Source organism: Lathyrus oleraceus, chromosome 7, assembly GCF_024323335.1.
Source record: "Lathyrus oleraceus cultivar Zhongwan6 chromosome 7, CAAS_Psat_ZW6_1.0, whole genome shotgun sequence".
Classification (NCBI taxonomy): Eukaryota; Viridiplantae; Streptophyta; class Magnoliopsida; order Fabales; family Fabaceae; genus Lathyrus; species Lathyrus oleraceus.
In genome coordinates, this window is record NC_066585.1 from 400,414,625 (window position 1) to 400,486,713 (window position 72,089).

Consider the following 72,089-nt stretch of genomic DNA (forward strand, 5'->3'; position numbering starts at 1 on the left):
AACATCAACAATAACTGCAACAAAAATAACAATGCTATCAGCAACCACAACAACAACAACAATGTTATCAACCTCAACAAAAAAAACAACGACCACAATATCAGCAGTGTAACACCCCTCTAAATACCCCAAATATTTAATTAAAATAATAAAAATATCAATCAGAGTAATTATGCTCCGAAGGGTGTCACACAACATTTTCACACCATGTTCCAAATTATCCTGTCATGCTCATTTATTTAATCAAATAAAACATTTGCATAATTCGCAGCGGAATAAAATCCAATATCAATACAAAACATGTAACACAATACATGTAAGCTTATTCAACAATCATCAATGAAAACAAGTAAAACATCCCGTCCCGATGTTACATCTATCAGAGCATGACCCACTAAGGAACTACTCTAGACTCCAAGTACTAGCTCCTACTCAATCACTGCTCGTTACCTGAAAAACAGTTGTAAGGGTGAGTTCCTCAATCAATATAATAAGCATTATAAAACATTATGTAATGCTAAGTAATTTTAACACACTTCATCACCCTAATCCAAACATACATTCAGTACAGCACATCAACTCAACATAATGCTCAACATCAACACAAACACAGTATAATATTGGAATACATCCATTCATATTATACGCCATACATATATTATGCAATGAGACTCCATGCATGCGGTACCGACTATTTGTGAACATATAGTTCAACCTCACCGTCCAAATCCAGGCACGGCTACCAAGCTCACTAGTCCCACTCATTTGAGACATAGTGACTCACTCACTAATTCCTCACCATGGGAATTAGCTACCACCCCAAATGGGCCATGCTATGCACGCTAATCACCTAACATGCGAACATCAACAACAATCAAAATGATTTACTCACTAAATCCTCACCATGGGAATTAGCTACCACCCCAAATGGGCCACAATATGCATGCTAATCACCTAGCAATGCAACAACAACAACAACTCAAGAATAGACATATGCTCACACTCTAAGCCATAACACAGTCTATTTACTAATGCATACATAACTGATACATTTACAGCATCATGTATACCATCATACATCATCAACACATTTTATCACCAAAAGCATATCATATCATGCCGCATAATCAAAACACAGTATTAGCACACTCTACTAATACCTATACTACTCAAAACAACGGGAAATAATCCCCACTACGTCATACATCAGCTAAGTTACAGCACTCAGCCTAAACAACCAAAACTGCACAACAACAGTTCAGAGAAACCACAAGTCTGCCCATACGCGTATCGCCTATGTCCATACGCGTATGGCGCATTTCTTCGCCCAACCCATACGCGTATCGCCCACTCCCATACGCGTATGCTACGCGTACCACATCCTCATACGCGTACCAACAGAGACGAATCTACGTTCAAAATATCATCTTTTTCACTCATACGCGTAAGGCCTCTGCCCATACGCGTACCAGCCATGTCATACGCGTATTGCCTAGTGCCATACGCGTATGACCAGAAACCAGAATTTCCAGATCTGCAATGGCTTTTGCTCTGCTACGAGATCTCTACAATCCCAACCTTCTTCAGTCCAATTTCATACATGTTCGTTCGTTTTATCAATTACAGATCATACACTTTCATCCTCTCAAATCGCTAACCTTATTATCTCTAATTCCTACGAGTTTTCGTCAATTATCATCCAAATTCGTTCATCAAATATTTCACAATTTCAGCATGCATCATTCAAATCAGAGTCAAAATCCATGGTCTATCACTACCCATTACATTTTATCCCATAATACCCATTAATCGATGATAAACCCCCCTTACCTGAGTTAATACGGCAAATTCCGGTAGCTTCAAGCTTTTCCTCTTCTCTTGCTCTGCCACTTTGCCCTTTCCTACTTTCAGCCGCTTGCTCTGTTTTCCTTTTCACGTGAAAACCTTTTTCCAAAAATTGGGACTTTTTATTATTCCCACTTATATACTCCAATAATAAAATCCAATAATATTATGCCAAAATAATAATAATAATAATCCAATTATCTAATTAAATTAATAATTATATTATTATTAACTTAATTTAAATAATTACCATATTATTATCGGGGTGTTACAAGCAGCAATAGCAACAAAGACAAAGAAGACCTGAGAGAAGGTTCGATCCGGTTCCAATGCCATATAGTCACATCCTACCATATTTGTTGAGAGGATCACTTGTACAGTTAAGGGAGTTTGGACCCCCTCCAGCATTTCTTCCTCCTGGCTACGATGTGAATTCCCATTACAAGTTCCACTATGGTGCTCTCGGACATTCCATAGAAAACTATAAGTCCGTGAAGTACAAGGTTCAAGACTTAATTGACTCTAAGGAAATTACATTTGTGTCTAAAGGCCAGAATGTAAACAACGATCCCATGCCGCCTCACAACAAGACGGACGTGAACATGGTAAAGATAGACAATGGAAGAAGACTGATAACCGATGTGGATGAACTGAAAACTCCATTTATAAAGATAAAAAATGTGTTGATGAAAAGTGATGCATTTCCGGTTTGTACAACCACTTGTGAACGATGTTTAAGTCGTGACCTGCTCACGCAATTTATCTCCTTTCCTATCCCCATAAGAGTCCCAGAGTCTCTGTCCCATGGAGTGAATTACTCATATGGATTGTCAGTTTCTCCGGATTTCTTTCCTTCTTTGTGGACACATATCCCCACAGAGTATTACTTTTTGCATACATACATCTGCATCATGAGGTCTCTTAGGGACCAAAATTCGTCTCTTTGTTATTATTTAAGCCCATTCTACCTCATTGAGACGAAGATTTTAACCTTCACTTCTCCGGCTAGAATGACCTTAAATAGGGGCATCTTTAAGACCCCAATTTTGACCCTAAGATCCCTCATGGCATCATAACATTGCATTTGCATAGCCTCAAGGATCATAAGCATCTTGGTTCCCTTTGCCTTTGGGTTGGGATCCCTTGTGAGTGGTTTGAGATCACTAAGCATGCTTAAATTGTATATCATTGCTTTTCTCATTCTTATTTACTAACCAAAAGCAAAAAAATATGTCACTAACATTTCTTGTTTATAGCTTGAGTTGTCACAAGGTCTAAAGGCTTCTAGGAGATCCTTTGTGCAATGATATGGTCAAGAGAAGATGAAAGCAAGCATGGTAATGGTTCCCAAAGCTCTCATCCATCAAATATGCCTCCCAAGTATCTCAATTCATCATTTTGATCAAGCAAGTCAAGAGGTTTGAGTTTTGTTTCCCAAGGAAACCCTAATTCATCTGTTCATCAACTATGCCTTGCTCATGAAGCAACCTCAGCCCATGGTCAAATACAATCAAGGGAAGTTCTTTAATTCATCATTTCATGCATATTTGAACTTATTTGAGTGTCCTCAATCATCAATTCATCAAGATATGAGGTTTGGACTTGAGAAGTTGATCAGTCAATTCATTTGAGTATTTTGAAATACACTAAGACCTAACATTTTGTGTGTTGGTCAAATGGAGATGACCCCAAGAGAAAACATGTTATTAAGAACCATATGAACAACTTTCATGTTCATCAAAATTTAATTTGAAGCTTGGAAGGTCATCATCCATTCCAAGACATTATAGGTCATTTTGACTGAAACCCTAATTTTCGGTCAAGTTCCCAAGAACATAACTCATTCATTTTTCATGATTTTGAGTTGAGACATAATGTATTGGAAATCTTAGTGTGTCTACTTCAAATGTTATGTTTAGAAAATTTGCAAAATCCCAAACGAAGTACATGTGATAATGCAAAACATTATAGGTCACTTTAGACCAAATGCATTGAAATGTGAAAAAGTCCAACTTCAAGTGCCCATAAATTCTTCATAAAAAATCCAAATGATGAAAAATTTAAGTCCAAATTGATTTCCTTGAAAAGAGCTAAAACTTTCATGTTAAATATTTTGTCATTTGGAGCTTGAGCCATTGAAACAGAAGGGCATGAACATTGGCCAATTTTGGAAATTTCACATATGCATGTTTTGCACCCTACACTTCAAGCTCAAATTTCATTAATTTCCAAGGCCCAAATGAAGTTTTGATCAACATGACAATTGTTCCTTATGCAACAAGATTTCCAACCATTACTCATAAGGTTGCATTTTGATTTTGGAAGCATCATTTTCGAAGAGATGAAAGATTAGGTGCATTTTTGGAAATCAATTGAAAACACATTGCATGAGCCCATGATATCATTTCTGCACGTCCATTCCATCTATTTGTGATATAAGCATTCAATTCCATTCAGAATTGGGCCCTCCATGCGCCTGTACAGGCCCATGCATGAAGGCCCTCTTCTCCCATGCACACTTTGTTCATGCATATCAGCTGGCTTTGGCTATAAATACATGGCATTTGAGCTCTCATTTCTCAACCTGAAGGCGCCTGAACCTCTGCTGAATTGAATCCACACCCTCACCAAAGGAACTTTCTCTTTCTTTCAAAAAAATTCAGATCTGAATTTCAATTGCATCGATTGATTTTCAAGATCCATAGTTCCTAAACCTCTTCATTTTGATCCATAAGACTTTCTGTTTGCAAAAGGACTCAAGGATCTTGACTCAATTCTCCACAATTCAAAGGTTTTACTCAACTGCATTTTGCTTCGAAACAGCTCATATATTGTTCCATTTGCCTTGATTTTGTGTGATCTGAAGTCCTCTGCATATAGGCAAAATTATTGTGTTTTTAATTTTTGAAATCAAGCAAGTTCAGTTGAACACCACCAAAGTTCCATCTCTGATTTCTCTCTCAATAGGGATCTAGAGTGGAATTGAGTGGCATATGAGTGATGTACATCACTCCACCTTTCGATGGTACCTAGATCGCTCATTTTAGTTGATGTTTTAATCTCTGCAAATTGTGACCTTCGCCGGAGCTAGCCGGAGAAGACGGTGACGCTAGCCACCGTCTGGTCTCCAGATCAGATCAGGACCGTTCATTGCTTTGTCCAGATCTAATCTCAGCTCTCCATTTTTATGACTTTTTTTAATTCGTTATGTTTCTCATTGACTTTGGACCATGGTACGCGCGCAGCTCATTGCCATTGGATCCTCCACGTCATTTAATGAATGTTGAATCCAACGCGTGTGGATATTTGTTATTTCTGAATTAATCCATTTTATTTTCTAAATTCCATTTTATTTCTAAAATTCATATCTCTCTTATTATTGGTCCAAAAATTATGGGACCAATTGCAGTATTTCTCTTTTAATTTCTATTTTCGAAAAATGATTTTTAATATTTTTTATTTTATCATTTGCTATTTTTTAGTAATTTTTTATTTTCTGGTTATTTTTAATTCATTTTAAATAGTTTTTGATATTCAAAAAATACAAAAATATTTTCTCAACCTCTGTTAATGATGATAGGTCTATGAAAAATATTCTCATCAACTTATTAATTGATTTGAGATTTATTTGAGATTTTAGTTCAATTAGGTTATTTTTATGCATTTTTAATTGATTTAAAGTAGTTTCTGACTTTTAAAAATGATGAAATTTTTTGTCCAACTTTGTTTGACCTTGTTGAACTTGAGATAATTCACTTGGACTTTTCAAAGTTGGTTTGAAGTGAGTTTGAAGTTTGACCTTTCTTTATTATTTTAATTCAAGTTTTATTTTAAATATTAAAAATGCCAAAAATATTTTGTTTATTTCTTGACTTCTAATTCTCATTTTGCTTCTGTTTTCTATCATTTGACCTTGATCTTCTCTACCTTTGGTCATAGCTTGTTGATTATCCCTTTCCATTTCATTTAAGGGACTTTAATATTCTTCTTCTTCTTCTCCTTCTTCTTTTTCTTTTTTGATCAATGAGTTAAAGATTGGTGGTTAGCATTGATTAGGGAGGTTTAATCTTCCTTGATTCAAATCTAATTCATCTTGATCATGGATCAAGTGAATGGCTTTGCATTAAGGATAGATTGCTTCCTAAATCATGCAAAGGACCTAAATCAATACAAGATCATTTCTCATCTTCTTTTTGGCATGACAAGTTGTTGGAGTTTGATTCACTAATAAAGACCTCTAACTTGTGTTGTTGCCTACATTATTATTGACCGACCTCAGATAGTTGTGACTTCTACATAAGTCCAATTACGATTGCTTAACATAGCGCTAAATTTGCCTTATGGCACACTAACTACTAACACTAACCATTAACCATTAACATTTAATTCTTGCTCTTTACATTTATGCAATTTACTATTCTTGTACATATTATTCATTTTCTTTTCCCCTTTGCTCATTTGAGCACATGTTTATGTTAATGCAATTTGCCTTTTGCTCACTTGAGCACATAATTGTGTATATATCATTGTGCTTGTGTTTTGTTTTGATTGTTGTGGACCAAATGCAAAGAAATGTACAAATGGACTTAGTTTCTAGGATATTCCCTATGCAAATTGGAGTAAAAGGACCTTAATGTTGAAGATGGATTAGAAGGACCAAACCTCTAAACTCACTCTTGTCCATTCTTGATTTGCTTCATAAAACTCTTTGATGTGTGTGCTCTTGTGCTTGTTGTCTCCTTTCCCCTGTTAAGGGGAACTACGTCGCCCTGATTCTCATACCAGATGAGATACGTAGGCAGGAGATCAAGCGAGATCTCTCCGGGCAACCTTTTTTGTTTCTTTTGACGTCTCAGCGTCCTTTTTTGTTTGTGTGACAACTATTAGGCTCGAGTTCCAGACTCCCTATTAGTTAGTTGTTTCCCCTGTTAAGGGGAACTACGTCGCCCTGATTCTCATACCAGATGAGATACGTTGACAGGAGATCGAGCGAGATCTCTCCGGGCAACCTTTTTGTTTCTTTTGACGTCTCAGCGTCTCTTTTTGTTTGTGTGACAACTATTAGGCTCGAGTCTGTTTCTCCCTATTAGTTTGTTGCCTCCTTTCCCCTGTTAAGGGGAACTACGTCGCCCTGATTCTCATACCAGATGAGATACGTAGGCAGGAGATTGAGCGAAATCTCTCCGGGCACCCTTTTTTTCTTTTTCACCCTTTTGTTTTTTTTTTGTGGTCACCCTTTTTCTTTTTTGCTGTGTTGTCTTGTGTGTGGTCACCCTCTTCTTTGTTTTGGTGTGAGTACTCGTTTGTTCAGCGTGGGCGTGTGTGGTATGCTTATACCTTATGGGGTTCATCTTTGAGATTCATTTGGGGTTCATTTGTGACGGTTGTCACTCACTTGGGGTTCATTTGTGATGATGGTTATCATCTTTGGGGGTTCATTTGTGACGGTTGTCACTCACTTGGGGTTCATTTGTAATGATTGATATTCAATTGGGGTTCATACTGGGGTTCATTTGTGATGATGGTTATCATCTTTGGGGTTCATTTGTGATGATGGTTATCATCTTGGGGTTCATTTGTGACGATTGTCACTCACTTGGGGTTCATTTGTGACGGTTGACACTCACTTGGGGTTTATTTGTGATGATGGTTATTATCTTTGGGGTTCATTTGTGACGGTTGTCACTCACTTGGGGTTCATTTGTGACGGTTGTCACTCACTTGGGGTTCATCTGTGACGTTTGTGGTGATTATTCACTTGGGGTTCATCTTTGGGGTTCATCTTTGGATATCTGTTTACTTTGTTGAGGTTCGTTCTGAGAACCTTTTTCTTTGGTGTACGCTGGTTAGCGTTTGTTGTTGTTAGGAGTCGGATATAAGTCCATGTATTGGCATTCTGTTTCCTGTTTGTTTGTTGTGGTAGGAGTCAGATATAAGTCCATGTATTGGCATTCTGTTTCCTGTTTGTTTGTTGTCGTTTGGAGTTGGATGTAAGTCCATGTATTGGCATTCTATTTCCTTTTGTTTCTTTTGACGTCTCAGCGTCCTCTTTTGGTGTCTTGTTTCGGCGTGCGTTAGCCGAGGTACGAGTGCTATGATTCTTCTCTGGATAGAGAAGATACGTAGGCATAGGACGCGATGTCTTAGCGAGCATGTCTCCCTTTTCCCCGCACTACGTTGACTCTGATGTTTGTTTCTGACAAACTACGTAGGCCCAGGATGCGACATCTTGCCGAGTCCATTTCCTCCGTTCTCTTTCTCTTCTTTCACCTGTTTTATCATTCCAGTTTGTGCAATTTCTTTGAGCAGTTTTATTAGCAACCTTTTCCTATTCTTTGAGCCATCTTTTGAGCGTGGATCCCGTCGAGTACGGCGGACGTGAGGGGTGCTAATACCTTCCCCTTGCGTAACCGACTCCGGTACCTTGTAATCTCTGGTCGTAAGACCATTCCTTTCCATTTCTTAGGTTAGTCCAGCGCTCCTTTTCCGTCATAGGATGAATAGCGTCGGTGGCGGCTCTGTAAACTGTATTTTTTCCGCCGGTTGTTTTTCGCGTTGCGACAGTAGGGATTAGTTAAGTCAATCTCTAATTCTTATTTCGTATCAAATCCTATCGATCAAACCATGGACCGTCTCCCGTTTATATCCACGCACCAAGTCCCATAGAATGTTGGGCATGAAAGAGTGTATTGGGAAGATCCAAGTCCCACATTAGTTAGAAATAGAGTTTGAAAAGACTTTATATGGAGTGACATCCATCACCTTACAAGTCGATTTTGTAAGGTTGAGTTAGGCCAAATTTTAACTCTTATAGGTATTAGAGCCTATTAATCGAATCATGGATCACCCACCATTTATATTCACACATCAAGACTAATAGTGATGTGCATGAGAGGGTGTATTGAGAAAATCTCAAGTCCCATATTGGTTATACATATAAAATATATAGTCATCATCTTATAAGCCAGATTTGTAAGGTAAGTTAGCCCAACTGCAATTCTTAATATGGTATCTGAGTCCGTTCAAGATCTGGTGGGCCATATGTTATCATTTTTATACTATCGAGCCACATACCATTTATGTCATCACTCCAGATATCTAGTCTTGAGTGTAAGAGTATGTGTTAAAAGTTTCACATCGGATAATATATGATCATATCATATGTTTATAAGTGAGAGTATTTCTCACCTTAAAAACTGATTTTATAAGGTTGAATTATGATCGATCATAATTCTAAGAATCAATAGTATTGATATTGTTAAATAAAAGTTAATTTAATTTATGAGAAATTAGAATCACCTCCAATGAAGTCCACTAAAATGGTACCAACATTCTGCATCACTTTGCCCAAAATTTACATATACCAAAAGTAATTTTTAATGACTAAAAAACCGAAAATAAATATTATCAATATCTATGTTTTTTTTGTTGTTACTAAAAAAACTAGAATGTGTCGTTTTAATAATCATCCAGGAAGATTATGGCATATTTTAAAATTAGAAGAAAATATGATTACCATTTTAACCATTTTAACGGTGACGGAAATTTAGTTAGTTTTAAATATTTGGCCCTTGATTGAGTAATTAAAATTTTTAAATCAACAAATAATTTAAGATGGAAGAATAGTAGAAAACAAAAGTCTTATATATAAAATATAACGACTAATTAACTACTGCATTTATTTTTAATCATTAAGTGAGGAAGTGGGAGAAAAGAAAACATTGGATTGGCCAAAGGAAGATAAATAAAAGGGCAACACAACATAGAAACTGCTAAAAAAAACACATACCGCGGTAGGGGCAGTGTGAGAGTCTGAGAGATTCTTCTGCTACTCCTTCTTCTTCTACCACTGTTACTCATTAAAAAAAGAGTTTAGAAATATCGACATGGATAATGTTAATTTGTGTTCAAGGACACAAATTAACGGATAAATATAAAAATAAATTTTTAAAAATTATATATTAAATTTATTAAAAATTTATAATTAATAATTTTATTTATTTTTTCAATACCGATTTTTTATTGATAGATTTCTTAAGATATGCCATTGGATTCATTTGTACAGCTTATTGTACTCGTGGCTTCTTTTTAGAGAGAGATTCAACCACCATATTATTATTATTATTATTATTATTATTATTATTATTATTATTATTATTATTATTATTATTATTTCTCTGTTTCTCTTTTCTCTCTTTTTCTTTTAGTATCTTATTAATCAACCACACGAGAATACTACTTTTAACACTTCACTTTCTTACTTTCCCTTCTCCTTTTTCTTCTTTATGGTTTGCAGGAATATGTGAAAGAAAGAAACATACTCATCTCACCTTGGTAGGTAGGGCTTTCACAGACAAACTTTACTTGTAATAGGAGTTTGAAAGTAATATAAGGATAACCTAGTTTGTTCTTGAAACCAAACCAAACCAAACTAGTGAGTCATGGATGGTTATGAAGCTACTAGGACAGTGTTTTCAAGGATCCAAAAAATGGACCCTGAAAATGCATCTAAAATCATGGGTGTACTTCTCATTCAAGACCATGGCGAGAAGGAAATGATAAGGTTAGCATTTGGTCCTGAATCACTTATTCACTCTCTCATTTTCAAAGCTAGAAAAGAGTTAGGACTACCTTGTAGTAATAACTCTCCACCAACACCTTCCACCCCTCTATCACCATCACCTTTCCTCTCAAGGCAAAACTCATCTTCTTCAAGGCTTACTAATGGTTTCAACCTTCCTCCTTCTCTAACCATCCCAAACCCTTCTTCTTCTTCCTCTTCAGCTTCTTGGGCTACCATGTCTGACTTCCATAACCATGATGATTCAATGATGAGCCCCAACAATATGCCTTTAGCCTCTTCTGCTACTTCACCTTTCTATCCAATTGATGATTTCCAACTCCAAGACCAACTTTCTTTCTTGAATGATGCTTCTGATTCTAGTACTCTCTTTCCTTCCTATGGTTGGGGAGGTAATTCTCTTCACAGGAGGAGTTGTTCTGTCAATGATGCTTGTTTAGGTTCTGAGGATCCAAATTCTGGTTTAGGGTGGAAGCCTTGTCTTTATTATGCTAGAGGGTACTGTAAAAATGGTACTAGTTGTAGGTTCCTTCATGGTGGACTTGGAGATGCTGATGCAATTATTGGGTCACCTAACAAAGTTGAGATGATGGATCACTGTCATGAACTCTTGAGATCTAAATCTAGTCATCCACAAAGATTGGCTACTGCTGCTGCTGCTGCTTCTCACCTCATGGCCTCTAACTCTTTTCCATACTCACCAAAGTGCATGAATTTCCTTTTACAGCAGCAACAAAATGATACTCAAAGGTATGAAAAAGACTATATATAGCATTATTATTGTTATTATTCCATTTCAATCATGTGTTTTTAAAGCTGCTGAGTTTTGATGATGATTGATGATATAATGATTGCAGAGCAGCAGCTGCAGCTCTAATGATGAGTGAGGAGTTGCAAAAATTTGGAAGATCAAGGCTTGAAAGAAATGATTTTTCTTTGAATAGTCCTACTGGAATGATTAACCCAGCTTCAAGACAAATCTACTTGACTTTCCCAGCTGATAGTACTTTCAGAGAGGAAGATGTTTCCAATTACTTCAGGTTTTATAAAAAAAAATATATTGAATTCAACTTCATTGTTTTGGCGAATGCAAGAAATATTAACCTTGGTTTTTGTTGTTGATGAAGTATTTATGGTCCTGTTCAAGACGTGAGGATCCCATATCAGCAGAAGCGTATGTTTGGGTTTGTTACCTTTGTTTATCCAGAGACAGTGAAGCTCATTTTATCTAAAGGAAACCCTCATTTCGTTTGCGATGCTCGTGTACTCGTTAAGCCTTACAAGGAGAAGGGAAAAATTCCAGACAAGTATTTCTCTTTTTATAGCTTGTTTGTTAGTTACAGACTCTAACATGGTTTGAACTGTGCTTATGATGTTTGATATGGTTTATACAGGAAGCAGATTCAGCAGCAGGTAGATAGAGATTTTGATTTTTCACCATGTGGAACTCCTACTGGACTTGATGCTAGAGACGAATATGATCTTCAACTTGGTGGGCTAATTAATGCTTTAATTACAATTTGATATTGTCTTTCAAAGATTGTGTTTTAGTCAAGCTCAAACATGTGATGTGTCTTTTCAATATTTTTAAGGTGGAAGATTGTTTTATAATACTCATGACATGTTGTGGAGGAGGAAGCTAGAGGAACAAGCTGATCTACAGCAAGCAGCTCTTGAGCTACAAAGTAGAAGGTTAATGGGTTTGCAACTTCTTGATATTAAGAAGCAACACCAACGTGCACTTTCTACTGGAAGTCCAATTCCTTCTCCTACTCAATCTCCTAACATGTTCAATCGAACTCTTGTTCTTCCTCCTTCTTTTCGCAGAAGCTCAGATTCCTCAGAGGGTATTTTGTCTACTTCTCTTCTCTTCCATTTCAGGTGTTGTTTCAGTTGCTGAAATATATTGATTTTGATTTCAGAGAATGGTTCAAGTTTTGCTCCAGCTACTAGTACTGCTTCAGAAATTTCTGGTCAACATTCAGTCAATGGCTATGTGGTCAATAGTGAAGGCAATGGAAATGGAAAGCAAAGTTCAAGTCAGGATGAGGAGATTGATTTGCAAGAAAGGTATAGAACTTGTACTCATTTAGATTAAGTAAACATCTAAAAGGATATACTAGAATAGTAAACACCCTTTTTTGCCTCTTTTTAGTCCATGCCAAAAACAAAAGTTCTGTCATTTATTCATGTTTCTTTTACCAATTTCTTCTAACTATGATTGTCATTTAATTTAAAGACACTTTGTATTTAAATGCAGTTTGGAGCACAACCTTCCTGATAGCCCTTTTGCTTCACCTACAAAAGCTGCTGGAGTAGACTTAGTGCCTCCTTTCTCTAATGGACCTTATGAGGCTATTGATTCAGATCCATCTGCTAACTCTAAATTTGGCACTAGTAGTAAATTACTTTCTACATCAGCATCGCCTCTTGATAGTATGACCTCTTTTAAATCCTATAATAACTGCCAATTACCAAGGTACTGTCATCACATAAATCTCAGCATCCATAAATTTTTGTTGAACTCTTAATAATCTTGGTTTGGAATTTTGACTTAGGTTCTCTTCCGGCCATGGAACTATTGGAATGTTTGCCGGCACCGGCGGTCCGATTGGCATTTAGTTTTCCTTATGTTTAGGTAAAGTTAATTACTCTAATATTGCATAGTTTGTTGAAGGTGTTTGTTGTTTAGTGTAATTAAATAAGGAATTCGGTTTTGTATTGTTGTGTGTGCAATTGTTTACAGGAAAATGAAGCAAAGATGAATAAAGAAAAGCTTGACATCCAACAACAAATCTATAGAGAATCAGCAGCAGCAAAGATGCCAACACCATCACCATCAATCATCAATACTATACTTGTTACTACCATACAAAATCCATACGTAAAAAAGTAGTTTCAGTAAAGGAAGTGGGGCATGGCATTTCCTTTTCTTAGCATTATTGTAGTACCATTTTATATCTCACTAGTAGCTGAACCACACGTTAAAATATTAAATTAAATAACACAAAATATCAGAGTCAATGTGTGTGTATTAGGAACTCACTCCTTTGTTGGTGGATCATAGATTGTTAGTACTACGTTATTATTACTACACAGGTCCTTTGTACAGCTGAAGAAGCATTATTACCTAGAGAAAAAAAGCATGCATAGATGAAGAGATGTTAACTACAAGGCTAGGTGATTTGAGTTTGAGATTCAAGAGGGGGAAAAGAAGGGAAAGTATAATTGTTAGTCATATCTTAGTTTGGTTAAAGTTAAAAAAAGTGGAGAATTTTAGCTTTGATGTAATGCTGCAAGACAGAAAAGAGAAAAATATTTAGAAACAAGAATGAAAAGTGAGTTTTTCAAGGCTAAAAAAATGGTCTATTTGGGTCTTACTATTGTGATTTTTAAAGGAGAATTTGTCTGTTTGTTACTGCAATAATTTTGCCTTTGAATATAGTGGGGTATGTGTATATTTTTGCCATTATTAGAGAGGAAAAAGAGGAGGGGTCCATAAAACAGAAACATCACATGGGGTTGCTGACATTGGAAATGGGCCATATACATTTATAAAGTGACAGGTTGTGTTTGTGGAAGGGTCCTACCCACCAGTAGGTAGCCATGTGATGTGAGTATATAAATATAAGTTTGCCTCTATCTTTCATGATGACAGGAAAGGACATGAATAGATCTAAAAGTAAGGGTAGATGGTCACACGTATGACAAAAGTGAGCAGTAGTAAGTTACTGGAATATTTTGGGGACTGTGTGTGACACAGTCCGTGTGAGTTACTGTGCGTTATTTCTCCTTCACTTTACTCTCTTTCAAGTTTCAAGAATCCTAGGTGTTTGTAATAGTAATAACTACATATGCTAAGGTGAATACTGAAACTTAAAAGTGCGGTGAAAATGTATAAAATGAAACAAAGTGGTGGATAAGCACAAGCCGTCATGCCTTTGGTATTTGGTTGGTTTTAACACGTTAGTTGCGTGCATAAGACATCTATCTCTTTCTTAGTCTCTAAACTAGCACATATGATCGTTCTCATAGATCACCCATCTTCTTCTCTCATATCATCGATTTTATCTAACAAATCACCGATCAGAGAAACACCGACCTCTTTCTTGAATACCTCTTTCTTGAATAAATCAGATAAAGAACTCTTGAAGTTATGATGACGTCGAAGATTATCAAAATTGCCACTCAACGAATGAGGCTAACAAATCTCCACCTCATCTTTCAGCAGAGAATAATCCAATCCTCGTGACCTCTCTGTCAGTTCCTGTACAAGGAGATCTCGCTCCTCTAAGAACTGGTTAAGGCACATTGCATGCCTTTCCGTTCTTCCAGTCTATGCATCAACTTTGCTAAGGCTAACCTTCACAACAACCTCCATAACAACCGTTTATCTTTGGACAAGATATGCTCATGAATATTCAACAATTACATGCTAACCTAGGTATGCAAGGAGATCCTGACCCGGGAGACATAATACTTTGAATTGGCGAGAGTTTGCAATGCACTCCTCTTAGAGCAGCAGCTACGCGCAAAATGACATCTCGTGACTGATGCTGGTCGTGACTATATATAAAATATAGTCTATCGGGTACTTGACTGCAAGTGCACAATCCAGTCGTTTTAGTTTTAAAAGATATCGATCCCACAGGGACCTATGGTCAAACTAGTGTTACTAACGTCACTATGTTTAGCTAAGGGAATGATTAGTAGAAGTCCTGGTGCAGAATATTAAATCTAAGAGAAATTTAGTTTTAAGAAAGAATTTATGAAAGGAATCAGTATGCAACGCATTAATTGTCAGGGATTCGATAAGTCACCGGTGAATAGTTTAAATGCCAAATATCTCTCAGTAGAAAATAGTTATTTAAAAAGCTTTATCTCACACTCTCGTGATTGTTGATTCGACATATAGCTTTAAGTTAGAATGTACGCTCTCGCTGTCCCATTTGAAGTTAAAATCACTTTTTGAAAATAAATAAGTTCTAATTGCTTTTAAAGTGCTCTCGCTGTTTTTAAACTCAATGCCTAATTTTTACTATCCAGCTCGACCCTCACGCTCTCGCGATTCTTGGTTCTCACCTTAGTTAATTTCCCACTCTCATGGCAAAATCGCATTAAATAGCTTCTCACTTTTGTGACAAAGTTAATTAAATTTAAATTAAAAACCTCAGCCTAAAAGATTGTTTGAGAAAAAAAGTTTTCACCAATTATTATTAAATCTCATCTAATTAAATTGTTACATACCGATACCGATAGTTTAGCCGGACATGTTAAATAGTACAAACACAGAGCATAAACAGATTAACAGTGCAATAGACATAACTATAACAATAACAAGACAATGATAATAATAATTGAATAAAAATCTGACAATTGGATTAACAGAGTACGGCAAATCTTCGAGTACTTGAGCAGTCCTCCATAAGTCGGTAGGATTTTGCTTCTTCAATACAACTGCTTACTAAATTAAATAAAGTGTAGTAGTTCCCCAGTGTAGGAAACTACCACTATGGCTAACTGGAAAACGGAAAGGAAAAGGGGAAACGGGAATTCTAAAAAGAATGGTAAATGAACTAAGGCAATGAAAACAAAGTTGCTGAAAAGAAAATAACTAAAAAGTTAGAATGCTGTAAAAAATTCAATTGCAGAGCGTAAGTGTAGGCGTCCCCAATTTTTCCAACTTATGTCCTTTATATATTGCTTTGGTAGGTCTTGGCAGTTGAGACAATTAAGGAAGACTGGTTGAATGAAGAATCCACGGGGGAGTCATTCTGTTGGAAAAAATTTAGGCACGTTTGGTTTCTTCTGATTACTGCTTCAAAGCGTAAAATCTGGTCGTGTGACGCTCGTCACATCAGCATATTCTGTATTCTGGTTTTTCTGGTTTTTCTGTGCTTTCTCATCTGTTTCTTCTTCTTTTTCTTCCTTTTCTATATTTTGCTCATTAATGCTTGGAGATTTAAATACCTGCAAAAATAACTCGAATACTTGCGGAATAATCGGAATATTAATTAAAGTGGTATGATCTTTGAGTGTAAATCAAGGAAAATATCTGATGTATTTTCGCGTTATCAAACTCCCCTAAACTTGAATCTTTTCTTGTCCTCAAGCAAATAAAATTTTGAAAACAAAGTTAAACGCGAATACATTACCCATTCGTACGTGGTTGTCAGGTGGATTGTTAAGATGGCCGATATTCAAGTAAAACACTAAAGATACAGTGACGACACAAGCATTAAGCATTAACATAGATCTCTCCTTTGCACAAGCCAGTTTGAATCATGCTATTATAGCTCAACCTAGTGTCTCTTGTTCCTGTTTCACCCGGTTTCATTCTAGCGCAATCACATTAAGCCCTTTACCTTCGGACGCACTTAGTGAAGTAGTCGGTTAGTGACTTTGATCATTTTCTTAGCACGGGGGTCTGGTACACTAGTGTGGTGCCCCTTTATATATCCCCTTTTTGAAGGTTGTGGGGGATCAAACCGTAGTTCACCTTACCGAGTCCAGTACCAGGTACCTCTGGACCAACCAGTTGGGGTTTCTGTTCCTTCTTCTTTTTATATCTTTGCAACCTTTTGTATGGTTCGTTTATCAATTTCTTGATAGCAAAAGTATGAAGGAATTTCTTAATTTGTAGGCATCAAACACTTATATTCATCGGCTCTTCACATGGTTTGCGCTTGAGACGGTGCTGACTGCTAGTATAAACTACTAGGGGTTAATCTAGAATGGAGACTTAAGGTATCAGTATAATGGTTATTCAAATTGATCTCGGAGAAGTGAGGGATCTAAGGTGTCGGGACGGTATCAATCTTGTTAGATCTTTCTCAGTTTTCCTAACAAAACCTCTATAAGACAACCCATATACTCGTAGGGTATGCATTTAATCTTAAGGAAAAAAAATTGTTATGCCAAATTATGTATAAATGATTGATAAGGACAAACAAATTTTTTTGTATTGGCTGAAAATACTAACAATAGAAACAAGTAGAGGAGTGAAAAGGATTTCCTCTCACATTTAAACAATGCATTGTCCTCAATGCGACAGTATACAGAATAAAAAAAAAGAAACAAAGGTCGCTACTCGTCGTTACGTTGTTGGCTTATGCGTGCTCTGGCTCTTGCTCTTGCGTGTTCACCTCTTCCTCGCTGGGTAGGATCCAATCCTACATGCTGAGTGTACTCCTGGATGGCATCTACGCGATATGTCAGGGCACTCATCTTGTCTGAAAGCTCCGTTATCCCCTGGTCATGCTAGTTCGTATAATTGTGTTGATCCCGCTGTATTTGCTGGATTGCTTGCATCATTTCCGTCTGGCGTTCTTCCATCCTCTGGTTGTGTCGCAGCATCTCGGCGTAGATGCTTTCCATGGTGGCTGGTGTTCGCTCGCTTCTTCGCTGTCCTCAGGAAGATGTCTCTGCAGCGTACTCCTGAGGTGGTTGCGGCATGCCTCTGTCAAGCTCCTCCTCGACTTCATCTGCTCCATTACTAGGATCTCCTTCATTTGCCTCAGGGGCATCCAGATCAAAAATCCAATTCGCCATATTTTTCGGATTTGTACGGTTCCTGTTGGGCATGACGATGCTTCGAACTATCTTGTTTCTGACAATAGGGTGATACTTCCCGTCATCTTTGGCTTTGATCAGGTGTGAAGCACGACAATAGTCGATGTCGAGGAACTCGACTGGCAAGGCTGGCAAGTTGGCTAGCCTATCTCCCAAATTCAAGCCTAGTGCTATGGAGGTGACGATTCCCCCAAAACAAAACGCCCGGCTGCCTCTCATGCACGCAACCTGGATGTTGGCTAGTAGGAAAGGAGTGACATTGAACGCAATTGGGGTAAACACACAGTGAAGAAGGAAAAGTTCCTTGGAGTTTACCTTATGATTGTCGACTCTTCCAAAAACTGTGTGCCCCAGGACTCGGTGGAAATATCTAATGGTTGGGTTGTGAATATATGTTGTGTTAAGTGTATCCCAGCTCGTGGCGTTCATGTTGGTAAGGCTATTCCATACTTGAAATGCTACCTCTAACCATCCGTCAGGGATACCGCAGTGAACTCCTTCTCCATGTCGGAAACCAAGCATTCGCGCTATCTGAGTTTGGTTTAGGGAATACTCGGTGCCGAACATTCTAAATGTGGTGAATCCGGTGAGAAAATGAGTTGCGCCAGGGGGTGTGATATAGGAGTAGGAACTCAGGAATTCCAAGGTCAACGCTTCGTAGGTTGGTTGCGGTGTGGTACACAGTTGCGTCAAGCTGGAGTTTGTCAACATCCACTCCACGCCATCCAAAAGCCCTAGTTCCGTCAGGTATTCATTATCAACATACCTCGTAGCTTGGACTGAGCATTGGTAGAACTTGAGGTAGTTGTCTCTTTGGCGTTCGTCGGCTTCTCCATTTCGGAATACGACGGTTGAGAGGTCGGGAGTAGCTCTTTCTTGACGGGCCATTGGTGAGATTTATGGAACTTTTGGTGTTGGTGGGTGAGATGGATAAGGTGAGTTACACGCTTCTCGCTTAAAAGATGTGAAGAATTGAATAATGCAGAGAAGAATGGTATGAGTAGGATGATTGATGAGGAAAAAGAGAGGGAGGGCGCCTGCATTTATAGGCGTGCTCTCTGGATTTCATGACGGTCGTCACAGGGGTGTGACGGTCGTCAAGCGCAACGGGTGCATAGCGGATTTAGAACTTGCAAGTCTCTGAGGATACGGAATGGGTGGTTTATAAGGAGGCGGAGGCACATAAGGTTTCTCTTTCTCTTCGGCCTCCCGGGTATTATCTTCTATTTCCTTTGGTTCATTCACCTGCTCAGTTGAGGTTTTGTCTAGTTTTTGGTACATGGCGGGGTTTTGGAGTCTTGGATCTACGGGGCCGTCTACTTCTTTTCCACTCCTCAGTATAACGACATTTGCATGTCCTTTTGGATTAGGTTGCAGCTGTCCAGGAAATGTTCCAGCTGGAGCGGTTGTAGATGCTTGTTGTTGAGCCACTTGTGAAATATGTGTTTCAAGCATTTTATTGTGGGTGGCTAAGGCGTCTACTTTGTTCGCTAGTTGTTTAAGTTGCTCGTTAGTATGTATGTTTTGGTTCAAGAAGTCTTTGTTTGTCCGAGCTTGGGTAGCTATGAAGCTTTCCATCATTAATTCAAGATTTGACTTCCTAGGCATGTTAGGAGCATTATTAGCTGGCTTTTGATATCGAGGCGGAACAGCTGGTGCTTGGCCAGGTGCATACATGGCGTTATTATTCTTATACGAAAAATTAGGATGGTTTTTCCAACCTGGGTTATAAGTATTCGAATAGGGATTTCCTTGTGCGTAATTCACTTGATCGGTTGGGACTCCTGCTAATATATGACATTCTTGTGCAGTGTGTCCAGGGTTTCCATATAACTCACAGTTTGGAGTTACAGCAGCCACAGTGGCTGCGGGTGGTATGGTCAAGTTGTCTAATTTTTGAACAAGGGCATCTACCTTGGCATGAACATGGTCAAGGCTACTGATTTCGTACATTCCACCATTTGTTTGGGACTTTTCTACTGGAGTTCTTTCACCTCCCCATTGGCAATGGTTTTGGGCCATGTTTTCAATGAGTTGATAGGCTTCATTGTATGGCTTGTCCATAAGTTCACCGCCCGCGGCAGCGTCTACTGCCAGTCTTGTGTTATACAGAAGCCCATTGTAAAATATGTGAATGATCACCCAGTCTTCGAGACCATGATGTGGACATATCCTCATCATGTCCTTGTATCTCTCCCACGCTTCGTAGAGAGATTCTACATCTTTTTGTCGAAATCCGTTGATTTGAGCTCTCAGCATAGCAGATTTGCTCGGTGGAAAATATCGGGATAAGAAAACGTTCTTCAATTCTTCCCATGTTGTAACGGAGTTGGAGGGCAAGGATTGCAACCAAGCCCAAGCTCTGTCTCTTAGTGAGAAAGGAAAGAGGCATAGTCTTATTGCATCTTGAGATACACCGTTCGCCTTTACAGTGTCTGCGTACTGCACAAACTTGGTCAGGTGTTCATTAGGATCGTCCGTAGGATTTCCAGCAAATTGATGTTGTTGGACGGCTGATAATAGTGAGGGTTTCAGCTCGAAATCGTTTCGATTGATAGTGGGGGCAGCAATGCTGCTGTGAGGTTCTTGTTGGGACAGGGTATCGTAGAATTTAAGAGGACGATTTTGTGGTCCTTCTTCAGTCATGGTTGGTTTTTCTTCTGGTTTAGTAGGAGAGAAGATATCAGGAATATCGTACTTTTGTTGATATTCTTGTATTCGGCGTCTTACATATAAGAAACACTCTAATTCTTGGATTGGTGGTGCTAAGTTATCGCCTTGTGAGCGAGTACTTGGCATACAATCGGGGAAATAAGGGAGAGTAAATTAGTTTTTATTTTTACCTTAGTCTATACCACGCAATGAAAGAATCGCACTATTCGACTAAAACAGGTCCCCGACAACGGCACCAAAAACTTGATGCTGGTCGTGACTATATATAAAATATAGTCTATCGGGTACTTGACTGCAAGTGCACAGTCCAGTTGTTTTAGTTTTAAAAGATACCGATCCCACAGGGACCTATGGTCAAACTAGTGTTACTAACGTCACTATGTTTAGCTAAGGGAATGATTAGTAGAAGTTCGGGTGCAGAATATTAAATCTAAGAGAAATTTAGTTTTAAGAAAGAATTTATGGAAGGAATCAGTATGCAACGCATTAATTGTCAGGGATTCGATAAGTCACCGGTGAATAGTTTAAATGCCAAATATCTCTCAGTAGAAAATAGTTATTTAAAAAGCTTTATCTCACACTCTCGTGATTGTTGATTCGTCCTATAGCTTTAAGTCAGAATGTACGCTCTCGCTGTCCCATTTGAAGTTAAAATTACTTTTTGAAAATAAATAAGTTCTAATTGCTTTTAAAGTGCTCTCGCTGTTTTTAAACTCAATGCCTAATTTTTACTATCCAGCTCGAGCCTCACGCTCTCGCGATTGTTGGTTCTCACCTTAGTTAATTTCCCACTCTCATGGCAAAATCGCATTAAATAGCTTCTCACTTTTGTGACAAAGTTAATTAAATTTAAATTAAAAACCTCAGCCTAAAAGATTGTTTGAGAAAAAGAGTTTTCACCGATTATTATTAAATCTCATCTAATTAAATTGTTACATACCGATACCGGTAGTTTAGCCGGACATGTTAAATAGCGCAAACACAGAGCATAAACAGATTAACAGTGCAGCAGACATAATTATAACAATAACAAGACAATGATAAAAATAATTGAATAAAAACCTGGCAATTGGATTAACAGAGTACGACAAATCTTCGAGTACTTGAGCAGTCCTCCACAAGTCGGTAGGATTCTGCTTCTTCAATACAATTGCTTACTAAATTAAATAAAGTATAGTAGTTCCCAAGTGTAGGAAACTACCACTATGGCTAACTGGAAAACGGAAAGGAAAAGGGGAAACGGGAATTCTAAAAAGAATGGTAAATGAACTAAGGTAATGGAAACAAAGTTGTTGAAAAGAAAATAACTAAAAAGCTAGAATGTTGTAAAAAATCAATTGCAGAGCGTAAGTGTAGGCGTCCCCAATTTTTACAACTTATGTCCTTTATATATTGCTTTGGTAGGTCTTGGCAGTTGAGACAATTAAGGAAGACTGGTTGAATGAGGAATCCATGGGGGAGTCATTTTGTTGGAGAAAATTTAGGCACGTTTGGTTTCTTCTGATGACTGCTTCAAAGCGTAAAATCTGGCCATGTGACGCTCGTCATGGGCCTGTGACGGTCGTCACAGGTTGGGCCGTGTCGGTCGCCATGCAGCTTGTGACGGTCATCACATCAGTAAATTTTGTATTCTGGTTTTTCTGCTTTTTATGTGCTTTCTCATCTGTTTCTTCTTATTTTTCTTCGTTTTCTACATTTTGCTTATTAATGCTTGGAGATTTAAATACCTGCAAAAGTAACTCGAATACTTGCGGAATAATCGGAATATTAATTAAAGTGGTATGATCTTTGAGTGTAAATCAAGGCAAATATCTGATGTATTTTCGCGTTATCAGTGACAACCACAGAGTAATACCATAGTCGCCTCCAGTAGATTCAACCTCATCACACATAGTAGCTTTTAGGTCACCAAGTTGTAATCGAAGCAGAAGACATCGTACTCCTTCACCAGACTCTAGAGAGAGAAGTGACACTCACACTTACATTATGTCGCCATCAGGGTTAAACGCGATAATGAAAATCCCGAGACTTTTTGAACTAAAGTCAGAAGAGTCTCCACCGAATTTTATTTGTGTACCTCTATTGGAGAGACGGGGGGAAATAGTCGATAAAACTCTCAAAAGATAAGCGCACGGGTGGCGCTAGAAAATGATAAGGAATCAGTCTCGCAACCGAGATTAGGGTTCGGGAGTCAGTTACACAAGGGAAATGTATTAACACCCCTCATGTCCATGGTATTCCATGGGAACCATTTAGGTTGTTTACATACATGGGGATTTATCTGTTATTGTTTTATTTTCAAAAGAAAGGATGTGTGAAAGAGAGGGGTTTTGGTTTTTTATTATGGTGCTCGCCAAGGATTGTGGCCCTTGTGCTTACATATCACTCATTCGGAGATGAGGAATTAGAGCTCCGTAGTTCAAAGTAGAAAACGTTTGTGTGTTGGTTGATTTTATCTTTGAGAAAAGGGTTTTCGGGATGGGTGTCCTAAGACACAAAAATAAGATTTGATGGGTTGCGTTGATTTTACCTTAAACAAAGGTTTATGAAAAGTGTTTGTGATTAGATTGCACTAAAGTCTATGGGCGGAGGTGAATATCCTAGACAACAAGCCAAACGTCTTGTGTCCAAAATAATCAGAGTGAGGGTAGGAATGATCGATTCTCACTCATTCTCCACCACTTAATGCTCGTGGCGCACAATACTAATCGTAGTTATTAAGTGTTTTACGTTTGATTAGGAAAAAACCATTTGACATTGAATCAAGGGTTTGTTTATTTAATTGAGAAATTTAGCTTATACAACATGAAAGCAAAGTAACCAACAAGAAAATGAACGAGCTCATTGTAAGGTAGCCCAAGAGAAAGTCGTGTGTGCGCAAGAGTGACCTATGCTAAACAAAGGATAATGGTCTTACAAATATGTCCCCCTAAGGTGGTGTCATGATGCCATTATTACAACTAGAATGTAAGTACAAATGAAACCCAAGTGTTGGAAACAAAGTGTCACAAAAGAGTAAAGAGAAAAAGCCTCCAAGCAAAGGTCCTAAATGTGACCCTCTAAGTCTAAGTTGGTTAAGTGCCATGACTTATTTTTGGTCTTATAATTTTCATGTTTTTGTTGATTTTATGAGTATGATAACAATAAAGTAAAGACAATATAATAAACATGCATGATGGAGTTTATACAATGATAATAATGATGATGAATACTTGAATGTAATGACATAAAAGTAAATAACAATGGATTATGACAATAACAAAAGGTTAGTAGGGTTAAGTTAAGTAAAGTTAGGTTAAGTTAACAAGTCAATATGATAAACAAATGATTATAAAGGGGTTAGTAGGTTAGTATAAACCAAAAGGAAACATAATGTAACAGATGAAATCACAAGTTAACAAGATAAGACTTTATCCACAAGTCAAATGACCAAGTTATTTGAAGTAGGGGCAACCTATTCATGCTTCAAAGTACCATGGATGAACACATGGTCATCCAATGGTAGGTTTGAAGTATGGAATGTTTTAATCAACCCTAAACCAAACATGCCATGACTTAAGTAGATTTCACGAGTTCATGAGTTCAAGACTTCAAAAGTCCACAAAAAATAATTCAAATAAAGTAAAACAAGTCACCAATAAATTCTAGAGACAAAAATAAAAGGGGTTTATGTTCAACATATTTGCAAAATAATAAAAATGGAAGGATTAAAATAAAATCAAAATGATAATAAATGTGAAAAATAAATAAATAAAATGAAACAAGTTAAAAATAAAACGGGCAGAATGTACACACTAGGGGTTGAACTCCTGACCTTGGGGTCATGGGGGGATCAACCCCCTCATCCACTGGACCATAAGCCCGGTTGTGTTAACAAACACGCGTTAACAGAATAAATAATAAAAATGAAAAACAAAAGAGATTTGCGCGCCAGACAACCAATCAGAGTGTGACAACCCTTTTGTTTGAATTCAAAACACGCGCCAACGATCATCTTCAACCTTCGACTACTCAAAATCCAAACTCAAAAACATAAGTTTTTCAATCAGATTCAAGCATCAGGGTAGCTTGTATGATCAACAATAAAACATTCTCCCCACTCGTGAGCCATTGATTGGCTCTGAGTGGGGAGTATTTCACCATGATACTGATAACACAAATGACCTAAAATAAAAATTAAATTCTAAAAGCTAAGTAATCAAAGATGCAAGTTTAGGGGAAATATTCAGTGTGTGATTTTGAGGGAAGTGGAAACTTGTTTGGATGATGGGGGTGGAGAAACCTACCTGATCAGAAGTAGCTCAGGGGAGTTTTTCGACGGTATAGCTCAGCTCAGGTGAGGCTTGAGGAAGGGTAGTTAGGTGTTTGGAAAGCTTAAGTGATGTGTGGTGAAGGTTTCTAGATGGCTGTTTGGGGTTGCAACACTTGGAATCTCAAAATTAGAAGTTCTATTTTTGGAGCTCTAAGTGAAAAATCCAGCTGAGGTTTGAGGGGCTTGAGAGCTTCACTCTGGAGTGGAACCCCTCCCCCTATTTATAGGGAAGGTGCGTGGATGATTTTGGAGGGAGAAAATGGAGGTTTGATCAGAAGTGGCATGTGACTTGGAAGCATGCTTGGGATTGACTTGAGGAACAATGGAACGACTACATTCTGAGCTTGTTTGCACCACAAACAAGTTGGTCTTGGTCCCTAACATGGATGATTTGGAACAACCAAAGGCATTGAATTGGTCTGCTGCAGAATTTGCTTTATTCCATTTTGGACAAAAGTTGATTTTTGCACATGGCATTGAATTTTCTATTTTGGGAGGTTTCCGTGTCCAAGTTGACTTCCAAACCTACCACAATACCATTTGTAAACTATTGGTGGGACCATTGGTATCAGAAGGAAATAGTTTGATAACTTGGTGCATTGAATTGAAAAATCTGACTGATGTGCATCTATCTGGCTTGTGCATCATAGCAAGTCAGCAACTTTGAACCAAGGCCAAATAAAATTGGCTTGTACATTTTGTCTCAATTTTGGGCCATTTGTTCCTTGCGATGGTCTTGATTGAATGAATAAAGAACCAGTTCAAAAGGGTTTGTGGTTTGGAAATGGAAATGTGTCAAAGTAGTGGTCATGACATCATTTTAGGGCATGGTGGGCATGTTGGACCAGCTTGGCCAATAGCAAAATTGAACCCCTTCCTCAATGAATTAAGTTTTGGATCTTGAAACAAAGTTGGAGAGGAAGTTATTTAGTACATTTTCCTCGAAGTGGAATTTAAAAATCTTGAAAAGTGAGAAAGTTATGGTCTTTGGAACTTCCCATATGCCATTCTTGCCAAAATGTGACCAACCAACATGACCTAATTTGGTGACTTCTTGATTCCCAAGGCAAAATGATGGATGTTTTGAGTTCAAATGATCATACCATGATGGGAAATGAAGTTCGGATCTTTTTGAAATGATTTTAGGTCAAATTGGTGGGTGGATCAAGTCATGGAAAGTTGAAAAATCATGTATGAACCTAACACTTGTAACAATGATTGAATGGATGTTTAAATGTTTAATTTTGATTGCAATGGCCATGAAATGATGTTTAATGAATGGTAGGGTGATTGGATGGCCAAAAATGATCAAGGTCAATGATCAAGGGATCCTTAAACTAGGGTTTCTTGAGCCATAAGTTTCATCAAGAACCAAGGTCAAATGAATTTGGGTTTGAGTTGTAAGAATTAAATTGAGATGTTTAAAGGGTGTGGAGCATGAACAAACTTTGGATTTGAGGGGTCCTTAATGGAATGGTCAAGATCCATGGTGAATCATGACTTGTACAATCCAAAAGGAGGGTCAAGAGCTAGGGTTTGGTCCTTGGGTGACCAGATGAACCTTGAAGCTTCTTCAAAGGGGACTCACCATCCAAATTAGACTTGGGGAGTGAGTGAGATGTCTTGAGTGATCCCCTAAGCTTTATGGGGTGCTTGAGGATGAGATTAGGGTTGAGGTGGTTTGGTTACACCTCAACATTATTAGAGGGTCTTAGGGGCTTTGTAGATGAATCTCATGCCTCAGGCTTATGGATCATTGTGATCATTAAGTACACATGCATATGAGATGATATATATGTGATATATGCTTAATGTTTAAGGCTCAAGAGAGTGATATGGGGTATGGTAATTTTGAGGGTATGACAGTTGCCCCTATTTATTCTTCTCATACCTGAAAGTATAGATAACAATGACTTCCAATACATTCATGGTAGGACGGGGTTAAATACTATTAGGAGTAACCGGAAATATGCTTTGCTGGGGATAATGGTGATATGAGTGGATTTGTTTTGGGGATTATGCAAGGTTATGATGATTATGCATGTGAAGTGATGTATACAACACAAGTATCCTTTGATGTTGAAAACCTCAAGAAGACGGAGGGAAGAAATTTCGTTGGGGAATGAGCATCTCGAAAAGAGAGAAAGGATTACTGCCCATAGCAACGGATGGGAAGAAAAAGAAGATAATTCCTAGCAATGGCTGGAATACCTAACTTTGATGGGGAAATAGAGATTCAATGACGATTCCTAGCAACGGCTGGAATACCTGACATCTACTAGGAATCGACCAAGTGAATTCAACGATGATTCTTAGCGACGACTAGAATACCTGACTCAGTGGGAAATAAAAACTAGGTTCAGTGATGATTCCTATAAACGGCTGGAATACCTGACTTAGATGGAGATAAACAAGGTACGGTGACGATTCTTAGTGACGATTAGAATACCCGACTTTGTGGAGATAAACAAGGTTCAGTGACGATTCTCAGTGACGGCTGGAATACCTGACTTGAATGGGGATAAAATTCTCAAGAAGGTACAATGACGATTCTTAGCAACGACTAGAATACCTGACTCTGTTGAGGAAAATACAGAAATTCAGTGACAATTCCTAGCAACGGATAGAATATCTGACATCTGTTGGGGAAAGAGAATATCAACGATGATTCCTTATGAAGATTGGAATACCTGACTCATACTGGGGGAGAAAATTCAGAGATGATTTCTAGCCATGGCTTATGAATATCTGACTCGGCTTGGGGAATGAGCCCAAAATACCTTACGTTAAAATAAAATGGGAGAGTTCAACGACGAATCTTAACAACGACTAAGAACACCTGACTCTACGGGGATGAGAATGTTGTGATGACTCTCTAGGGGTAGAAGAAGTACAATTACGATTCTTTAGCAACGACTAAGAATACCTGACTCTTCTGGGGAAAATAAGTTGAGAGAGAAAAAGACAGTTCAATGATGATTCCTAGCAACAACTAGAAATACATGACTCTGCTTGGGGAGATATTGAAAATTGACTTTATTGGGGAAAATTCTTAACAATGATTGGGAAATTTTGAATTTCGGTGAATCAATTGAGTATAAGTTTTCAAAAGACACTTATGATGCGATGTTATGTATGCAAGATGTCGATGCATGTTCGGGCTAATGTAGGGGAATTATACAAATGCGAGGTTTGAAAGTTATTCCAAGTATGATTGGGCTTAAAAGTTTGGGGGAAAGTGCTGACTTCCCAGTACCGGAAAATTAGAATCTCCGAAATCTAAGCGAGCACTAGGTGCAATAGCTAAGGATTTCTGTCGGGGAGGAAATTGATTGGCCAAGTCCACAGGACAGTGCAACGCTTTTAGGAGGGGGATACTAAACATGTTTTGGTTACCTTTAGATACTTATGAAAGAGAAGCAATTCGATGTTGTTTCCCTTAAAGTTTTTTGTTTGAAAAAGGTTATTTTTTTTATCAAGAAATTTCTAATGTAATATCATTTTGAGAAAAAGTCATATTTCGCAGACAAAGGATGAAAAGTAAAAATATTGAGTACAAGTGAAAGAACTGATTTTTATTGATAAATGGCCCCAAAAATGGGTGATTTTTTACAAAGAAGTAATTTACTAAAAGAGGTGATAGCGAAAAGAAGTTGAAAAACTATAATTGCAATGAAACATCTCAGATTTCCATCAAATTCCAACTTTGTTATAACCTTTATGCCTTTGGTCGTCCTTTGGTCTTACTTTCAGAAGGAGAGTGACTGGATTGACTTGATGGGGAAACCACTAGATTGACTCGTTGAGGAGTGAAGAAAGATTCTTTGTGGGATGCAGCCTCTCGCTTTTGTTAAATCCCTATTTTTTTCCTAGACCGCCCTTTAGTCTATCGGGATACCCATTTTTGCATAAGTCGCCCTTTTGGATTTTCAACTTATCGGGCTTTCTCTTTTTTTTCAAGCGTAGTATTTTTTGACTGTATCCAATTCACAGGGGATGAAAGATCTTCACCATCCATAGTTGCAAGGATCGAGGATCCTCCAGAGAAGACCTTTCTTACAACGTATGAGCCTTCGTAATTTGGCGTCCATTTTCCCCTTGGATCAGTGTGAGTGGGCATAATCTTCTTCAATACAAGGTCTCCAACCTCGAGTTTTCGGGGGAAAACCTTCTTGTCAGGTGCTCTTTTGATGCGCTTTTGGTAAAGTTGGTCGTGACAGATGGCTGCCAAGTGCTTCTCATCAATGAGGTTCAGCTGGTCAAATCGGGCTTGTACCCACTCGGCTTCATCAAACTTAACATCGGTCAAAATCCTTAAGGAAGGAATCTCTACTTCAACAGGAAGGATTGTGTTCATGCCATACACGAGAGAGAAAGGAGTTGTTATAGTGGAAGTACGTACTGAGGTACGATGTCCATGTAATGAGAGCGGGAGAATTTTGTGCCAATCTTTATAGGCTTCCACCATCTTTTGCACGATCTTCTTAATGTTTTTGTTGGCTTCCTCAACAACGCCATTCATCTTAGGCCTATAAGGCGATGAGTTGTGATGGTCAATTTTGAAGCTTCGGCACATCTCTTTCATCATCTTGTTATTGAGGTTAGATCTATTATAAGTAATGATCTTGTTGGGGACCCCATAGCGACAAATGATTTCATTCCTTATGAACCGAGCCACCACTTGTCTTGTAACGTTGGCGTATAAGACCGCTTTCACCCATTTTATGAAATAGTCAATGGATACAAGAATAAAGCAATGTCCATTCAAGGCAGTCGGCTCTATGCACCTGATTACGTTAAAGCCCCACATGGCAAAAGGCCAAGGCGATGTCAAGATATTGAGCGGCATTAGCGACACATGAATCTTATCGGCGTATATCTGGCATTTGTGGCATGTTTGGACGTGGCGGTGACAGTCAACCTCCATAGTCATCCAATAATAATCGGACCTCAAGATATTTTTCACCATGGTGTGTCCACTGACCTGCGTTCCAAAAGATCCCTCATGGATTTCCATTATGATTTGGTTTGCTTCTTGCTTGTTCACACATCTTAGCAAAACCGAATCATAATTTCTCTTGTATAACACCCATCCACTTAAGAAGAACTTGGGATACAATTTCCGAAGGCACTTCTTGTCGGTGATGGATGCGTCCTTAAGTTATTCTTGGCACTCTAAGAATCTCATGATGTCATAGAACCAAGGATAATCGTCGACTTCGTCTTCGGCGGCCAAACAGTAAACAGGCTCGTCCAAGTAGTTGTGGTGAAAAGATGGTGCTTCATTTTTCCACTTGACCTTAAACATGGATCCCAAGGTTGCCAAGGCGTCAACTAGCTGATTCTCTTCTCGAGGAATGTGGTGGAATGTGATCTCGTCAATGTAAGGGATCAATTTCAAGGCATGCTCCTTGTAAGGGATGAGCTTGTGATCTCTAGTGTCCTAATCTCCTTTAACTTGGTTGAAAACCAAGGCTGAATCTCCGTAGACTTAAAGGATTTTGATCCTAAGTTCAATCGTGACTTCAATACCGAAGATACAGGCGTCATACTTCGCCATATTATTTGTACATTCGAGACACAACCTTGCGGTGAAGGGGAGGTGATAATGGCCCCAATGCCATTACCATGAGCGTTAGAAGCTCCGTCGAATACCAAGGTCCATCGTGATCCAGGCTCTGGTCCTTCATCGGGGCCGGGGATGTTGCAATCCCTAATCATCGTAATATCCTCATCGGGGAATTTGAAGCGCATATATTGGTAGTCTTCCAATGGCTGATGCGCAAGATAGTCGGACATTACACTCCCTTTGATGGCCTTTTGAGTGACGTGTTGGATGTCGTACTTGGTTAAATCCATTTGCCATCGGGCTACTCTACCGGTTAGATCAGGTTTCTCAAAGATGTATTTGACATGGTCCATCTTGGAGATTAACAACGTTGTGTATGTGAGCATGTACTGCCTTAAGCGTTTGACAGCCTAAGCTAGTGCACAACAAGTCTTTTCAAGCATCGAATATCTACTCTCACAATCGGTGAACTTCTTGCTTAAGCAGTATATTGCGTGTTCTTTCATACCAGTCTCGTCATGTTGGCCGAGGACACATCCCATGGATCCTTCGAGGACGGTGAGGTACATAATCAATGGTCTACCAGGAAAATGAGGCATCAAAATAGGAGGTTCTTGCAAATACTCCTTGATCTTCTCAAAATCTCTTTGGCAACCATCGTTCCAAATGACGGCTTGATCCTTTCGAAGAAGTTTGAAGATCGGCTCACAAGTGGCTGTGAGATGAGATATGAATCTAGCAATGTAGTTCAATTTACCTAGGAATCCTCATACTTCCTTCTCAGTTTTGGGTGGAGGCATAGCTTGTATGTGAAGCGCCGCGAAAAATATAGAGTCGCCATCGGATTTTATTTATTCCAAAGGAAAGGGAAAATAGCAATAAAACCCCAAATGAGAGAAACGGTCTCACAACCAAGAGCGGATTCAGAAGTCGGTTATGCAAGGGGAAGGTATTAGCACCCCTCACATCCATGGTACTCCATGGGAACCACTTGCTCGTATCAAATACGTATGGATGTTTACTTATCTATAAGTTGCTTTCTATCAGGAATGAGATGAGAGATGAGATGGGAGAGAAAATAAGTTTTAAGTTAGTGTGCTCGCCAAGGATTTGGACCCTCGTGCCTACGTATCCCCATACGTGCAATAGGGAAGTCAGAGCTTCGTAGTTCGGCTCAAAAAATGGCGTATTTGTTTGGTTGTTTTTACTGAACAGTATTGACGTTCACGCGCTACTGTTCACTTGCTTGTATACTCTGTCATGGGAGTAGAAAGTATTTGCTTGTTTGCGGTAAAGTGGATACGCTTGGTTCGCACTCTAGCAGTTAAACATTACTTGCTCACACATGGAGGCTTAAGCTTCGTTCACGGTAAAACGGAAGTAACACGTCCTTATTGAAAGGTTTTTATGCATGGAGACAAGCATTAGACCCTTGGCTAGATACAGTCAACGGTCCAATAACTCGGGAGTTAAGAGGATAAGTTATCCTAACCACTCTTTTTCATCCAAAAAAGAGATTTGATTGTGAAAGGAGTTTGGAAAGTTTAATCGTTGGAACTTAGAGGGAGACAAGTCTCTAACCCTTGACTATGTACAGTCAACGATTGAAGTACTTGGGAATCGAGAGGACAATGGAGTCCTAACTATTCTTTTTCTTCCTCATAGCGTCTAGATTTAACTTGTTTGAATGATTAGATGTTTTAAGGGGGAAAGTCAAGTGTCGGGTCCTCAGGCTAGGTACGGCTGACAACCCAATTATTTGAATGTTGTGTACAAACACGTACACCCCATTTGCATTCCAATTTGTTATGAAAATGTTTTGAAAAAGGAACTTGACGTTGAATCAAGTGTTTGCATTTATTATGAAAATAGTGAGTGAAGAATGGAGGTGAGAGATAGAATGAGATCGAGAACAGAGTGGAGAAGATGTGAGAGAATAGACCTTGGAGTGGATGGAGAATGCTTGACGTGGGATCAAGCATTTACGTTGCAATGGTGTGAGTTTTATTCGGGAAAAAAACAACTTGACGTTGAATCAAGTATTTTCTATTTCTTTTGAAATGCTTTTTTTATAGTTTTGTATTTTATCTTGGTTATTAACATGCATAATGAGCTAACTAGAAAGCAATAAAACTAAGTTATTACATGACTAAGGGATGGGGGACATTTAACCCACAATGGGGGGGGGGGGGGGGGGGACCCACACAATACAACACAAAGGCATGAAAGGAAAACTACACTTTACAAATTATTGAATAAAATAAAAGGAATACTTGGAGGATGTTCGGACATCTCATTCACATGTCGCCACAAAAAAAAAACAAGTGGTTAGTATGCATTAATAAAATGGAATTAAAAATGCTAATGAGATGGTATAACGAAATAATATGGTATAGTGATCATGGTGAACGAACATATGCTAACACACCACATTAAATTGAAATATCATTTTCAATTTGGGTCTAATAACCACAATCAAAGAAATTGAACAATTAAAATGAAACTAAAGGTCACACAATACATGAACATGGCATATGGAATTAAAAGGAAATTAAAATGATTAATCCTAATTAATCCTAAGCATGAATTAAAAGTCAAAAATTATGGGGAACCTCTAATCAAGAATTAACATGGTAATCACATATTTTCCAAGGTATTTTCCTCATTATTAAAAACCAAGCAAATCCTAAGTCATATTTAATTACATTCCTAAATGACTAAGTGAAGAATTAAATGAATTTTATTATTTTCTAAACATGTCAAACTATGATTAATACGACAAACGGATATTAAAACAAGAATTAGAATATGAAAAAGGCATCAATAACATGACAAGAAAAAAATCAATAAAAATGACTAGGTTGGGCCAGAGGTATATTCATGGAATCAGGTGTAGGAATAAGTTATAGACATATGGGCCTAAGGGCCAAAGGCCCATGGGAAATAAGTCCCAGTAGGGGGGTGTAAAACGGAAACTGGGGTAATGGCCACAAAATCCTGGTTAGAGCCCAATCTGTTGGGCCCATCAGCACTTGGCCATGAGAAGCCAAAAACTCACACAGGAAAAATGAATCAGCACGCCTGACACGTGGCATCTCCCGATTGGAAGCCGGCATAGTATTGAAAATAAGGCATACGCGCCAGATTTCTTATAACTCCGGGTTATGCTTCCGTCGCCCTCGCCGTGGACCGTCGCGCCGGAAATCTCTTCCGGCGGCGGTGGTCACCAGAAATCGGAATCAAATACACCACTAGCCTCGCCTCCACCTCCTGATTCCAAATCCCTCATTAATTCCTCACGATTTTAAGCCTAGGTCTCTAACCGGATTGAAGACTATCAAGAAACCTAGAGGTTCATAATCAAATTAAATGACGACTATGTCGTGATTCAGTCTCAAACCTCAGGGTTAATGGCGCTCGATCTCCTATCAACCTACTGGTGACAAAAAATGAATAAACGATTAAGTTCAGAATTCTTACCGGAGTGTTTTTTGACGGTGACGACGGCGACGAAGTTTCAGGTGCGCCTGGTGCTTCCTTCGCTTCTGCTCGAATCTTATACTTCCTCCCCTTTCTTCTTCTTCTTCCCTGTTTATGCAAATGAATCGAGGATGAACTTCGAATTGAGTTGAAGTTGAGGTTGAGAACCGATCCACTGATTGAATGAAAACCGATGATTGGGATGGATGCAGATGAGAGATTCGGTGAGGGTTGAGCAGTGGTTGAGATTTTCTGAGTAGAGAGAGTGAAGGTGAATCCTCTTGGAGAATGGTTGAATGGACTTGAATCTGAAACTGATTGGGATATTCTTGAACAATCAATGATTAACCCCTTGTTGAATGATTGGAGATGTATTTATAGGTGATTTGGACATTGGGATTGTGAAATTCAGTTACGAATTTCTGTTATGACAGCTAGTGAACTGAGTTAGTTATGACAGCTAGTAAGTTGGTTATGATTTTGATCTTTGTGATCCCACTGCAGTTAGTTAGTAGGGTAAGGAGTGCGGCTGTTATGTTGATTGAGTGAATGATTGAGATTCTATTTCAGTTAATGGTGAGTTAGAGTGAGTGTGTGGTTTGTTTTTTTTGTTATGGTTTTGGTTGTGTTGCAGCTGGTTTTACTGCGTTTTAGGTTTAGTGCCTTCACTATGACTTTGATCTCATCCATGCGCGAGCTTGCCGCGTGTTTGCATACTCATCTCCACAACAAAAAGGTAACCATCGTCTTTGCCTTTGGGAACCAAAATTGGTTCGCCGATAAATCTTCGGCTTCCCGCCGTCCAAGTTTGTACAAAATTATTCGTGCAATCAAATTTCGCTACGGTGTCAAGAGGAAAACTCGGCAATGATTTTCGAGATCCTAACGTAGTTGCGGAATAGAGATATCTGTTTTTGTTTTCCAAAAGATGCGGGATTGATTGCCGGACAATCTGCGGATTTATTCCCCCTATGTATTGATTTCACATCACATTCTTGGCAATAGTAATCTGAGTCTAGTTTCATAAAAACCTGAACAGGGTGTTGGCAATGCATTCTTACCTTTCACATTCAACGTTGATGGATCTTGATGTTTTGTTCGCCACTTATATCCAACTAATTTGCGGGAGTTAGACCATAGATAAGAGCAAGCACTGGTTAGCATTTGAATGTCCAAATTTCCATGAATTTGCTGAACTTCAATGCATTGCCAACATGAAGGAGCCACAATTGTGAAGGTATTTCAAGTGGTATTTTCCAATCTCTTTTTTTTTACTTTCAGATTTGGTTGGAAACCTAGGAAGCAAGTATATTGGCGATGTGTTTTTACTTGGATTTACGGTTAATGCTGATATCATTGGAGATACTCCACACACTGCTCATATCGAACATGATGGTCTGTTGCACGTTCAGGTGCTATGCATGATTATATGGATGGCCGCAAGTCCATGTAGACTGCAGCGAGTATTGTTCTGCAGTAGGCCATGAAGTGCTGCTTTCTAGCTCCCGACTCGCAGCAAGTCTGTGTTGTTTAGAAGTCGAGTGCACGTTTGGCATTGCATGGTTCAGTTTTGATTTAGATGATACAGACCTTGCATGATTTATGTTTGGATTCAAGTTCTTGTTCAAATCATACCGGTTCTCCGACTTTGACGGGAAAGGGGCTCCCCAAGAAAGATTGGTGATCCCAAGAGATAATGACAGCTGCTCTGGTTCGTACTCCAATTTAATTGTGGCAATGCAAAATTTTCTTTAGTTATCTTCGAACTGCTATACCGCTTTGAGGACACTTGCGGGAGAATATGCGAGGCCTGCCTTACAACCAACAAGTTCCCCAAGAGTTACACTAAACCGTTTATTGACCGAAGGAATGGTACTTGTGTGCTACCCATCACGGGAGACATCTCCAGAACGGTTTAGAAGGTTGTGTCGAGGAATTCCTACTGAGCTGAATTTTAGAGCTCCACTAGCAACACATTTAAGACCAGCTTTATGATCGCAATCATGTATCTCAATCCCATGAAGTGTTTGGTGAGTCTTACCGGTGTACTGACCACTGTTGAATGATTGGTTATGATGATGCTTTATCATGTTCTGCAGATTTTTATCAGTTGGAAGCCAGTGAGAAAATCATGCCCTCTATTTTCTGTTTTCCGTGCCGCTTCAATAGTTCCCTTCCTGCACCTTGTTTTTACCATAAACTCACGGGCAAGATGCTGGATTAGTGCTGGTTCAAGTGGGCGCAAAACAATGCTTTTGTCCAGCGGATCTCCTGGAATAATAGCCCAGTGATCAAAAACTGATTGGCAAAATGCTTGACCTTGCGTATGGTATCTCAAGTCTGTCTCAAAACCAAAAGATTCTATCACGGGCAAAAATGCCTTAACAAGATAAGTCGGGGTGCCTGGTTGAGGAACATCCGCAGTAACATGTCCACGCCTACGAGACAACACGGTGTAGATTGCAGACACATAATCTATTGGTGTTTGAATCTCTATGTAATATACTGGTTCTATGGGTGGCCATAAGGAATCGGCTACTGGCATCTTGTCGCGAGCTTGATAAACCCACAACTTCGTTACTTCTTTTACAGTCATGTCCTCCTCCTCATCTGGTGAGTATCCCTCTCCGAGAACATGGACAGCCTGTCCTGTCTGTATCTTGCCGCTATAAACTCTACCAAAAGCATCAAAGACTACAATCAGATTTTGGATACAACTTGGTTATATTAACCATTAGTGGGCCAGAAGAATCACATTGTGTCATGGCTTTGTAAATGGATGAGTCTTTAGGTCCAGTATATATATGATCAACTTTCCTAACAGCACCATCTCTTGGTGAAGGTATGTGTTGAACGAGCATATCAGTGAAACCTGAAGCTGAACCAAAAACAGAGCTACAAGCCCGCCTTAGTAAAGGTCTAACATTCAATCTATAGGAAACATTACTAAGGGTAACACCAAGTTCGACAAGGGTTGTCTCCACACTCTTTTTATGTTCCCCAATCACTTGGCTATGTATCTTGTAAAGTGGCTTCAACACAAACTCAACAAAAGATCGTTCTCCACCACCCACATGGGGTTTCTTTTTGAATATTCCGGTATCAGGATGATAATAGTAGTCACCCCAAAGGCGAGAAGCAAATTTATTAGCTGCCAAGGGAACTCCATGTAGCTTCCCATACAGTTTAGCAAGTGACTGCAGCGTAAATGACCATCCAGCAGTGCCACTTACGAAACAAACATTTCCTACAACTGGATCTATAACTTGGACATTACCAGCAACTGAGGAGGCAACAAATATGTGGTTATTAATGACGTCCAAAGTATGCCTCAATTTATGGTAAGCATCTTTTGGAGGTAGTTTAAGTTCAGTTATGAGCCTGTCAACCTTATTCATTACAACAACAATAGGCAATCGCTCCTGAATTGCAGAACGTATTGCCCTCCCTGTGTTTATCATAACACCTTCGCCGCCAACATCGACAACCAAAACAGCACCATTAGCAAGCCTCAATGCAGCAGTCATTTCATCCGAAAAATTAACATGCCCAGGCGTATCCATAATATTACACAAATAAGACTTTGAATTACTATCTTCCAACACAAGCGGCATAGGAACAACTTTAATAGATATCTTCTTCTCTTGTTCATCAATGTTCTCCTTCCTGCGATTTTCCTCCAATCGCAATTTCTCTTCACGTCTTTTATCAAGATCAGCCTTATAGCTTTCCATGTATTCCTCTGCACCGGCGTCAACAACTTTGAAGAAGCCTTCAATTCCTTCACCAGTAGCTGCAGAAACTCCAGTTGATTTGTAAAATTCATCTAGTGCCAAAGAAGGGCTCTGAGTTAAATTTGAAGTGTATGACTGATCCGAACTTGCTGCTTCTTGGAATACCTCAAAATCGTTCATCCACTCCAGGGCAACTTCATGTTTTGCTACATCAACCTTGTTGAATGCCCAAATGACAGGTAACCTTGTCTTATAGAGGATACTGCAAGCATAAAGCATGTTGCTCATAAAAGTGGTGGGATTTTTCGCACGAGGTGTATCAACTACATAGGCAACTACAGTGGGAAATGCGGAGGCAAAAGCTTCTGTGATGATAGCACTAGAAGCAGACCAGGTGAATATCTCAATCTGACCAGACGTATCCTTCCCATTTGATTGCATTTCACGCTTTACCTTATTTTGTAGGCCATGGACAATGGTGGTTGAACTCAAAAGGTCAAGTTTGAACTTGAAACCTTCATGTGAAGATGGCAAACCAATGGATCATGGTGGAACTTTGGAGATTAAAAAGGATTTTGGGTCTTAGGAGGAGAGTTTAGGGTTTTACGGACATGGGTTGACTTTGGTCGTAGTTGGCCAAAAAGTCAACTGTTGACCAAAGTCAACATATGGTCCACACTTCCATTTTTTGTAATTTTTCCAATGTACAGACATTCGTATGACTTATGTAATGGAATTTGAAATTATATGAGTGAAATATACATTGAATGAATGAATTTGTTGTTTGAATGACCTTGTATGGTTTGGTATTGAAATGAAAAATACTTGGATTGGACACAGACATGGACTAATGGAAGATAATGAATGAACCATATCAACATGAACCAATGGATACCAATTGTGAATGAACCATGGACCTAGCAAGGGTCGAAATGGGCAATGACTATGACATGACCAAAGACCCATGAATCAAACACCAATGGCATGAAGTGGATTTATGATCTATGATCAGATGAAAACAAACCATGAACGGACCATGCACTTGGGATGACTAGATGAAGTGGACCCAAGAAAGGCGTTGTCAAGCTAGGGGCTAGGGATGACGAGATGATCAGGTGAAGTGTTGTGGAATAGATGAACATGGTGGAACCAAGAACCTATGATCCATGGCAAGAGAACAAAATGAAAGGGTCACGTGCTAAAGGTTACTAAATGAACCTTGACCAAGCAAAAGAATAAAGCCACAAAGGAATGATCAGATGAAAGTAGGGTTAGGAAACCACCCCCAAGGGCGTGGGACATTATTCGGGGTTTGTGGCAACCATGATCAAGTGAGGATCCCAAATTAGGGTTTTGCTTCACCCGGAAGTCACAGTTGAATCTTCAATGCTGAGCATGTACATAGACTTCAAGAGATACCTCAAGTTAAAGTTTGGCTGATTGAGCCACCTTTGTCTGCGGAGAAACCCTAACCCTCACTAGGTGCAAGCATAAGGCTTTGAATCCATGGTACCTGTCCTCTTGTATTGGACCAATGAATATGCAGGTGAAATGAATGAGCATAAGGATATGCATATGATTAAGGTTAGTGACCTAGATAAACTTTGTGAAAGGTAGGGTGAATTTTGGGGTATGACAGTTGCCCCTATTTAATCTTCTCAAACCTGAATGTATGGGTAGTAACAACTTCCGGACATTCAAGGTAGGAGAGGAGTAAATACTAAAATATCGGAAAATTTGCCCACCAAGAACAAATGAAATGTGAAGATAGGTCACAAAGAAATTCTTCACTGAAATATATGATGAACCAAAATAGCTTGTGTGCAAGGTAGCTGCTGGGGATTTAAATGTTGTCTGGTTAAATGGATATCTATGGAAAGTTAGATATGTGTGACATGTGCATGATGCCGATGCAATATGATTGCTTCTTCTTTTTGAACAGGCTCTCTATTTTTATGAGTAAGCTTTTCAATTTTCTTTTTACTTTTTTTTTAAAACTCCTAGGCATGCACTGAGAAAATTTTCCATCGGGAAGAAATGGGTGAAATATGTATATATATATATATATATATATATATATATATATATATATATATATATATATATATATATATATATATATATATATATATATATATATATATATATTTGAAACACGGTTTAACCAATGGAATCTGGACTTTGTTTTTTTCCGTTTATTTATGACTTGGAAGAAAGAAAGGGGGGGGGGTGTAGCACCTCAAATTTGCACCTATCATTGTACATACATTCTCATATTAGTTCATAACATAACATGGTCCACTGCATAGCATTGCATTGTCCTTTGCCTCAAGTGCAAGTTCATCAAAAGAATTAGGTCAAACTGGTCAGGAGATCAGTCAGTCAAGCAAGCAGGTACAATCTCCATTGAGCCAAGGCCCTAGGGTTGGTCCAACATGTTCTCATGACCTAGGGGTCCCTTGGAAGTGTTTTGGTCAAAGTTTGGATGTTCAAGAGTCATCAGTCAATGCACAGTTTGCCAGAAACCCTAAAAAGTCAACCTTGGTCAACTGTGTCTGATTTTATGGTTTTGATGGTTGGATTTGGTTTGAGAGAGCTCATTCATGTCCAAATAGGCCTCATGTATCATGTCAAAGACCATTATTGGAGAATTGGAAGCCAGACAAGAAATGTCCAAAAATAGAAACTGGACCTGTAATTTTAACTGCCAAAAATGGAAACTTCTTGAGCCTAAACTTACATCATGATACAAGCTTCAAATGAATTTTTGCCCAACATGAAAGTTGAAGATCTTGTTCTCCCATTTCCAAAAAGTCCAAGAACTCTCAATTCCCATGTATGGTTGGCAAGATATGATCAATTCATTTTCAAAAATTCTTGAACTTCAAAAGGCCATATCTCTCAAACCATTTGGCCAAATTTGGTGAGGTTTTTTCCAACAAGTCATATTTAACCTCCTCTTTCCAAAAATGTGACCTTCATGTACCAAAACCTTATGGATCAAAATGGCATTTTTTCACTTACATGTTTTAATTTCAAGTGTGGTGCAAAAGTGAAATTGTGAAATAAACATTTTTAATCAGAATGGCCAATTGGGAATGACTTGAAATGTTATTTGTGACTTGTTTGCAAACCCAATTCGTGCACTAACCATCACACCTCACCATTTGGACCAAAGTGCTCAATTAGCAAATGGCTTCATAAAGCAAAATGGTGTTTAGCTCTCACTAATCCAAAGTTAAACAGCAAATATATACCATTTTTCTGGTCATTGTGCAACCCTAGCAGCCACAGAAAGAACAGAATTCTCTCACTCTCTCAAATCTCCATCCTTGGTGTAGCACCTCAAATTTGCACCTATCATTGTACATACCATCTCATAGTAGGTCATATCATATCATGATACATTGCATAGCATTGCATTGTCCCCAGTTGCCTCAAGAGCAAGCAAGTCAGAAATTAGGTCAAACTGATCAGGAGATCAGTCAACCAATCAAGCAAAGGTATTTCTCAAGGAGCAAAAGCCCTAGGGTTTGCCCAACAAGTTCACATGACTAGAGGGTTCATTTGAAGTGTTCAAGTCAAGGGTTGAAGGCTCAAAGGTCATCAGTTCATGTACAGACAATCAGAAACCCTAAACAGTCGACAGTCAGTCAAAGCAGTGGATGGTGGCCATTCTTGTGGAATTTGGGCACCATGATCAATCATCAAGAGTTCATATGTCTTGGGACATCATTTGAAGTCAAGTTCTCAAGAAATTAGGGTTTGGAAATCATCAGAAGTGGTCCAGTCATTCAAAACCCTAGAAAAGTCAAACTTGGTCAACTGTTGATTTAATCAAGAATTTGATGGATAGAATTGATCTGAAGGAGTTCATTCATGCTTGTATAAGCCTCATCTATCATGTTCAACCTCATCATGGAAGGAAGTCAAGCCAATCAGAAAATTTTCCAGAAATAGAAAGTGGACCTGTAATTTCAACTGCCAAAAATGGAAACTTCTTGATCCTCAACTTACATCATGATACAAGCTCCAAATGAATTTTTGCCCAACATGAAAGTTGAAGATCTTGTTTTCCCATTTTCAAAAAGTCCAAGAACTCTCAAATCCCATGTGTGGTTGTCAAGATATGATCAAATCATTTTCACCAATTTTTGAACTTCAACAAGCCATATCTCTCAAACCATAAGGCCAAATTTGGTGGGGTTTTTTCCTACAAACCACATTTTTCATCCTCTTTCCAAAAATATAAATTTCATTCATTAAAACCCTACCATTCAAAATGGCATTTTTGGACCTATTCCTTTAAAAATCAAAGTTTGACTCACAGTTGACTTTTTGATTTATCGACTTTTTCATCATTTTGCCAATTGGGAAATGTGTTAAACCACATTTGTGACTTGTCTCAAGCCTTAAACCATCATCATATCACCATGTTACCACCATTTTGGACCAAGGTACAAAGTTGGCATTTTTATGCATTTTGGTTCAAAAAGCAAAACCAGTACAGCATTTCATATGTACAACCAAAGCAGCATTTTACATAGTCTGTACAGCCTGTCCAAGCCCATAATCGAGCAGCTCACACCCTCCAATCTCCACTTACATGCCAATTAGCAAAAATGCAAAATGTGTCATTAAACATAAGCTGGTTTAGCACTCCCTAATCCAACTCTAAACAGACCCTTATAAGGGCATTTTCCTGACATTTCAACCCTAGTTTTGGCAGCTGCAACACAGAAAAACTCCTCACTCCTTCCAACTGCTTTTTGGGGCTCGAGCAACATTTTCTCTAGAAACCCTCAAAACACCACAAGCTTCCATCATCATTCCTTCACCTGAGCAACATTTGGAAGATTATCCAATCACCATTTATCACCTGTAAAGTCCCTTTCTCACTCTGTTTTGCATCAAGCTCAGCAATGGTAAATCGAGCTGTGAGATTTTCCAAGTGTTCTTGAGCTTGTCTACACCAAGTATCCTTCATTGCCAAGCACAAGGGTCAGCTGTTTGCACTCCTATCATCAAAAACATCACTGTTTCACAACTTGCTTCAAAAACAAGTAAGTTTTCGAGTACCTTCTTTCTCCATGCCATGCTATGCATATGAAAGATCTTTGAATGCTGGATTGAATGCAAGTTGAATCACTCAAAATGGTTGTGACATGAAGGAGAAATCTAAGTTTACATTTCTGCATCCAAAAATACTTTCCATCGATTTGCTTGATTGATGTTGTTTTACCACAAACTAGGCTTGGATTATGATTAGGTTAGCTTCATTGATGCTATTAGCATGGTTGATTTTAATTTCTGGACATATGAAATTTTTCGAGCTCATAGTGATGAATGTAGGTTCCTGTTGCTTAAACTCTCACCAGGATCTTCCTTTGATTATGTTTGTTGTGTTTGGTTATGACCATTTGATGTTGCATGATGTAAATACCTGCCATGCTGTATGGGATTTATTGGTTTGATTTTCATTTGTTCATGTCGTTTTTGAACCATGAAGGTGGATTGAATGCCCTGCTGTTACATGAACCTACCATGCTCAGATTTCTCCCTTGATTAATGTTTTGTTTTGCTGTTGGCTGATGCTGTTTAATGATGCTGTTACATTGTTTGTTTTGATTGTTGATGTTGGTTACGGTTGATGCTTGGATGATGAACCATTGAATGTTAATACCCCTGCTGTTTTGCTGCCTTAAGTTGCCAAGAAAACCCCATGAATTATGCTGCTGCTACAACCTGCCCTGTCCAGATTTGTTTTCATGATTAATATTTGCATTGTTGTTGATTGATGTTTGAATGATAATGATGTATACCCTGCTGCTGTGTTTCAAACCTTAAAACCTACCAAGATTTCGCATGAGCTGTTGGTTTTGGTTTGTTGTTTATGATGAGCTTGCATGAAGAGCCTTACTACTACCATGCTGTGTTGGTTGAATGAGGAACATTGATGTTCAATTCCATGCTGTTTATGTGCTGTTGTGTGGATTGGTCGAACCATGATGTTTGATGTTGTTGATACCATGAACTTGATGCATAAACAAGCTGCTGTTTAAACCCTAGTCTTCCAGAAGTTTACATGAATATAGTGGCTTACTGTTGTTTTAGTTGTGTGAGAGCCAATACCATGCTGTGGTGTGATTTGCTGTTGTTCTTGTTGTTCGAAACTGGTTTTATAATGTTCATGCCCTGCTGCAGTTTCGAAACCTTTTGAGCATTGCCATGAAAATCCATTCGATTATGTTGTATGCTGCTGTAGGAACATTACCATTGCCATGATCAGTGTTTGCTTTGCTTGGTTTGGTGATGATGAACATGTGGATGATGAATACTGCTGTTTTGAAACCCTTATACTGTTTCCATAAATTCAGCTCATATGCTTTGGTTGCTGCTTGAACATGAATGCCCTGCTGCTGTTTTGCTGTTAGCTAGGGTTGCTTAATGACAATTGTTCATGGTCATGTTTTTATTGTGGATGCTGTTTGTTCATTTTTCATGGTTGATGCACGATGATGAATGCTGTTTGCTTGCATTGTTGGCCATGCTGTTAGAAACCCTAAGGGTTTATGTGAAAACCAGAACTTTTGAACCATTGGCCAGCTTTACTGTTTTATTGGCTGAGGACCAATGAAAACATTTCATTCTGCTTGCCCAAAACACACCGTTTTGATTAATGAAGGGATATTTGCAAAAATGCCATCCGTTGACCTTGGTTTGACCACTAGTTCATGCTATTATGCTTCATGTTTCATCAATTATTCATCCAATTTCCATAATTCATTTCTAATTCATTTTAACTCCAAAAATTGTGAGATTTTTTGCATTAAACTCATAAATGTGTCCTCTATTTTATCATGATTTTTAATTAATTTTTCATGTTCTGGATTTTAAATGATAAATGATTTTTCAACATGTATGCCAAAATGATACATTGTGCCATTTCAATTGTGAATTACTCATGTTGCATCCAATGAGCTTGAAATTTTTTGTGGTAAAACTAGACACATTGACCTTCATTTCCATTTAAAGTTTGTGCATTTATCATTTGTGGATTGAGAGTTATAATTTTCTGAAGTTATGTGTTACATTTGGTGCTATACCATGATCATGCATTTTCCCAATTTTTGTTCACATGCTTCCTCTTATCCAATTGACCCCAAATTTTGCATGAATCATCTATCACATGTCTAGTTTGTGTATGAATTTTCTTGGAATTAATCTTGCTGTTTTCCATTTGATTGAGAATTTTCTTCCATACTTGGTCATTTGTTGACTTTTTGTGCTATGCCTTGCCAAATCTTTTGTGAAATTCTCAAATCTTATTGTACGACCATGAAATTTCATATGTGATAACTAGTCATCTCAAGCTTTGCATTGGTGTTAATCTCATTCATTTCTCTTCTGTTTTCAATTTGATATGATTTTTTTGAAGTTGACCCATGTTTGTTGACTTTCACCATGCTTACTTGAATTTGATTTGACTTCATGATTTTACTTGACTGCCTTCCTCTCATCCAAATGCCATGAAATTTTACATGTATACCATGTTAGATGTTAGGATTGAGTGTGATTTATTTCATGATTTTTGAGATTGTTTGGGTTGACTTTTGAATGTGGTCTTGCTGTTGACCTTTTGTATGCTTCATTTGCTTTACTTTGATTTCCAATGTTCATAAAATGATCATAATGCATGATTTGAGTTTGAAACCAATTGTGATAGCTTCTTAAATGTATGACCTTGACTTTGGTTGACTTTTCCTTGCTGCTTTGACTTTTTTTCTTTCATCCTTGACCCTAGGCTAGTCCTAGTGGTCTTTTGTGCTTACTATTGAGTTCCTGTTTCAGGTTAAGCACCATTGCCATTGAGATCATACAAATGTGATTGGATTTGTTTACATATGAACTAACCTTTGTTTTGTAGATGGTTTGACTCATGTGTTTGAGTCTTGCTTTGCACAGTTGACCTTCTGTGGTTGACTGTTTATCCATTCCTTTTGGTTCTGACTGTTTAATTGCATACTGATTTGTTTGGTTTTTCTCAGGTACCCTTTAGTTGCTTTTTGCTTGCTTTGCTATTTAGCAATTGCTTTTGAGGTATAATTACTTCTTCTTCATGTAGTCTGGAGACCCGGTCTGTTATTTGACTGGGCAAACTGTCTGAAGTCCTCCTTAAGAGGCAATGCCTGTGTTTGTTTAATATTGTCCCAAGCAGGAAAAGTCCTTCAAGTAAGGCAATTGGTGGAAGGTAGGGATAAGCAATCTATCCCCCACTATTCAGTGTGTCCTCTCTTTGCTCCCATTACATGGTTGAAGCATTGAGATAAATACCCAAGATCTAATCGAGTCAATAATGTGGAGAGAGTTCCTACTTTCTGAACTCCCACACTTTCTTTGATGCTCTCTCTGATCTGAGATTGAAGCAATGAGGCACACCCCTCATCTCCTTTCATCTGCTTCACCTTAGCCTCTCAATGGCAAGGTTAAGAGCAACACTTACCCTATTCCAGTTGGCCCTAGTGCCTAACCTTTTGCTTGAGCCTCTTGTATGCATATAGAGTGTGCTTCTTGTGATTGTGATTGCCTGTTTGCCTTGCCTCTTTAGGTTTAGTCTAGGCTTGCCCTTGTGCAATAGGTTTGTGCTTGACTTGCTTCCTGTGCAAGTCAAGTCTGTGTGGCTTACTCCCTGTGTGAGCCATACTTAGAGCTGTTCGGCCGAACTACGGCAACTCTGATTCTCATGTTCAGATGAGATACGTAGGCACGAGATGCGATGTCTTGTCGAGTTTGACTAACGACTAACAAACTAATCCTTGCTTGCTTGCGCCCTCGTTGCGATCCTTGTTTTCGCCCTCGTTGCGATCCTCTTCTCTCGCCCTCGTTGCGATCGAGACTTTCCCTTTCTCTTGCCCTAGTTGCAATTGAGTCCTTTTTCCCAGCCTGCCGAACTACGGCAACTCTGATTCTCATGTTCAGATGAGATACGTAGGCACGAGACGCGATGTCTTGCCGAGTTTGACTAACGACTAACAGCTAATCCGTGCTTGTTTTCGCCCTCGTTGCGATCGAGCCCTTTCCTTTCTCTCGCCCTCGTTGCGATCGAGCCTTTTCCTTTCTCTCGCCCTCGTTGCGATCGAGACTTTTCCTTTCTCTCGCCCTCGTTGCGATCGAGTCCTTTGTCCCTGCCGGCCGAACTACGGCAACTCTGATTCTCATGTTCAGATGAGATACGTAGGCACGAGACGCGATGTCTTGCCGAGTTTGACTAACGACTAACAGCTAATCCGTGCTTGTTTTCGCCCTCGTTGCGATCGAGCCCTTTCCTTTCTCTCGCCCTCGTTGCGATCGAGCCTTTTCCTTTCTCTCGCCCTCGTTGCGATCGAGACTTTTCCTTTCTCTCGCCCTCGTTGCGATCGAGTCCTTTGTCCCTGCCGGCCGAACTACGGCAACTCTGATTCTCATGTTCAGATGAGATACGTAGGCACGAGACGCGATGTCTTGCCGAGTTTGACTAACGACTAACAGCTAATCCGTGCTTGTTTTCGCCCTCGTTGCGATCGAGCCCTTTCCTTTCTCTCGCCCTCGTTGCGATCGAGCCTTTTCCTTTCTCTCGCCCTCGTTGCGATCGAGACTTTTCCTTTCTCTCGCCCTCGTTGCGATCGAGTCCTTTGTCCCTGCCGGCCGAACTACGGCAACTCTGATTCTCATGTTCAGATGAGATACGTAGGCACGAGACGCGATGTCTTGCCGAGTTTGACTAACGACTAACAGCTAATCCGTGCTTGTTCTCGCCCTCGTTGCGATCCTTTCTCTCGCCCTCGTTGCGATCGAGACTTTCCCTTTCTCTTGCCCTCGTTGCGATTGAGACCTTTGTCCCTGCCGGCCGAACTACGGCAACTCTGATTCTCATGTTCAGGTGAGATACGTAGGCACGAGACGCGATGTCTTGCCGAGTTTGACTAACACTAACTCTTTTCTCTCACCCCTGTTGTGATTGAGATATCCCTTTTCTCTTGCCCTAGTTGCAATCGAGACTTTGCTTTTTCCTGTGTCTGTTCAGGATAGGTTGGCCCTTGTGCCATTTAGTTAGAAACCTTAACTTAGGGTTGACTTTTGCATGACAACATCTAGGCTCGAGTCGTAGTCTCCCTAGTGTTGTGTCTCCCTCTGTTATCTGGTTAGGCTAGAACCTTTGTCCCTGCGTAGGGGAACTACATCGCCCTGATCTTCATACCAGATGAAGTATGTAGGCAGGAGATTGAGCTGATCTCTCCGGGCGCCTTTTTTCTTTTCCAACCCTTTGTGTCTTAACCACCCTTGTGTGTGTTCTGGTTGGAGTCCGACATAAGTCCAGCGATTGGCAGTTGGTTTCCTGTGTGTGTTTAGGTTCGGATGCCAATGTAAGTCCAGTGATTGGCATTTGGGCTCCACGTTTGCCTCTTTGCGTGTGTTTAGGTTCGGATGCTGACATAAGTCCAACGATTGGCAGTCAGGCTCCACGTTTGCCTTTGCCTTTGTTTGTTTGTGTGCGTGTCAGCCGAGCTACGAATGCTCTGATTCTTCTCTCGTCCGAGAAGATACGTATGCATAGGATGCGATATCCTAGCGAGCATGTGTCGCTTTCCCAGTCCGAACTACTTCGACTCTGATGTCTATGCTAGATAGACTAAGTAGGCCCAGGATGCGACATCCTGCCGAGTCAGTTTCAGTCAGTCTCTTTCGTTTCTTTCAGCCAGTGTGTGTGTGTGTTTGAGCAGTGTTTAGCAACCATATTCTTTCCTTTTGTGCGTGGATCCCGTAGAGTACTACGGATGCGTAGGGTGCCTAACACCTTCCCTTCGCATAACCGACTCCCGAACCCATTCCTCTTTGGTCGCGAGACCATGTTCTTTCCTAGGTTTACTTCGAGCGTTTCCTTTCCCTCTTTTGGGATAAATAACGCACGGTGGCGGCTCTGTTGTTTCTTTCTTTTTCCCGCCGGTTTTTCGCGCGATGCGGCAGCTGGCGACTCTGCTGGGGATATAGAGAAGTTGACCTATGCTGGTCCATCTTCCCTGAGCGAGTCTCTCCTAGCGCTCTCTAGGATTAGGGTTTTGGTTGCTTTGTGCTGTTTTTATTTATTGCATCCCTTATTTACTGTTTGCATTCATTGTCTATTGTTTGCATTTATGTTTGTAATTATGTTTGCATTCATATTCATTATTCATTCTGCCTGGCTGGTTGTCTGTTGGGATGGGATATTTTGTGAGAAATAAGCCCACTACCCAGGCTTGAGTGTACACATAGGTGCTAGAGTGGATAGTCATGAGGCTTGCGTGGTATGTTGCTACGTTAAGTCGTTCATGAGACCCACATTCCAGACGAGGTTTCTGTTGGATATATTCTGTCCTATGGGTGTTCCATAACGACAGATATTCCTTTAGAAATCGTCGACTCTGGTGACCATTTCCCGAGAACTCAGTCGAGGCCTCTCCTCCGAGACGCGTTTATGTTAGCTCTGGTGGGCGCATTCTCGTCGCTCAATCCGAGGACCCCGAGACTGGGAACTTGCTCTAGGATGTCCTGTTGAGGGGGGTCAGCAGAGGTCTTTTATCCCGTAATAATGCCAAACCTTCAGTGGTAAACGTATTATTCTCGACTGAAGGGCTGAAGCTGACAAACTTCTGTTCTTAGAACCTACCAGTGAGGGGAGGGTTTGATCTCTACAGATATGGTTTCTGCCAGTGGTGCTGTGATGGTGACTTTGGTTCAGCCGAATTTATGGACGTTTATTTCTGGGACGCCGGAGTTCTGTCTGTGGTTTAGCAATGGGTTCCGTTTATTTCGGATCCCCGGGTTGAATTTGAGAGTACCTGTTCAGAGGAGCTGGCTGTCATCCGTTCAGTGGATGATCCTGTGATGATAGTAATGCAATCTCCAGTTCCGTTTATTTCGGAACTCCACAAGTCGGATTTATGGTGACTCGGTTCTCCAGATTTGGGTTCAGATGCCATTTGATCAGATTGACTTTGGGTTTCAGATGATTGTGATCAGAGTTCAAGCCGAAGCTTCGACCCTGTGCCTTGAGACGCACAGCTTGACCAGTCATGTTGCATCATTTGCATCATAGCATGTTTATTTTCAAAAAGTAATAATGCATGAAAAAAAAGAAAAAAAAGTTAACTCGCATACGCATATCCTTTATCAGGATCATTCATATTAAAATAGCATTCGCATCATGCATATCATGCATATATCATTCTTGCATTACAGACTTGTTTGGGGACAAGACTTCTCACTTCGGTTCTTGACTGAGACAGGATTGCTGACCGCCGACCGCATCGGTACTCAACCAGACTCAATCATCAGAGGATTATGGATCAGGTTCAAGCAGAATTGGCCGAGATGAGGGCAAACATGGCCCAGTTCATGACAACGATGCAAGGAGTTGTTCAGGGGCAAGAGGAGCTGCGTGCCTTAGCCCAGAGACTGGAAGCCGTGATTCCACCAGTCCGCCGTACTCCACCAGTGGATGTACCCGTTCATGAGAATGCTGATGTCGCTATTCTCGTCGATGATTATGCCGTGGGTGATGAATTGAGGAGGATTAGAATCAGTGAACAGCCTCTTGCTGCAGAGACTGTTAATGTCAGAGCAACCCGCGCTCCGGTTCGCCATCCTGGCTCTTTAAATTCTTCCGGTTCTAAGAAGCCATCCTCTGGGGCACCCAAAAGGGGAGAGATTGAAACAAATGTCGTGCACCGTCGAAGGAGTGCAAATAGAGGACCATATCGGCAAGTTGCTGCTGTGACTATTCCAGCAACTCAACCTCAACAGCAACAGAGAAGACCAGCTCAGCAGCATCAGCGTCAGCAACATCGTCCTCAGCAGCAGGCTTCTCAGCCTCACAATGGTAATCAAGCTGGTACAAGTAATGAGAGGAAGAAGATCATTTTCGATCCAATCCCCATGTCCTACGCTGAACTGTATCCCACTCTGATAGAGCGGAACTTGATCACTCCCAGAGACCCGCCGCCCATACCTGTCAACCCTCGGTGGTGGTATAGGCCTGAGCAGCAGTGTGTGTATCATTCGGGTGCTCCGGGTCATGATGTGGACAGTTGTTTTCAGCTGAAGATGAAGGTGCAAGACCTTGTGAGGTCGGGTATTCTGATCTTGGAGGACTTAGGTCCCAATGCTAGTCAAGGTTGAAGATAACAAGTCCCGGGCTGTCGGTGTTTGTTCTTCCAAAGTCTTCAACAAAGAGGGTTTCAAAAGCAGAAGTTGCTGATGCAAGAGATATTGACAGTTGTCATCCCCGGCGGGATCTATCACAATTGGGTCACTGTGGGCTTTCCTACAGTTGTTCATAAGTCTCTGTAATAATCACTTTGTTTAAAAAACCCTTCTCCCATGCCAAAAGGAGAAGTGATGACATTGTTGGCAACATTTTGTGCAATGATATTTTCATTCAAATAAATTCATGTCAAACATTTGTTTTTCCAATTGTTTTCTCTTTTCGCTTTTTGCATGAAATTGGTGATCACGAAAAAACCTTAAAAAACAAGAATAAAAGCAATCTTTTCATCTGCATAACGATTGTCTTGTTTGATTTTCAAAGTGCCTTTTTATACTCAAAATCATTATGCAGGTTGTTTCTTAAACCCATTGAACATAGTGATCGGACGTCATCTCCCAATTTTGAATTCCCTGTATTCGAAGCGGACGAAGATGATGTTGAAGGGATTCCCGACGAGATTTCCCGACTTCTTGAGCAAGAAAAGAAGATCACTCAGCTGCATCTCAAGAATCAGCAGAACAGCCAACTGGGGCATCAAAAAAAGAAAGTAAAAAAGAAAAGAAAAGAGAGGGTGCAAAATCGAAAGAAATCAAAAAAAAAGAAATCAATCAAATCAAAAAATCAAAAGAAAGAAAAACAAAAAATAGCACCCTCAAAGTCCCAAGTTGGCTGATGATGAATTCGATCGAAAGAAAGAGATCAACTGCCATGTTTTATGGTCAGAAAGCATTTGACAAGAAGATCAAGCCTCGTGTGTTCCGAGGGACCTTGTGCTCAAGAAAGTCTTGTCCTTCGTGCCCAAGTCCAGGGGCAAGTGGACTCCAAGCTAAGAACGTCCATATGTTGTCAAGAGAGCCTTTTCAGGCAATGTTTCGACACTTACAACAATGGATGGAAAAGTTCACTCGTCCTGTGAATTCTGATGCAGTCAAGAAATACTTCGCCTAAAACAAAAAAAAAAAAAAAAAAAAGAAAGCAAAAAGCTCGATAAGTCGAACACCCCAAAGGGCGACTTAGGCAAAAAGGAGCGTCTCGGTGGATTGAGAACCCAAAAGGGCGATCCAGGCAAAAGTTAGAGACATTGAGAAAAAAAGAGATTACATCCCGCTAGATTGATCACCTCACACTGGGGCAATCTAGGCAAAAATTAGGGATTTGGCAAGTAACTGCATCTTGACAAGACTGTGCTGTACATCTGTCATCCGTCAGGGATTCTCGATCCGTCGTCGACTGAAGCTTTGAATACATCGAAAATTCAGAATGGTAGAGGAAAGGTCATTATGTTCAATGTAGCCCTCTCCAATATACATCACCGATTTCAAACTTGTACAGATCTATGGAGTCTCGCCCTTTGCAGACTACCATTCCATCACATCGATTTGAGCTTTTATCCAATTATTTGCACTCTTATTTGTTTTCAACTCAACAAATGTTTTGCATGTTTTAATTGATAAAGTATCATTGTTTTCAAAATAAACAAATTTTTCAAAAAAACTGTTCTTAAACAAAGTGAACATTCACAATGATGGAAGAATACTTAGGAGACCCACAGTGCTCTCCCGAGGGTGGTACGATTACCAACAGGTAAGACAATTGTTCGTATCTCGAGCATGACTGTATCTTTGTCCTGCAGAACCTCGTATGGTCTCTCCTCAGTGAAGTTGCCCGATGCAGTGTTGTTTGAAGTTGTTCATCTTCATGTTCCCGGCGGTACGGATTCTTCCTCCAAATCCCTGTTAGCTCTATTGTGGGGCATCCCCAGTAGAGTGCTGTTTGAGCCCTATCGTGGGGCATCCCCAGCAAGTTTGCTGTTTCGGACATAATTGTGGGGCGGCTCCCCTAGCAGAGTGTTTACTGAAGACTTCAACTTTCGCCTCTCCAGCAGGCCAGTCTTCCTCTCCACCAGCACGGGTGTTTTTCTTTGAAGATTCAGTATCCGGTGGATTGACGTCCCAGTAATCCGACATTCTCTCAGATAGATCCCCGAGTGGAGCGGGTTTCAGTGAAATACATCTCCAGCAGTAATTCTCCTACATATGGATTGGTTGGGTCGTCCCTAGTAGAGTAGAATTATTCACTCCAGCAGAGTTCATCCTACCAGTGGATTGGACGAGTTCCTATAGTAGACTGATATTTGCATCCCCGGCTGAGTTGATTCTACCTATAGTCGGCATGGGTCACCCCCAGCGGAATAACAGATATTCTCCAAGCAGAGTTTATCCTATCCGAGGATTGGTTGGGTCTTCTTCCCGGTGAAGTCGCTTTGCTATTCCCCCAAGCAGAGTTCCCCGCAGAGTTTCCTCAGTCAGAGTGTCCCCACAGAGTTGGAATGTCTGATCTTTTTGGCTCCCTAGCCAGGGTTCATTTGCATTTTACATATAGTAATCATTGCATCCTCAAAAAAAATCGCGTAGCATTTCCATTCATAAATGGAGCATTACGCCATAGAAAAAAATCAAACATATGCATTCATATGTTCGAAACCCCATCAGACCGTATCCCCTGCAGAGACGGATTTTTGTTCAACCTGTACAACGCATTTGCTACAGTTGCTCCAGTCAGCATTTGGTGTCCCCACAGAGGTTTATTTCCTCACCTGTTGGTGACCGAAAGTTTGTTTCTCCCCAGTGAGACCCCCTGCAAGTGTTCAGCCTAGCCCTGTCATCTTGAGAATATCAATACCCTGTCAGCACCCGCGTGTGTTTGTTTCTTTGGTGTCGGTAAACACCATCTTTCGGTGATTTCCAGTCATGCGTAAGTGTCTGGTCTTCTTTGGTGTCGGTAAACACCATCTTTTGGTGATTTCCAGTCATGCGTAAGTGTCTGGTCTTCTTTGGTGTCGGTAAACACCATCTTTTGGTGATTTCCAGTCATGCGTAAGTGTCTGGTCTTCTTTGGTGTCGGTAAACACCATCTTTTGGTGATTTCCAGTCATGCGTAAGTGTCTGGTCTTCTTTGGTGTCGGTAAACACCATCTTTCGGTGATTTCCAGTCATGCGTAAGTGTCTGGTCTTCTTTGGTGTCGGTAAACACCATCTTTTGGTGATTTCCAGTCATGCGTAAGTGTCTGGTCTTCTTTGGTGTCGGTAAACACCATCCGTCGGTGATTTCCAGTCATGCGTAAGTGTCTGGTTTTCTTTTGATGTCGGTAAACATCCTCTTTCGATGTTCATAACGTCGCCCTTCCTTCCCTAGTGAAGTATTCCTCCTCTCCGTTGGTGTCGATAAACGTGAGTCTACCTCTCGTCCTATGACGTCTGGTGAAGTTTTTCTCCTCTCCGTTGGTGTCGATAAACGTCGAGTTTTTCCCGATCATCCTTTGATGGTTTGGTTGTGTTCATTATCTCCATTTCTCCTCTCCGTTGGTGTCGATAAACGTCGAGTTTTTCCTATTCGTCCTATGACGTCTAGTTGTACCCTCCCCATGTGGATTTACCTCTCCGTTGGTTTCGATAAACGTTGAGTTTTTCCCAGTCGTCCGTTGACGTCTGGTTGTTTTTCTCTTATTCCCATTCATCTGTAAATGTCTGGTTGATCTTTTTGATGTCTGTAAACATCATCTTTCGATGTCTGTAAACGTCGAGTTTTCTCCCATTCATCCGTTGATGTCTGGTCGAGCCTTCCCATTCATCTGTAAATGTCTGGTTGATCCTTTTGGTGTCTGTAAACATCATCCTTCGATGTCTGTAAACGTCGAGTTTTCTCCCATTCATCCGTTGATGTCTGGTCGAGCCTTCCCATTCATCTGTAAATGTCTGGTTGATCCTTTTGGTGTCTGTAAACATCATCTTTCGATGTCTGTAAACGTCGAGTTTTTCCTGGTCGTCCCCAGTTGTTTACCTCTCCGTTGGTCTTGGTAAACGTTGAGTTTTTCCCATGTCGTCCGTTGACGTATGGTTGTATCCCTTCCAGTCATTCATTAATGTCTGGTTACCTCTCCGTTGGTTTCGATAAACGTCGAGTTTTTCCTGGTCGTCCCCAGTTGTTTACCTCTCCGTTGGTCTTGGTAAACGTTGAGTTTTTCCCATGTCGTCCGTTGACGTATGGTTGTATCCCTTCCAGTCATTCATTAATGTCTGGTTACCTCTCCGTTGGTTTCGATAAACGTCGAGTTTTTCCTGGTCGTCCCCGGTTGTTTACCTCTCCGTTGGTCTTGGTAAACGTTGAGTTTTTCCCATTTCGTCCATTGACGTATGGTTGTATTCCTCCCAGTCATTCATAATGTCTGGTTACCTCTCCGTTGGTTCCGATAAACGTTGAGTTTTTCCTAGTTGTCCGTCGGCAGCTAGTTGTGATTTTCTTTTCCCATTCATCGTCGTTGCGATGTCTGGACGTGGCCGTACTCTTTGAAAACAAAAACCCAAAAAACAAAATACCCAGTAATAAGAATCAAATCCCAGTGGACGTTTCCATTGGTGGATTCCAGTCGGTGCAAATTTCTACGGTTCTTTAGTATTCAATCCCTGTTTACCCTGAAAGTCTGACAGCCATTGCTATCATCCGTTCGGGTTCCCAGCTGATTGAATAGGGGCAGCTGTAGCACCTCAAATTTGCACCTATCATTGTACATACCATCTCATAGTAGGTCATATCATATCATGATACATTGCATAGCATTGCATTGTCCCCAGTTGCCTCAAGAGCAAGCAAGTCAGAAATTAGGTCAAACTGATCAGGAGATCAGTCAACCAATCAAGCAAAGGTATTTCTCAAGGAGCAAAAGCCCTAGGGTTTGCCCAACAAGTTCACATGACTAGAGGGTTCATTTGAAGTGTTCAAGTCAAGGGTTGAAGGCTCAAAGGTCATCAGTTCATGTACAGACAATCAGAAACCCTAAACAGTCGACAGTCAGTCAAAGCAGTGGATGGTGGCCATTCTTGTGGAATTTGGGCACCATGATCAATCATCAAGAGTTCATATGTCTTGGGACATCATTTGAAGTCAAGTTCTCAAGAAATTAGGGTTTGGAAATCATCAGAAGTGGTCCAGTCATTCAAAACCCTAGAAAAGTCAAACTTGGTCAACTGTTGATTTAATCAAGAATTTGATGGATAGAATTGATCTGAAGGAGTTCATTCATGCTTGTATAAGCCTCATCTATCATGTTCAACCTCATCATGGAAGGAAGTCAAGCCAATCAGAAAATTTTCCAGAAATAGAAAGTGGACCTGTAATTTCAACTGCCAAAAATGGAAACTTCTTGATCCTCAACTTACATCATGATACAAGCTCCAAATGAATTTTTGCCCAACATGAAAGTTGAAGATCTTGTTTTCCCATTTTCAAAAAGTCCAAGAACTCTCAAATCCCATGTGTGGTTGTCAAGATATGATCAAATCATTTTCACCAATTTTTGAACTTCAACAAGCCATATCTCTCAAACCATAAGGCCAAATTTGGTGGGGTTTTTTCCTACAAACCACATTTTTCATCCTCTTTCCAAAAATATAAATTTCATTCATTAAAACCCTACCATTCAAAATGGCATTTTTGGACCTATTCCTTTAAAAATCAAAGTTTGACTCACAGTTGACTTTTTGATTTATCGACTTTTTCATCATTTTGCCAATTGGGAAATGTGTTAAACCACATTTGTGACTTGTCTCAAGCCTTAAACCATCATCATATCACCATGTTACCACCATTTTGGACCAAGGTACAAAGTTGGCATTTTTATGCATTTTGGTTCAAAAAGCAAAACCAGTACAGCATTTCATATGTACAACCAAAGCAGCATTTTACATAGTCTGTACAGCCTGTCCAAGCCCATAATCGAGCAGCTCACACCCTCCAATCTCCACTTACATGCCAATTAGCAAAAATGCAAAATGTGTCATTAAACATAAGCTGGTTTAGCACTCCCTAATCCAACTCTAAACAGACCCTTATAAGGGCATTTTCCTGACATTTCAACCCTAGTTTTGGCAGCTGCAACACAGAAAAACTCCTCACTCCTTCCAACTGCTTTTTGGGGCTCGAGCAACATTTTCTCTAGAAACCCTCAAAACACCACAAGCTTCCATCATCATTCCTTCACCTGAGCAACATTTGGAAGATTATCCAATCACCATTTATCACCTGTAAAGTCCCTTTCTCACTCTGTTTTGCATCAAGCTCAGCAATGGTAAATCGAGCTGTGAGATTTTCCAAGTGTTCTTGAGCTTGTCTACACCAAGTATCCTTCATTGCCAAGCACAAGGGTCAGCTGTTTGCACTCCTATCATCAAAAACATCACTGTTTCACAACTTGCTTCAAAAACAAGTAAGTTTTCGAGTACCTTCTTTCTCCATGCCATGCTATGCATATGAAAGATCTTTGAATGCTGGATTGAATGCAAGTTGAATCACTCAAAATGGTTGTGACATGAAGGAGAAATCTAAGTTTACATTTCTGCATCCAAAAATACTTTCCATCGATTTGCTTGATTGATGTTGTTTTACCACAAACTAGGCTTGGATTATGATTAGGTTAGCTTCATTGATGCTATTAGCATGGTTGATTTTAATTTCTGGACATATGAAATTTTTCGAGCTCATAGTGATGAATGTAGGTTCCTGTTGCTTAAACTCTCACCAGGATCTTCCTTTGATTATGTTTGTTGTGTTTGGTTATGACCATTTGATGTTGCATGATGTAAATACCTGCCATGCTGTATGGGATTTATTGGTTTGATTTTCATTTGTTCATGTCGTTTTTGAACCATGAAGGTGGATTGAATGCCCTGCTGTTACATGAACCTACCATGCTCAGATTTCTCCCTTGATTAATGTTTTGTTTTGCTGTTGGCTGATGCTGTTTAATGATGCTGTTACATTGTTTGTTTTGATTGTTGATGTTGGTTACGGTTGATGCTTGGATGATGAACCATTGAATGTTAATACCCCTGCTGTTTTGCTGCCTTAAGTTGCCAAGAAAACCCCATGAATTATGCTGCTGCTACAACCTGCCCTGTCCAGATTTGTTTTCATGATTAATATTTGCATTGTTGTTGATTGATGTTTGAATGATAATGATGTATACCCTGCTGCTGTGTTTCAAACCTTAAAACCTACCAAGATTTCGCATGAGCTGTTGGTTTTGGTTTGTTGTTTATGATGAGCTTGCATGAAGAGCCTTACTACTACCATGCTGTGTTGGTTGAATGAGGAACATTGATGTTCAATTCCATGCTGTTTATGTGCTGTTGTGTGGATTGGTCGAACCATGATGTTTGATGTTGTTGATACCATGAACTTGATGCATAAACAAGCTGCTGTTTAAACCCTAGTCTTCCAGAAGTTTACATGAATATAGTGGCTTACTGTTGTTTTAGTTGTGTGAGAGCCAATACCATGCTGTGGTGTGATTTGCTGTTGTTCTTGTTGTTCGAAACTGGTTTTATAATGTTCATGCCCTGCTGCAGTTTCGAAACCTTTTGAGCATTGCCATGAAAATCCATTCGATTATGTTGTATGCTGCTGTAGGAACATTACCATTGCCATGATCAGTGTTTGCTTTGCTTGGTTTGGTGATGATGAACATGTGGATGATGAATACTGCTGTTTTGAAACCCTTATACTGTTTCCATAAATTCAGCTCATATGCTTTGGTTGCTGCTTGAACATGAATGCCCTGCTGCTGTTTTGCTGTTAGCTAGGGTTGCTTAATGACAATTGTTCATGGTCATGTTTTTATTGTGGATGCTGTTTGTTCATTTTTCATGGTTGATGCACGATGATGAATGCTGTTTGCTTGCATTGTTGGCCATGCTGTTAGAAACCCTAAGGGTTTATGTGAAAACCAGAACTTTTGAACCATTGGCCAGCTTTACTGTTTTATTGGCTGAGGACCAATGAAAACATTTCATTCTGCTTGCCCAAAACACACCGTTTTGATTAATGAAGGGATATTTGCAAAAATGCCATCCGTTGACCTTGGTTTGACCACTAGTTCATGCTATTATGCTTCATGTTTCATCAATTATTCATCCAATTTCCATAATTCATTTCTAATTCATTTTAACTCCAAAAATTGTGAGATTTTTTGCATTAAACTCATAAATGTGTCCTCTATTTTATCATGATTTTTAATTAATTTTTCATGTTCTGGATTTTAAATGATAAATGATTTTTCAACATGTATGCCAAAATGATACATTGTGCCATTTCAATTGTGAATTACTCATGTTGCATCCAATGAGCTTGAAATTTTTTGTGGTAAAACTAGACACATTGACCTTCATTTCCATTTAAAGTTTGTGCATTTATCATTTGTGGATTGAGAGTTATAATTTTCTGAAGTTATGTGTTACATTTGGTGCTATACCATGATCATGCATTTTCCCAATTTTTGTTCACATGCTTCCTCTTATCCAATTGACCCCAAATTTTGCATGAATCATCTATCACATGTCTAGTTTGTGTATGAATTTTCTTGGAATTAATCTTGCTGTTTTCCATTTGATTGAGAATTTTCTTCCATACTTGGTCATTTGTTGACTTTTTGTGCTATGCCTTGCCAAATCTTTTGTGAAATTCTCAAATCTTATTGTACGACCATGAAATTTCATATGTGATAACTAGTCATCTCAAGCTTTGCATTGGTGTTAATCTCATTCATTTCTCTTCTGTTTTCAATTTGATATGATTTTTTTGAAGTTGACCCATGTTTGTTGACTTTCACCATGCTTACTTGAATTTGATTTGACTTCATGATTTTACTTGACTGCCTTCCTCTCATCCAAATGCCATGAAATTTTACATGTATACCATGTTAGATGTTAGGATTGAGTGTGATTTATTTCATGATTTTTGAGATTGTTTGGGTTGACTTTTGAATGTGGTCTTGCTGTTGACCTTTTGTATGCTTCATTTGCTTTACTTTGATTTCCAATGTTCATAAAATGATCATAATGCATGATTTGAGTTTGAAACCAATTGTGATAGCTTCTTAAATGTATGACCTTGACTTTGGTTGACTTTTCCTTGCTGCTTTGACTTTTTTTCTTTCATCCTTGACCCTAGGCTAGTCCTAGTGGTCTTTTGTGCTTACTATTGAGTTCCTGTTTCAGGTTAAGCACCATTGCCATTGAGATCATACAAATGTGATTGGATTTGTTTACATATGAACTAACCTTTGTTTTGTAGATGGTTTGAATCATGTGTTTGAGTCTTGCTTTGCACAGTTGACCTTCTGTGGTTGACTGTTTATCCATTCCTTTTGGTTCTGACTGTTTAATTGCATACTGATTTGTTTGGTTTTTCTCAGGTACCCTTTAGTTGCTTTTTGCTTGCTTTGCTATTTAGCAATTGCTTTTGAGGTATAATTACTTCTTCTTCATGTAGTCTGGAGACCCGGTCTGTTATTTGACTGGGCAAACTGTCTGAAGTCCTCCTTAAGAGGCAATGCCTGTGTTTGTTTAATATTGTCCCAAGCAGGAAAAGTCCTTCAAGTAAGGCAATTGGTGGAAGGTAGGGATAAGCAATCTATCCCCCACTATTCAGTGTGTCCTCTCTTTGCTCCCATTACATGGTTGAAGCATTGAGATAAATACCCAAGATCTAATCGAGTCAATAATGTGGAGAGAGTTCCTACTTTCTGAACTCCCACACTTTCTTTGATGCTCTCTCTGATCTGAGATTGAAGCAATGAGGCACACCCCTCATCTCCTTTCATCTACTTCACCTTAGCCTCTCAATGGCAAGGTTAAGAGCAACACTTACCCTATTCCAGTTGGCCCTAGTGCCTAACCTTTTGCTTGAGCCTCTTGTATGCATATAGAGTGTGCTTCTTGTGATTGTGATTGCCTGTTTGCCTTGCCTCTTTAGGTTTAGTCTAGGCTTGCCCTTGTGCAATAGGTTTGTGCTTGACTTGCTTCCTGTGCAAGTCAAGTCTGTGTGGCTTACTCCCTGTGTGAGCCATACTTAGAGCTGTTCGGCCGAACTACGGCAACTCTGATTCTCATGTTCAGATGAGATACGTAGGCACGAGATGCGATGTCTTGTCGAGTTTGACTAACGACTAACAAACTAATCCTTGCTTGCTTGCGCCCTCGTTGCGATCCTTGTTTTCGCCCTCGTTGCGATCCTCTTCTCTCGCCCTCGTTGCGATCGAGACTTTCCCTTTCTCTTGCTCTAGTTGCAATTGAGTCCTTTTTCCCAGCCTGCCGAACTACGGCAACTCTGATTCTCATGTTCAGATGAGATACGTAGGCACGAGACGCGATGTCTTGCCGAGTTTGACTAACGACTAACAGCTAATCCGTGCTTGTTTTCGCCCTCGTTGCGATCGAGCCCTTTCCTTTCTCTCGCCCTCGTTGCGATCGAGCCTTTTCCTTTCTCTCGCCCTCGTTGCGATCGAGACTTTTCCTTTCTCTCGCCCTCGTTGCGATCGAGTCCTTTGTCCCTGCCGGCCGAACTACGGCAACTCTGATTCTCATGTTCAGATGAGATACGTAGGCACGAGACGCGATGTCTTGCCGAGTTTGACTAACGACTAACAGCTAATCCGTGCTTGTTTTCGCCCTCGTTGCGATCGAGCCCTTTCCTTTCTCTCGCCCTCGTTGCGATCGAGCCTTTTCCTTTCTCTCGCCCTCGTTGCGATCGAGACTTTTCCTTTCTCTCGCCCTCGTTGCGATCGAGTCCTTTGTCCCTGCCGGCCGAACTACGGCAACTCTGATTCTCATGTTCAGATGAGATACGTAGGCACGAGACGCGATGTCTTGCCGAGTTTGACTAACGACTAACAGCTAATCCGTGCTTGTTCTCGCCCTCGTTGCGATCCTTTCTCTCGCCCTCGTTGCGATCGAGACTTTCCCTTTCTCTTGCCCTCGTTGCGATTGAGACCTTTGTCCCTGCCGGCCGAACTACGGCAACTCTGATTCTCATGTTCAGGTGAGATACGTAGGCACGAGACGCGATGTCTTGCCGAGTTTGACTAACACTAACTCTTTTCTCTCACCCCTGTTGTGATTGAGATATCCCTTTTCTCTTGCCCTAGTTGCAATCGAGACTTTGCTTTTTCCTGTGTCTGTTCAGGATAGGTTGGCCCTTGTGCCATTTAGTTAGAAACCTTAACTTAGGGTTGACTTTTGCATGACAACATCTAGGCTCGAGTCGTAGTCTCCCTAGTGTTGTGTCTCCCTCTGTTATCTGGTTAGGCTAGAACCTTTGTCCCTGCGTAGGGGAACTACATCGCCCTGATCTTCATACCAGATGAAGTATGTAGGCAGGAGATTGAGCTGATCTCTCCGGGCGCCTTTTTTCTTTTCCAACCCTTTGTGTCTTAACCACCCTTGTGTGTGTTCTGGTTGGAGTCCGACATAAGTCCAGCGATTGGCAGTTGGTTTCCTGTGTGTGTTTAGGTTCGGATGCCAATGTAAGTCCAGTGATTGGCATTTGGGCTCCACGTTTGCCTCTTTGCGTGTGTTTAGGTTCGGATGCTGACATAAGTCCAACGATTGGCAGTCAGGCTCCACGTTTGCCTTTGCCTTTGTTTGTTTGTGTGCGTGTCAGCCGAGCTACGAATGCTCTGATTCTTCTCTCGTCCGAGAAGATACGTATGCATAGGATGCGATATCCTAGCGAGCATGTGTCGCTTTCCCAGTCCGAACTACTTCGACTCTGATGTCTATGCTAGATAGACTAAGTAGGCCCAGGATGCGACATCCTGCCGAGTCAGTTTCAGTCAGTCTCTTTCGTTTCTTTCAGCCAGTGTGTGTGTGTGTTTGAGCAGTGTTTAGCAACCATATTCTTTCCTTTTGTGCGTGGATCCCGTAGAGTACTACGGATGCGTAGGGTGCCTAACACCTTCCCTTCGCATAACCGACTCCCGAACCCATTCCTCTTTGGTCGCGAGACCATGTTCTTTCCTAGGTTTACTTCGAGCGTTTCCTTTCCCTCTTTTGGGATAAATAACGCACGGTGGCGGCTCTGTTGTTTCTTTCTTTTTCCCGCCGGTTTTTCGCGCGATGCGACACTTGGTATTTTGAACTTTTCTGCCAAAACCTCAAGAGAACTCGAGCTGGCCATTGTTGTTTCATCATATAACCATCATTGTGAGCCTATTGCAACCACCACATACCAACTGGAGGGCCATTTCGTGGACTGTTTTTGCTAAGCTCCATCAATGGCAAAGTGTGACTGAAGCCATTTCAAGCTATCTCGAGCCAAGCCAACTTCATCATTCAACTTTGGGGAGCTGGAGGGGCATCTGTTTCACTTTAACATGGCCAAATAACAACTGTATCGACACTGCCCTTCCAATTGGTAAAATTTCGACCTCCTTGTTTTATCAAACTATTACATGCTTTAGAGAGTCCTTTGCATGCTGAGCTCCATGGTAGTCTTAGTTTTGAAAATGGTTGGATGATGTTTGAGTTGTGCTGTTTTAAAGTTTGATGTTGCATATGGTTTTTTGTTCGATTCATGACCCTTGCGTGTGTTTTAATGTAAATGAGTGATGGATTCATGCTGCTGGAAGCTTGCTGATCATTTTGGTATGCTTAATTTCATTTTCTGGAAAAAATTTTGGTCGAATCAAATTGGGGAAGATGAAGGTCGTGTACTGTTCCCAGAAACCCTAGGTTGTTCTTGCATTGCCCAGAAGTTCTCCCTTTCGCGTGTGCATGGCCACTGTAGCCCATGCTGGCCAATAGGATTATTTCCTTTCCGTGTGCAAAACGGCCGCGTTTCAGTTAGTAACCCTGGGAATTACAAGTTTGCCATTCGTGGCACATGACACATTGAATTATGTTGTTTTTTTCATTTTTAATTTCATTTTTGATCACAAACTTGTAAAAATCATATCTCCATCATTTTAAGTCCAAAATTCATGGGATTTTTTGCATTCTCTTCATCATGATCTCTACTTAATTGTCATATTTTTTTCCAGATTTTTGTGATGAATGGATTTTATTTGGCATATTGGTTTGTAACATGTATCCACATTTTGCACATTCCACCAAATCATTTGTGAAATGGCCATGCTTTATCCTTTGACCTTGAAACTTTTTGTGCACAAACTAGACATCCCTATGGTGATTTTGGTGTAGAGTTTGTGAATTTATCTTACCTGGATTGTGAGTTATGAATTTTTGAAGTAGGGTGTGACAATTTGTGTCACACCATTGATGTGCAACTTGATGATTTTCATAACCATGCTTCTTGACCTCAAAATGGATTGAATTTTTGCATGATTGAGCTTGAGTATGTCTAGTTTACATGTGATTTTTCTTGGATTTATTTGTGGCATTTTCCAATTGATTGAGATTTTTGTCCCCTGTTTGATCATATGTTGACTTTGTGTGACACTTGTGCCCATTTGTTTTGTGAAATGCTCATACTTTATTAGATGGACATGAAATTTGGTATGTGATTACTAGACATCTTAAGCTTGGAAATGGTTTTAGTCCCATTCATTTATCTTATGCCATCTCTGATTTATGATTTTTTCAAGTTGATGCATGTTTGGTTGACTTCTTTGAGCATGTTCAAACTTGCCTTGCCTTTCTGATTTTCATTGACTGCCTTCCACTTGTCCAAATGAGATGAAATTTGACATGCTTACCATGCTATGTGTTATAATTGATCATGATTTATTTGGTGATTTTTGGAAATGTTTGAGTTTGCTTTTGATTCAAGTCTTGCTGTTGACTTCTATGAGCTTCTAAATGCCATGTTTTGACCTAATCTGTCTATGAAATGATGATGATGATTGATATGAATGTGAAACCAATTGGTTTTGTTTCTTGATTGTTTGAACATGATTTTGGATGCTTGCCACTTGCTGTTTGAACTTTTTCATTCCTTTTTGACCCTAGGCTTGTCCTAGTGGTCCTATTACTCACAGTTGAGTTCATTTTTTCAGGTTGATCAACAAATGACCAATGAGACCAATTCTTTTTGATTGAGCTTGCTTGAATATCATTGATTAACTTGTTTGTTTTGTAGGTGGCTTGGCTCACATGCCTTGAGCCTTGTGCCTTGCACATTCACTGTGAAAGAATTCTTTAACTTGAATTAATTTTTAATGATAGCAAATTGTGTGATCATCATCCAAATTGATTGTGCATTGCATTACATGATATATTTGTGTTCTTATTTTGTCCATCATCCCACTTTATTGTTGCATAAACATACATACAAATCTACATTGAAAATTCCCTTCAAATAACAATTCAAATGCATTTTATATCAGTATGTATCAATACATGAGCCTCTGCATCGATACATGTAGCATGTGATTAATCACAAAACAATTTCTGTTCAGTATGCATCGATGCATACGAGCCATGCATCAATACATGGAAGGGCAAAAACTCTATGCATCGATACACACGAATTCTGCATTGATACATGACCACTTGAGACAGCCTGTGCATCAATACATGCGCAATAGGCATCGATACATGACCACCTGAGACAGCCTGTGCATCAATACATAAGCATTAAGCATCGATACATATCAGTGTAAAAATCACATGCATCGATACACACGATTTATGCATCGATACATGAGTAATTAATTTCACCAAATATTCACACAACTTACAGTATGTATCGATACACACTCCTATGCATCAATACACAAAGTTGTTTTAAGTCATAACAGCAACTGTTTTTGCAGCACATATAAGAACAGGTCTCAACAGCAGATGAAGGCAACGAATTCATTGAGGGAAAACAATTGAACACAGATCAAAAGCAGTGTTGGAGCAATTGTTTGTGAGCACATAGAAACCTGAAAGAGACTTCATCTTCTCAATCACTTTTCTTCAAGAACATTTACACATAACAATTCTTGTTCTTTGGATTAAAGAAGCATCGAGATAACGTTCAGTGGTACGATCAAGGATCTAGCTGTGGGTTGCAGTGGAACGATCGAGGATCTAGCTGAGTCGAAGATTGAAGGGGGTTTCTAGGAAAAACCTACTGGTTTGTCCTTCAAGAACTGGTGTGTTCTTGAGGGTTTGGGAGTCATATTTGCAGAACATATTCAGCCGCAGCGTTGCGTTTGGAGATCGGGGGATTTCGCAAGCAGGTCGTGGAACCGGTGAATTGTTTGCAACTTTGTGCAGGAAAATCTTGATCGAGCTCAGATCAAGTGAAGGTTTATACAAGAAGAGGTTCTTAGATTGTAGAATTCTGTCTTTGTATCAAAACCTTGTATCAACGGATTCGGCAATAATTGATAATCAAAGTTCTCAATTTCATTTGAAATTGAGAGGGAGACGTACCCACACGCGAGGACGACGTGGGGAACTTCCTTACCAAATCTCTGCGTATCGTATTCTTACCTTAATCTTCTTTACGTTTCAAAACTGTTTTGCAATTTCTGTTAGTGTGTGGTGATTGATCATTTTTCTGGACAGCAGTGATAATAAAACCTTTAGTCATACACCATTGCTGTTTATCATCAATCACATACACACCAACTGTTTGACAAAACGGTTAACTTGATTGTGTTCATTGGAAATAGAATTTAAGGATAAGCGCATTCAATTTGTTAGAATTCTGTGTGTATTATTTCTGTCATTCTCATTAAAATCCAGCAACTGCACTTGCGTGTCCGACTTTCTAGTAGCGGTTCAGAATAGACGGAAGTCGATTCGGGACTGATTTTTTCGCCATTTTTGAAAACTCTGATAAAACGTTAAATCCGTTAATTTTAAAGAGGTGATCTATTCACCCCCTCTCGATCACTAGCCACACCGTCTAACAAGTGGTATCAGAGCGCCGGTTCGCTGGTGCTCTGTGGCTGCCTGTAACAGTATGGATTCTGAACCAAAGGGGGCGTATAATAGAGCGCCTATTTTCAACGGTGAAAACTATGGCTACTGGAAAGACTGTATGCGAGTTCATATAAATTTTGTGGATAGGTTAGTATGGGCTGCCATTGAAAACGGTCCGTTTCAAATTACAATGACTAATGCGGCTGGCGCCATAGTACCTAAACCAGAAGATGATTGGAATGAGAAAGATGAGAAAAAGTGGTCGTGTGATTGGAGAGCTCGAAACATGTTAATTTCAGCACTTGGTGTTGATGAATATTATCGAGTATCCCATTGCACGACAGCTAAAGAAATGTGGGACGCTTTAGAAGTTGCCCATGAGGGTACTACTGAAGTAAAACAGTCCCGCATTAACACACTCAATCAAGAATTTGAGCTCTTTCGCATGAAACAAGGAGAATCCATCTCCGACATGCAAAAGAGATTCACCCATCTAACTAACCGATTGAATGCTCTTGGAAAACCTATTTCCAATGAAATTGCTACTAATAAAATTCTCAGGTGTCTTAGCAGGGAGTGGCAACCTAAAGTTACAGCAATCAAGGAAGCCAACGATCTTACAAGACTTACGATTACAACACTGTTTGGAAAGCTGGAAGAACATCAGCAAGCTTTGGAAAGTCTTGAAAAATATGAGAATAAAAGTAAGAAGGAAAAGGAAAAGAAAAGAGACAAAGAGGGAGAGAAGAAGCCAATAGCTCTTGTGGCCTCTAGCTCTAAGTCCTCACGAAAAGAGCAAAGCGACAATGATTCAAGTAGTGACAAAGACTCGGATGATGAGGAAATGGGACTGTTTGTAAGAAGATACAATAGATTCATTCGAAAGAATGGAGTCAAACATTCCGACAAAAATCTTATGAGGTTTCGAAAACAATCTACAAACTCGAAACAAGAAGAAAACAAGAAGAGTAGAGGAAGAGGATCCTGTTTTAATTGTGGTAAATCCGGACACTATAAAACGGACTGCCCTATGAAATATAAGGATCAAAGAAAAGATTCGCCAAAAGGGTACAACAAACAAAGAAGAGCATATATTGCATGGGAAAGTGATAGTGATTCATCAAGCACACAAAGCTCAAGTGATGATGATGAAGCTGCAAATCTGTGCCTTATGGCTCACACAAAAAATCTGTCCTACCACAAGAAAAACAATGACAAAAAGGTAAACCAAGCGTATTACAATAATTTCTCCTCTATGTCTTTTTCGGAACTAAAAATAGCTTTTGAAAAACTGCATAACGAAGCTGTAGATGCTTTTAAAAGACTATCTTCCGACAAACATATTTTCTCTTTTTTGGAAGGTAAAGTAAACAAAGCTGAAATTGATTTAGAAGCATTGAAAACTAGTATTGCAGAAAATTCAAAAACTATTGACATTGACGGATGTAGTAGAGTTAGGTATTGTGACGCTTGTTATGTTTGGCAAAACGAGGTAAACACTCTTAAGGTCAAATTAGAGAAAGCGCTACAACCTAAAATTACTTATGCCGTTGACCCCAAGTTGTTTAAGAAGTCATTGAATCCTCCATATGCAAAATACTCTTTTATTCTAAAGGATTCAATGAACAAGAAACAACAAACACATCATCATGGTTTATGTCATTATTGTTGTCATGCTGGCCATACCATTGAGAAATGCAAATTTAGGAGATTTCTAGTCCCTAATGGTATTTATCAATGGAAGCCAAAGGGCAACCATGTTAACACTTACCCTCTTGGACCCAATGAAAATTGGGGACCAACTTCTCTCTTTTGATGTTGTAGGATGAGTGCCTTGCCTCCGTAGATAGAAGATGGTTTCTTGACAGCGGCTGCTCAAGGCACATGACCGGTGACATATCGCTTTTTATAGACTTCAAGGCGAAGAAAAAGGGATATGTTACTTATGGAGACAACAACAAAGGAGCTATACTCGGCAAAGGTAGTGTAGGTAATCCCTCCACCACTACTATTTCAAATGTCCATTTAGTTGAGGGACTTAAACACAATTTGTTAAGCATAAGTCAACTATGCGACATGGGCTATACAGTTTCGTTTACAAAAACTTGCTGCATAATTGAACATGCTGAACAAAACATTGTGTTTAAGGGTGTAAGAGTAAACAATATCTATATGCTTGACTTGTTTGATGTACCGTTCACAAATACTAAATGTCTAGTCACCTTGAATGATGATTCTTGGCTTTGGCATAGACGTTTAGCTCACGTTAACTTCGATTTGCTAAACAAGGTTGTATCTAAGGATCTAGTAGTCGGTCTACCAAAAATAAAATTTTCAAAAGACCACCTATGTGACGCGTGCCAAATGGGAAAGCAAACAAGGGTGTCTTTTAAATCTAAAAATGTAATTTCAACTTCACGACCCCTTGAGCTTCTCCATATGGACCTCTTTGGACCTTCTAGGACAAAGAGCCTAGGTGGAAATTACTATGGCTTTGTAATAGTTGATGACTACTCTAGATTCACTTGGACTATATTCCTTCATAGCAAAGATGAAACTTTTTCTGCTTTTAAGAATTTTGCAAATCTGTCCCAAAACAAAATGAATTCCAAAATAGTTACAATTCGTAGTGATCATGGTGGTGAGTTTCAAAATTACCACTTTGAGAAGTTTTGTGACAAGTATGGCATTAAGCATAATTTTTCAGCTCCTCGCACTCCACAACAAAATGGTGTTGTGGAGCGTAAAAATCGTGTTTTAGAGGAGTTGGCAAGAACAATGCTTAATGAGGGTGGATTACCAAAATACTTTTGGGCCGATGCTGTTAGCACAGCCTGTTATGTTCTAAACAGAATCTCAATTCGCCCTATTTTAAACAAAACTCCCTATGAACTTTTGAAAGGAAGAAAACCAAACTTGTCACATCTTCACGTATTCGGTTGTAAATGTTTTGTTCTGAATAACGGTAAGGAAAACATTGGGAAGTTTGATGCAAAAGCGGATGAAGGTATTTTTCTTGGTTACTCAATGTCAAGTAAAGCATATAGAGTGTATAATAAGCGTTTACTTACTGTTGAAGAGTCGGTTCATGTTTCTTTTGATGAGTCTTATCCGAAAAATGTCGGAAAAGGTATTTCTTTTGATGACGCAGGTGTATCTACAGAAGACATACTCAAGGAAGCTGTTGAGGAAACTGATCAGTCCAAAACAGCTGCCCATGAGAAGGAGGAAGATACAAGTCATGAAGAAATTGAGGAAGAAAAGACAGCTGAAGTGAATGATCTTCCAACAGCTTGGAGATCCTCAAAAGACCATCCCATTGACAACATTTTGGGAGACATTTCAAAGGGAGTAATGACCCGGTCTAAGATAAGTAACTTTTGTTCTCACTTCGCGTTTGTTTCACAAGTAGAACCTAAAAATGCCAAAGAGGCCTTGATTGATGAACTTTGGCTAATGGCCATGCAAGAAGAGCTTAATCAATTTAAAAGAAATGACGTTTGGGAACTTGTCCCTCGTCCGCGAGATCATCATATCATAGGCACTAAGTGGGTTTTTAGAAACAAACTTGATGAAAACGGAGTGATTACTAGGAACAAGGCACGCTTAGTAGCACAAGGATATAACCAAGAGGAGGGCATAGACTATGAGGAAACTTATGCTCCAGTTGCTCGCCTCGAAGCTATACGTCTTTTGCTTGCCTATGCGTGTTCTAAGGATTTTAAGCTTTACCAAATGGACGTAAAGAGTGCCTTTCTAAATGGTGTCATAAATGAAGAAGTATATGTTTCACAACCTCCCGGTTTTGAAAATGCTGAAAATCCAGATCATGTTTACAAATTAAAAAGAGCTTTGTATGGTCTTAAACAAGCCCCTCGGGTTTGGTATGAAAGGCTTAGCAAATTTCTAATTGATCATGGATATTCAAGAGGTAAAGTGGACAATACTCTCTTTATTAAACACAAAGGGAAGCACATTCTTTTAGTTCAAGTTTATGTCGACGATATCATATTTGGTTCAACTAACATACACTTGGTCGAAGAATTTTCTAAGGTTATGCAGGGTGAATTTGAGATGAGTCTAATGGGGGAGCTGAACTACTTCCTAGGACTGCAAATAAAGCAACTTGATGAGGGTACAGCAGTATGTCAAACAAAATACTGCAGAGAACTACTCAAGCGCTTTGGAATGAATGACTCAAAATCGATTGACACCCCAATGCCTACCAACGGAAATCTAGACAAGGATGAGCATGGTAAGTGTGTAGATGTCAAAAGGTTCAGAGGTATGATCGGATCTCTCTTGTATCTTTCTACTTCTAGGCCTGACATCATGTTTAGTGTTTGTATGTGTGCACGCTATCAATCAAATCCTAAGGAATCGCACCTTAAAGCGGTAAAGCGCATATTTAGATACCTTCACGGAACACCTAAATATGGGCTTTGGTATTCCAAAGGAAGTGATTGTAGCTTAGTAGGGTACTCCGATTCTGATTTTGCTGGCTGTAAATCAGATAGGAAAAGCACAAGTGGCACATGTCATCTGTTTTCAAACTCCTTGGTCAGTTGGCATAGCAAAAATCAGGTTTCTGTGGCTTTGTCAACTGCAGAGGCAGAATACGTTGCAGCCGGTAGTTGTTGCGCTCAGATTTTATGGCTGAAGCAGCAACTACAAGACTTCAACATTCAACTCAAACGTATTCCTATCAAATGTGACAACACTAGTGCCATAAACCTTACTAAAAACCCTGTTTTACACTCACGCACTAAACACATAGAGATTAGACATCATTTCCTTCGTGATCATGTTGAAAAAGAAGACGTTGTCTTTGAGCACGTTGATTCCAAAAATCAGCTCGCTGATATTTTCACTAAACCATTGGCAACGGAACCTTTCTTCAACATTCGTCGCGAATTGGGAATCTTAGATCTTTCTCAATTGATGTCATAAGCATGTTATCTCTTAATTATATTATGCCTCACCATGGTTGATAAGAGCTGTTTTAGATGTCAATTATACATCACAAGAGTTCTCCAACAGAGGTAATATCAATCCTTTCTACAATTTTCCTATTGCTAAGTGATTGTGTATGTTGCATCAAATGTTCTTACTATAGTTGATACAAAATTTGACTACTTATACTCCTGTCCATATTGTGTGCACACTAAAATTTGACTTCTGAATCTCTGTTGAGCATAATCATCATGACAGTGCATAATGCATATACATACTGCATTAAAATTCATTAAAAACTGGTTCAGCATCAGTATGCATCGACACAAACGAAGCCTGCATCGATCCATATATTCAAAAATTCAATTTTTTAAAAAC

General features: G+C 39.7%; 1 protein-coding gene, 1 long non-coding RNA gene, 1 other non-coding gene and 1 pseudogene across 3 annotated transcripts; 2 read left to right on the plus strand and 2 right to left on the minus strand.

The window, feature by feature from the left end:
* Positions 1-319: 319 nt before the first annotated feature.
* LOC127104757 (uncharacterized) lies at positions 320-11,677 on the minus strand. The gene is made up of 3 exons (XR_007794857.1): positions 11,531-11,677; positions 9,635-9,694; positions 320-450 (listed from the first exon to the last, which is right to left on the minus strand). It is a non-coding gene; the product is annotated as an uncharacterized LOC127104757 (long non-coding RNA).
* Positions 10,067-13,450, plus strand: LOC127104756 (zinc finger CCCH domain-containing protein 53). Its single transcript, XM_051041918.1, has 9 exons — positions 10,067-11,176; positions 11,284-11,466; positions 11,554-11,733; positions 11,821-11,918; positions 12,019-12,273; positions 12,349-12,496; positions 12,687-12,905; positions 12,985-13,064; positions 13,173-13,450. The coding sequence occupies exons 1-8, from the start codon at positions 10,287-10,289 to the stop codon at positions 13,046-13,048; spliced, it is 2,037 nt and encodes a 678-aa protein (XP_050897875.1). The 5' UTR covers positions 10,067-10,286; the 3' UTR covers positions 13,049-13,064; positions 13,173-13,450.
* A 6,700-nt stretch (positions 13,451-20,150) lies between these two features.
* Positions 20,151-20,257, plus strand: LOC127109765 (small nucleolar RNA R71). The gene has a single exon (XR_007797018.1). It is a non-coding gene; the product is annotated as a small nucleolar RNA R71 (small nucleolar RNA).
* Positions 20,258-36,118: 15,861 nt separating this feature from the next.
* LOC127104021 (110 kDa U5 small nuclear ribonucleoprotein component CLO-like) lies at positions 36,119-38,207 on the minus strand (annotated as a pseudogene).
* Positions 38,208-72,089: the final 33,882 nt, after the last annotated feature.

Coding starts and splice junctions, on each gene's coding strand:
- LOC127104756 (XM_051041918.1), top strand. CDS start 10,287: ATGGATGGTTATGAAGCTACTAGGACAGTGTTTTCAAGGATCCAAAAA. Junction 11,919..12,018: donor CGAATATGATCTTCAACTTG/GTGGGCTAATTA, acceptor AATATTTTTAAG/GTGGAAGATTGTTTTATAAT. Junction 12,906..12,984: donor AATAACTGCCAATTACCAAG/GTACTGTCATCA, acceptor ATTTTGACTTAG/GTTCTCTTCCGGCCATGGAA.